At 41.7% G+C, this 72089-nt stretch overlaps 2 protein-coding genes across 2 annotated transcripts; both read left to right on the top strand.

Moving 5' to 3' along the window:
- The first annotated feature begins 37731 nt into the window (after positions 1–37731).
- LOC139480554 (uncharacterized) lies at positions 37732–42825 on the top strand. Its single transcript, XM_071263677.1, has 2 exons — positions 37732–38416; positions 42272–42825. Exons 1-2 carry the CDS (start codon positions 37732–37734, stop codon positions 42823–42825), a joined length of 1239 nt encoding a protein of 412 aa, XP_071119778.1.
- A 27495-nt stretch (positions 42826–70320) lies between these two features.
- Positions 70321–71296, top strand: LOC139479637 (uncharacterized). Its single transcript, XM_071262478.1, has 2 exons — positions 70321–70897; positions 71160–71296. The coding sequence occupies exons 1-2, from the start codon at positions 70321–70323 to the stop codon at positions 71294–71296; spliced, it is 714 nt and encodes a 237-aa protein (XP_071118579.1).
- Positions 71297–72089: the final 793 nt, after the last annotated feature.

The raw sequence follows: 72089 nt of genomic DNA, 5'->3' as shown, positions 1-72089 counted from the left end.
TAGAGCAGACATTAATGAGTAACACAAAATGAAATAAAATGGAAAGCAAGATACCAAATGCATTTTATATTCTTAAGTTGACACATAACTTACGTAAAGCGGTTTGTTTCAATGATGTAATTGTGAACTGATTTTGTAATGTGTTCATTGTCTGAGGGAGATGAATCTTCATTGCCGTGGAGTATAGTATGTATGCTGAGCTGGTTAACAAAAAAAGTATTTATCAACTCTAAACTTGGCATAGCGTGGACAAGATAGAAAGAAAGTGGAAAGCATCTTCTCTATTTAGGCCACATGGACAAATGGGATTATCAATCAGAAATCTGTCAAATAAATGTGATTTTAGATCACTACAACCTAGCCTAAGTCTAGATAAAATCACTTGGCATTGCCGCTGGCCATAACTAGCAAAAGATGTAACATTTGGAGTAAGCTTAGTTTCTCTAGAAATTAATTGCTTAAACCGAGATAAGGAATCTACATTTCCTTAGAACCGCATTCTTTAGACAATGCCTTTGTTTTAGTAGGAAACCGGTTCAAACTGACAGCAGAACTACTGTACAGAGCGTTCCCAAAAAGATCCCTTTCATTGTCCTGATCAAACGATCGCATGGATTATTCGCGATCAAGCCCGGGGAATGGTTCGCCTTGAAATCCAAGATGGCCTCGCACATTGTACAATGTTAGACTCGATCTACCATTCATAAGCTTCATTGCCGTTTTAATATATTGTGATCCGTGAAAGTCCTGGTAGAGAATAGGTCGTCAGGACTGAACTCATGTTTGCCGTAAGAGCCGGCTATGCTTGTCATAAGAGGCTACCAAACGGGATCGGGTGGTCAGGCTCGCTAACTTGGTTGATACAATCGTATCCCATAGATCGTTCACTGGATTGTCTTTTCCATAATCGATTCTTTACAGACGGCCGTATAGCTGGAATATTTCTGAGTGCGGCGGTAAACAACAAACAATAAATGTTTTCAATATTAAAAATATACGTTTCGTACATCAAAGAATGAACCCATCAATATTGTGATGAAGTAAACGTGTGACCCTTTCACACTTGTGGATGAAATAATACATGTGTGAACCTATAACACTTGTGGATGGGGTTGTTTTGAAGATGGAGTGTCGTTACTTGATTGGCTATTACGCAATATATTAGATAGAATTGATATTAGGGGTGTACTTACGTAGTCAACAACACAGTATTCCGAGAGCGCGGTCAATAACCATGTAATCTGGAGTCAGGCGTCACAGGCGGTCCGCATAAATTGCAAGTATTTCAACAGTTCTTAAAGGGGCACAGATCTAAAGCAATTTCCCGGGACTGGTTGCTGCCTTTGTGATTGCTTTTTCCCGTGAGTACCCGGATGATATAGCAGAAACCTAGACTAGTTCACAACCTGTGCTGCCCAATTCGTAAGCGCATTTGTCACTTTTATTGATAGTATAAGGGCGTATGGTCACATTGATCCACAAAATGAAATACATTTTTGGAAATAAAAAGAAAATGTAGGTATATTTGTGGGTAGCATAGGTAATCGTGACGAATTTTTGATAAGTCACTTGCTTGGTAATTGTGCGTTTTTCGTTTACACTATTTTGACTTGCAACACAAAGTAAATATTTCTCCCGAGCATTGCTTATTTTATCGTGTTTTTATTTTTACAGTCAAAATATGCAAAATTTTCACTTAGGAAATTTATTAAACACCTGAATATTCAGTTATTTAACAAATTGACTGAAACATATGTCCATCTGTATTATTATGACAACGAATTCCAAACATGTTTATGTTTAATATCATCACCAAGAGACTGAAAATGTTGCGATGAAAAGTACATTTCTATATTGTTTGGCTTCTAATCCTGCATAATAATCTATTGTGATATTTTTGGGGCCTTATTGATCGTCTTAATCAATTTTGGTCAATCTGCTAAAGAATTGGAAAGATTTGCCAGTCAAACATTTACACATTTTATAAATTGCCTGAGAGAATCACATTTTACAAAATGACTGTAATATACAAAGGAAAGGACTTGTGAAAACGACGTTCATCGCGCATCGAAGAATTTCCCAACCAAGACGTCGAGGAACAAAAATGAATCTGTCCAGTGCTACTGCAAATGAAGGAAAACAAAATGCGAATATCATAATTACAACCTACAAATTTATGTGTATACTTTTAGGCAGCTTCCTCGTTCGAAGAATAAATCCGTGAATATCCACACAAAGGAACAATAAATTGTTTGATAGGAATTACTTAGAAGTTGACGGATGACAAGATAGACTCAATTTTATGGATAACAACTTCTTTAATACTGTGAAAAGCGACGTTTCGGTATAGACCCTTATACTGTTGTCAAGCAAGACTGAATGAGGGGCGACGACGATTTTAGAGATTTAACGACCGCTGCAGCCGTTGGCTATTTCGCAGTCGGGGTAGGTGGGGAAAGAAAGAGTAAATAATATTATAATAAATGATAATCACCATACCCAAAAAACTGTAAAAGGTGGGGGTATAAACCTAACATGAGGAGGGAAGAGAGAAAGAGAAGTGTCCTATAATCTATCGCTAGTCTAAAAAGTGTAAAGCATATTTGGGTGGAAAAAGTTACAGTTAAGCTGTAAATTAGACATAAGGGGTACTATTAAAAAAAGAAAAAGCGGTTAAGAGCCTATAGTAAGTCTAAATGGCTGGGGTGGGGGTAAGGGGTACGGAGAGGACGGTGTGTCGTGTGTTGTGCATATTGCTGTGATTGGCTAGCTTGTTGTATGGTTTATTGAAAATGAGCTATGTGAGGCTGGATGATGGAGTTTGGCCGCGCGGACGTCGTAGAAGACAGACCGCGCTAGGTATTTGGATCCCGATCCGAATTTATTTAAAAAAAAAGTTGTTTACATTTGAAGCAGAGTATTAAGTTTTTGTTTGGGCGGTTCTAAAATTTTAAGTGTAGGTTTAGGTGAAACTAAGGACTTCGAGGCGGACATATTGCGGGCTGATGATAGATTAGGTGACAGAGACGAGTGAGCCAGATAGAAGGTGATTAGCCCAGCTATAATCCTGGGGTGAGAGGGGGTGATAAGATTTTTTGATGAAATGAGCAGTGCTGTTTTTAATAAAACAAAACGTTCTTGTTGTAAGTATTGGATCATGGTAAAATTATGGCGTTCATGGGTAGATACGTATGCCAGGGGCTTGAAGAGTTAGTGGTGTCGGTAGAAGGTAGTGCTCGGTCAGAATTGAGTCAGCATTTTGGGTAAGGTCGGAAGTAAGATGGTGTTCTGTGTAGATATCTTGCTGAAGTGGGTCTGTTTGAGTATGAGTGGGAGTTTCAGTAAGAGCCGGGGGCCTCCTGGGGGAGGTGTGAGCATCTTGAGTGGTAGTTTGTATAGGGGACGGGGTAGTTTTAGTTTCTGGAGTTTGCGTAGCATGGTCTAAACTGGGAATAAGAGTAGGGGGACTTGACTTAGTTTGGGTGGCATGGTCTGAAAGGTGCGGGTGGGTGGGGGTGCTGATGCGTTTCCTTTTTTTCTCTTGGGTGGGAGCGGCAGTATGGAGAGGTGTGGGAGGGGGTGAGGGGGAACGAGTGGGGCTGGGGGGTGGAAGATTGACTGTAGAAGGGCTATCAGGTAAGAAGTTTGTAGAGGTAATAGAGGCAGATGGTGCAGTTTCCATATTTACGTGGCTCTGGAGCGGCGCTTGAGCTTGGGGGTGAGAGGTTGTTGAGCTGTGGCTGAAACTAGGTCATGATGAGGTCTGTTAGAGATAGGCTGCGTCCTTGGCCTTTTTGGTTGATTTGAGTTGAACGTGATAGTTAAGATCTTGGTAGCTAGTCTTGGTACATTAGTAGTGGTATGACCACATTTACAAGTTCCCTGGGGAGGCATTTGTTTATTGATCTCTCCGTGTTTGGCATGGTAGTGACAGGCCAGATGAACACAAGGTAGGATATCCGTTTAGGTAATCCGTGAAGGTATTCCGAATGAATCTGGACGTGTAATCCGATAGAATGAAGAATCTGTTGTAATTCGTAAAGAATCAACCACGACGACCACGACACGACACCACGACGACTGAAACGACTGAATGAGGGTTCGTTCGTTCATTTGGAGATTTTACGTGCGCTTTCCGCGTGTAATAAATTACGGGGAAGCCCTTATACTAGTGGGGGAAAAAAGCGTAATGAATAAGATAAAAAAGTGCGACCCAAAAAATATAAATGGAGAAAAACCTAATGTAAAGAAACTAAGGGGTTGGGGTTTGGCTGGGTGGGAGTGGGTGATAATAAAATAATAATAATATGGAAAGTTTGGGCTTGGGTGGGGGCATCAAGAGGGGGTGTCAAGACGTGGGAAGGCACGGCGTGTCGGGCGAGCGTGTCGGGCGAGCGTGTGTGGCGACTGGAGGCTTTACAACGTATTGCCGCTGAGGAGCCTGTGGGCGATGTGGCTTGAAGCAGGTCCTTGAAGCGGGCCAAGATTCCCGCCGATGTCCGGGCGAGCAGGAGCCGCGCGTCCTCTTGGCACCTTGACCGGGTTGGTCTGGGTGTGGCTGTCATGGAGAGGGGGGGACTGGTGGAGTGGCGGTCTGGGTGTGGCTGTCATCGAGTGTAGGGCCTGGTAGGTCGGCGGTCTGACGCTCGATGGATTTGTTGATTGTTGGAGCTGGGAGGGGTAAAGCGTCCGGGGAGAAGATGCTTCTCCTCTTTCCCTTCTTCCTCCCGTGTCCTGTCCCCTCAGGCGAGCGAAATGGCTCCCCCCCCCCCCTCTGGATTCGAGGGAAGCGAGTTCAGATGCGGCGGTGGGGTGGTAGGAAGACTCTCCTCGATCTCCATGGCGGAGACTGGTGGAGTTTTCTTTATTCATCATCATCACCATTGGAGATTTAACGTGCGCTTTCCGACTAAAGCGTATGTCGCACACGGGGTTGCACTTATACTATTGGGGAAAAAAAGTGTAATGAATAAATAAAGAAGTGCAACCCCAAAAAATATAACTTTTATAGTACTAATCTAATAAAGCTGCACGGGGTGGGGAATGTGGCTGGATGGGAGTGGGTGGTAAAAGAATAATCAATAATATGGAAAAATTGGGCTTGGGTTGGAGGGGAGGGGGTCAAGCATGGGAAGGCACGGCGTCGGCGGGCGAGCATGGTGACTAGCGGCGATTTCCTCCCAGGAGTCTCTTCGCTATGGCCTCATCCATGGGGTTTGGCGACTTGAAGAGGTTCTTGGTGAGGAGGGCGGCGGAGTGGGCGACGAAGTGCTTGCTAGCCTTGAAGTCGCAGTCCATGAAGAAGTGGGAGAGATCTCTGTAATTGTAGATCTCGTGCTCAAACCTCTCCGATCCCAACATCTGGATCAGTTTGAGGGGGGATCCTGAGGTGTCTTCTGAGGGGAAGAGCTCGTCGCGGCCGGCCTGGACGTGGGTCGCGCTGATCGAGTCGTGGGTCTTGTAGTGCCTCAGGATGTTGTTAGCCTTTTCCAGAAGCGTGGCTCTGAGGTTTTTGTCCTCGACCTGGGCCGGGATGGTCTGGGATAGGCCGTCGCTAAAGGGGGGGTGGGGGTGGGGGGAGGGGTTGTCTGGTGGACTGGTCTGGATGCAGCTGTCGCTCATGGTGGGCGGCGAGGTCTGGCATTCAGTGGACGCAGTGGTGATGGATGTTCGGGAGGCTGGTTCGGGAGAGGGGATTTCTCTCCTCTTCCTCTTCTTCCTCCCGTGGTCTGTACCCTCGGGTGAGTGGAAGGGTTCCTCCCCTCTGGATTCGAGGGGAGCGAGTTCCAACGCAGCTGCCGGGGGAGGCAGGGTGGTAGGGAGGGAAGCCTCTATCTCCATGTCGAGGACTGGAGGAGGGGTCTTATTTTCCCGTGGGGGCCTGTTCTTCTGCACCGGGCCGGGTGCAGGAGGAGTTGGGGCCGGGGTGCGTACCACCTGAGGCTTGGTCTTGGCCGGAGCCTTGACCAGAGGCCTCTTCCTTTGGCCCAGGTCAAAGGAGATGGAGAGCGTAGATGTGCTTGACTTATAGGAAGTCTTTAGGGAGTAGTCCCCAACCCGGTAGGCCAGCAAAGGCTCCAGGATGGAGACAAGCTCCCTCGGAAGTGACAAGGCGATGTCTCTCATTATGGCGAATGAGCTGGAGAGCAGGGAAGGACACGTGCGCGCGATGCGGGGTGAATGAGGGTTGTTGTTGTTGCATTAGGTGTTTAAGAGGTCGCCTTCTGCCTAGGCAATTTCGGCTGACCTGTCCCTCTTTGGGACTCCTGTGTGTGAGAAGGGTTCACATATCTATTGTGATTTCGGTGTTCACATAATTTCTGTTTTTGCATTGATATGATTTCTATTTTCTTATATTGATATGATTTCATTTTTTATCCTTGGCTGCTCTGTTTATATACGTTCGAGCAGCTGTCCATCTCTCAGAAATAGAGTTAGTTTGGCCTTCGCTATTGCATCTCTTGGCTTTAGGAGATCTATGACAGATAGCGGATCTAACTGCAATTCTTGTTTTAACCTAGCCCGGGCTGGGGCATGGTCTTGACATTCTAGTAACAGGTGGTCAATGGTTTCAGCCTGATTGCAAGATGAACAAACCTTGTCATAGTGCTTTTTGTGACCAAGTCTGAGGCGTGAGATAGCAGTTTCAATTTTCCTTTCATTTGAGTATGAGTTTGGCTTTTGTTGGACCTTGGGTTGAATTTTGTATAGCCATCTGCCGATCTTACTTGCGTCCCATTGGGCTTGCCATCTTTTTGCTATGGAGGCTTTGATTTTGCTTTTTATCTCTAGTTTACTAAAGGGAATAGGCTGTATATCCGCTTTGTCTAGAGCTAGCTTCGCCAGTGAGTCTGCTTTTTCATTTCCATGAATATCTATGTGAGAGGGGATCCAACACAGCTCCCCCTGTTGCCCTTGGTCCAATAGTTTTGTATATTCGTATAGAATATTGTTGACTGTGTTTGGCCTGGAGTTTGAGTTTCTCCCACTGATGGCCTGAAGTGCACTTAGCCAGTCTGATAGGACGACTGCCTTTGCTTCCGGGAGTTCCGGTATGAGTTTGAGTGCATGATGAATTGCCTCCAATTCAGCCGTGAATACTGACTGACCATCAGGCAAGCGAACTGAATGTGCTTGGGGTTTGGAGCTGTGGATATGGATCCCGTAACCAGCACTGTTTTTGATAGGATTCTTGGATCCATCAGTGTATATATGGGCCCAGCTGTCCCAGGTAGTTTGAATTTTAGTGATAGCTACTGATCGTAGTAGGGTTGGGTTTTCTCTTTTAGTGACTTCTGATGTTAAAGCCGTGTCAACTTTGGGAGTTTGTAAAGTCCAGGGAGGGTGTAACCCTTTGTAGTGACTTTCTGGAGGCTGAATGTCATCGCAATTGTGACTTCGAATGAGTTCACGCCCTTATATCCCAGATGGCTTTAGTGAGGGATTTTTTCGAGCTAGGGCTTCATCTCGAGCGTTTTTGTCTTGCCATATCTTTTTAACCAAAGGGTTTGATGTTCGTCCCCAGAACGATAATATTGCCTGCTCTCTTCTTAGTTTCAATGGGAGTTCTCCCGTTTCTACTTGTAGTGCTTCTAGTGAGGTGCCTGTCGCTGCGCCTGTGGCCAGCATTAGGGCTTTGTATTGTATTCTGTCTAGGCGCCTCAAGACAGTATTTGATGCTGAGTGAAAAGCCTCACAACCATAGTCAATTTTTGATCTGATAAGAGCTTTGTAGAGGTCCAGCTGAGTGTCCCTCGATGTGCCCCAAGATGTGCCTGAAATTGCCCGTAATACGTTCAGGTCTTTTTGACATCTGTTTTCCACATATTCTATATGCTTGCGCCAAGTGAGGTGTTGATCAAGGATAACTCCAAGAAATATTACAGATTTTTCGAATTTGATAGGTTTGCCTTTTATGGAGACACGGGGTATCATAGCATCTTTCCCCCGGCGTTTGAATAGAACTCCAACCGTTTTTTCACTTGAAAGGGTGAATCCCCATTTATTGCACCATTGATCTACTCCGTCCAGGGCTGACTGGAGTTTTTTTCTGATTTGTGAGATATCTCTGTGCTTTACCCATATTGCTCCGTCATCAGCGAACTTAGAAGTTTGGGTATGAGAGTTGACATGGTCAAAAAGATCATTGATCATGATATTAAACAGGGTTGGGCTTATGATGCTGCCTTGTGGCGTGCCATTGTCCAGTGCCATAGGATCCGATCGATTGTTCCCTATTTTAACTGATAGCGACCTGTCTTGCAGGAAGCTGTCTATGAAGTTTGCCATGTTCCCTTCAACTCCATTTTGTGATAGTTTTGAGAGGAGTCCGTCATGCCATACCATATCGAAGGCTTTGCTGAAGTCCAGAAATACTGCGGCTAGGTATTGTCTGTTTAATTGGGCTTTTTTTATTTCATTTTCCAGTCTTAGAATATGATCTAGACACGAGTGTCCCTTTCTGAAGCCACTTTGGTCAGGTTTTATGTGATTGCCAGTTTCAAGATGATGCATGAGCCTTTTTGTAACCATGGCTTCCATGGCTTTGCACATGTTTGAGGTGAGTGAGATCGGTCGATAAGAGTTTGGTAGGGCTTCTTCTTTCCCTTGCTTTAGCAGCGGGATAACCGGGTTTCCATGCTTTTGGGACTTCTCCTTTGGACCATATCGTGTTATACAACTCAGTGAGTAAGCCTTTGGTTTGATCAGGTAGGTTTTTCAATATCTCGTAGCTGGTTGTGTCAAGACCAGGTGCTGTGCCTTTTCTATGTTGTATCGCATCATCAAACTCTGTCACCGTAAATGGTATATTGTATACCAGATGCTTGCTTTGCGGCCGTTTTGAGATCTTAGGCATAAGCATTTTTTCCTGTTTGAATTCTTCGCTGCAATTTGTGTTGCTGCTGACAGATGAGAAATGCTCAGCTAGAATGTTGGCCTTTTCTTTGACTGTATGGGCGTTGGCTAACTTGGGAATTTTTGTGGGTTTCTGCTTACCCCTGATTGCGTGTATTTTGCTCCAGACTGTTATAGCATTTGTTTTCTCATTAAGGGATTTGCAGAAGGTCTGCCATGACTCTTTTTTAGAATCGTCTATGAGTTGTCTTACTTTCGTCCTGGCTCGGACTTGGGCAAAGGCTGATTTATCCCTTTTTTACCTATTTAGGGCTTTCTTTCTCACTCTCCTAGCTTTTGCTATTTCCCTGTTCCACCATGGTACCGGCGTTTTGCCAGTTTTGTGGTCTTTTTTTGGAATTGATTTTAGAGGTGCGGCAATAATTGCTGAGGTGAGATTTTGGCAAAAAAGATCAGGATCATCCGAGGCAATTTCTGAGGACTTGAATGATATACATTCCTTCCTGAATTTAGGCCAGTCAGCCTTTGCATAGTCCCATGTGGGCTGAGGATCGGGCTGTTCCTCTAATTGTGGTGGGCTACCTATGTAGGTGAGTATAGGAAGGTGATCGCTTCCCCAAGTGTCGTCATGGACTTGCCATTGGCAATGTGAGGCGAGGTGTTTGGTGGCAATTGTAAGATCAATTGAACTCCACGTGTTGTGGACTTGGTCATAACGTGTGTGACTGCCGTTGTTCAGAGTTATGAGATTGTCGTCCTCAACCCATTTCTCTACCATTTTGCCGTATTTGCATAAATCATTCCTGTCTTCCCAAAGAGGGCTGTCACCAAGTCACCAAGGATTATCCCATTTTTGCCTACTATTTGAGCTAGTCTTGTTAACTCTTCCATGTTCGTTTCATGGGTAACCCTGTGATATATGTTAGCTATGCGTAATTCGTTGCCATTTGCCAGTTTTAGGGAGATTACTTGGGTTTCAAAATTTCCTACGTTTGCTTCAATATTCTTGGAGGTACAGCTGTCGTGGACAAGGGTGATTAGTCCTCCTCGCTTGTTGCCAGGCATAAGTCTTTTTCTGTCTTTTCTATATTGGGTGTACCCAGGTAGTGTGAATTTGGCTTTTTCACTGAGTTTAGTCTCCTGTATTAGAATGACATGAGGCTTGATCACCTTTTTTTTGACGAGTGCAGTCAGTTCATTGCCGTGGCTCTTAAGGCCATTTGCGTTCCACTGTAGTAAAAGCAAGTCCATGATAATTTATAGATGAGCGCTTACTGAGTTTTAGGGCATACCCTATTTAGGAACTGTTTCTTTGTTCCTTTGTATTTCATTATTTTGGAAGCCAGTTTGAGGATGCAGGTGGCTTTGGCTTTGACACTCATTTTTCTGCTTGTAATTTGGATCAATGCCGTTGCAATGAACTCTACAACTTTGTTTGTGATCTGAGCCTTTTGTTTACCATGAGCTGGTGTTTTCTTTGCCTGACTGAATGAGGGACATAGTGCAGAATATATATAGTAGGTCGAGGATTAACAGTAGAGGATTAACAGTAAAAACAACAGCAAACATGAGTGGGATAACATTGGTAGGTGTGACAACAAAGGGATGATCCCAGTTGATGATGTGATTGGGACAGTTGCTGATATGGTCCGAGATGGCTGATTTGCTTTCGGATTTGATGGTGGAGGTTTTATGCTCTTTGATTCTGGTGTTGATTGGGCGGGATGTTTCACCTACGTAAGATTGTCCACAGTTGCAGTCAATTTTGTAGACTACACCTTTAGGCTCTTGGGGTTTAGATGTGTTCCTGCCGTTGGCTCGTAGCAGGGTGGCAAATCAGCCATCTCGGACCATATCAGGGGCTGGGGCGCGGGCCATCTGAGGGTTGGTCTTAGCCGGGGCTTTGACCAGAGGTCTCTTCCTTTGACCAAGGTCGAAGGAGATGGAGAGCGTGGAGGTGTTGGACTTGTAGAAAGTCCTGAGGGAGTAGTCCCCAACCCGGTAGGCCAGCAAGGGCTCCAGGATGGAGACAAGCTCCCTCGATAACGACATTGAGAGGTCTCTCATTGTCAGCTTGGTGATTTGGAGAGCTTGGGAGGACGTGTGCGTGGGGCGAGAGTCCAAGCCAAGATGTACTGTAGAGAGAGAGATTTAGATGATTTTACGACCGCTTCAGCCGTCGGCTATTTCGCAGTCGGGGCCAGGCGGGTTATAGATAAACAAAACAATATTGGGGAATAAGGTGTAATCGACCGGCCCAAAAAACTATAAATGAAAGGAGAAAAAGGAGAAGAGAAATCAGTAAAGTTGGTGAAGGGATAAGAGAACTTAGTAGAGAGGTATTGCGCTGTAGGAAGTCTAATCTACTGTAAGTACTTAGTGGGATAGACTAATAATAAAAAATAATCAGTTAGGCTGATATGCTAATGTAATAATAAAATATTAGAGCTAATAAGATAATAAAGAAAGGTGTGGGGAGTAACCTAATCTAAAAAAAGTGGACTCTTGGCTATTTGGGGGGGGGGGGGGGGGGGGTCAGGCGGGAGTAGAGGGGGTGACAGTCGTGAGCGAGTTGGCTTGGCTTGGGTTGGTGGCTGGCTGAATGAACATGGTTATGTGTGGCTGGATATGGGAGAATTTTGCGCGCGGACGTCGGAGAAGGCAATCCGCGCTAAGAATTTGGATCCCGATCCTAAATTGGAAAAGTGATGATTTTGTAGAAAGCTGTTTTTAAGCTGGGTTTTGTTTGAGATTGTTCTAAAGTCTGTTTATAAGGTTGGTTGATTTTAGAAACTCAGCTATATGGGTATATTTAGAGGGATTATTAGTCGGGGTAAGTAGTAAGTATGTGGTCAAGATTTTCTGGTATATTGCAATGTATGCAGTTGGGTTGTGGGTGTCTGTTTGGTTTGTGGAGAATTTCATTTAGGTTAATTTGGCCACTGAGCATTCTATTTATAATTTTGTCCATGATAATAGAGTTAGTAAAGTTGCGACATTTAGTGATAGGTTTAATAAAGAGTGATTTAATCCAATTGGACTTTAAATTTTGAATGTTGGTTTGGAAATTTTGACTCTTTATGTTTTTTCTGATTAATGATTTGACTTCGGCCTTACTTGTATTGAAATTGATGCAGGGGGATGGGTTTGTGGTTGCTATTATGGCTGCAGTGTCTGCTAACTGGTTGCCTTGAATTCCTATGTGTGCAGGTGCCCAGAGTAGTGAAATTGTTTTGTTTGTTGTTGTAATGTTATTGTGAATGTCTATAATATTATTTATGATGTCTTGACGAGATTTTGATATTTTATTATGAAATTGAGATAGAGAGCCTAATGAGTCTGAAATGATTAGAAAGTTGGTTTCTTTTGATTATTTGATATAATGGTAAGCACATTGGATGGCGAGTAATTCTGCTGTGTTGGTGTGTGTATAGTTTGTGAAATAGAAGTTTGTGGTAATGGGGACTGGTTGAGTGACTTGAATTCCTAGCCCTGTGATGTTGTTGTTTTGGCAGGCGTCAGTATAGATATGTGTATGGTTAGGCCAGTAATGATGTATATGTTGGTTTGTGATTTGTAATTTGTCCTGATTGGTTAAGTCGGTTTGGGTGGTAAAGAGTTTGTGTAGTGAACAGTCAGTGTTTGGTGCCTGTTTGTCATTAATGTAGGTATAGCTGGGGGGTGAGTGATTGATATGTTCAAGTTTGTGGGGTTTTATCAGTTTGTATAGGTGAGTTAGGAATGGAGCTAGATTATGGTTGTTTTTGAGTGTTGCAGGTCTGAGATTTGTGTATTTATCTGTTATTTGTTTGAATATGGGGTTATGTTGGGCCCCAGCCCAGTAGTTAAGTGTAGTTTGATCTCGTCTAAGTTTAATTGATGTAGTACCAGAGATAAGTTGTAATGATAGCAGGGAAGCACCGGTTCTGGTACCAAGGGCTACTTTTAGGGCTTTGTACTTAATGGATATGAGTTTTTGGTTAAGGTTATCTGTAATAGAGTGGAAGACCGGGGCGGCGTAGTCTATTTTGGGTAGAATGAGTGATTTATATATGTTGAGTAGGGTTTGTTTGTCAGCACCCCAATCAGAGCCGCTGATGGCTCTCATTAGATTTAGATCTTTTTGACAGGATGAGACCAAGTTATGAATATGGGGGGCCCATGTTAGTTGTTGGTCAAACGTGACTCCTAGAAAATTTGCTTGATTTTTAAATATAATAGGTTCATTATTAAGTGTTAGTTTGGGTGTATAATTTTGCATGCGTTTCTTTTTGAAGAGTAGGCCGATGTTTTTTTGTGTATTAATTTTGAATCCCCATTGGGATGCCCATTTTTGTACATGATTTAGTAGGGGTTGGATTCTTTTTTGAATTTGATTTATAGATGTAGACGACGTCCAGAAAGATATATCGTCCGCAAATTTGGCAGTGGTGATATTGTAGGGGTTAGGGGGGAATATGTCGTCTATCATGAAGTTAAAAAGGGTTGGGGAGATGATGCTTCCCTGTATATTCTTCTTCTTCTTCTACTAGGAGATTTAACGTGCGCTTTCCGACTCAAGCGTATTTCGCACACGGGGAAGCACTTTATACTATTGGGAGAAAAAAAAGCGTAATGAATAAATAAAGAGGTGCGACCCAAAAAAATGTAACTTTTACAGACCTAAAGTAAAGAAAGCTGCGGGGGGGGGGGGGGGGGGGGGGGGGATGTGGCTGGGTGAGGGTAAAAAAGTACTCAATAATACGGAAAAGTTGGGGCGTGGATTGGGGGGGAGGGGGTCAAGCGTGGGAAGGCACGGCGTCGGCGGGCGAGCTTGTTTGGTGACCGGAGGCTGACGTGGGAGGCTGGAGAGTTACTTGCGGTGGCCCGCAAGGAGTCTCGCAGTGAGTCTCTGATCCCTGGCCGAGGGTGGCTTTGGTTTGTAGAGACGCTGGACGAGCTGGGCAGCTGTGTGAGACACGAGGTGTTTGGTGACGGTGAAGTCTGCATCCATGAGGAACTCTGAGAGGTCTGACATGGAGTAGATGTCGTGCTCGAACTCTTTGTCGTCAATTTCCTGGTGTATGATGAGAGGGGGTCTCCTCTCCGGGTAAACCTTCTCTGTATTGTTGCAGATGATGGTTTGGATGTCCTCGTGGTCTTCATAGTACTTGACTATTTCATCCGCCTTCAGAATAGCCCTTTCTACGAACCCTAGAATCCCTGTGGGGCCCTCAGGTGGTGTAGTCTGGGTATGGCTGGTGTTCATGCCGGGTAGTTCTGGATTGTCTGTTTTGGCAAAACTATCCGCTAGTGAAGGTGAGGGTGGGGTGGGCGCCTGGCATTGCGTGGACGCGGTAGTGGTTGGCCGTGGGGAGAGTTGAGGTGAGGAGATGTCTCTCCTCTTCCTTTTCTTCCGCCCGTGGCCTGTCCCCTCGGGTGAGCGGAAGGGCTCCTCCCCTCTAGATTCGAGGGGAGCAAGTTCCTGAGCTACTACCGGGGTGGGGGTGGGGGGGGGGGGGGGTGGGGGGGGGGGGGGTGGGGGTGGGGGGGGGGGGGGGGTTGGGGGGTGGGGGTGGAGTGGTAGGGAGAGAGGTCTCTATATCCATGTCGAGGACTGGAGGAGGGGAATTCTTCTTCCTAGGAGGCCTATTTCTCTGCACCGGGCGGGGGTGCGGGAGGTTTAGAGGCCGGGGAGGGGGGTCCGCTCGAGGCTTGGTTTTGGCCGGAGCCTTGACCGGGGGCCTCTTCCTTTGACCTCGGTCGAAGGAGATGGAGAGCGTGGTGGCGTTTGTCTGGTACGAGGTGTTGAGGGAGTAGGCCCCGACCCGAAAAGCCAGTAGTAGCTCCAGGATGGAGACCAGCTCCCTCGGTAGCGACATAGCGATGTCTCTCATTGTGGTAATGAGCTTGGGGAGCTAGGATGGACACGTGCGCGCTGAGCGATGTCCAAGCCGAGATGTTCCCTGTATACTTCTTCTTCTTCTACTACGAGATTTAACGTGCGCTTTCCGACTCAAGCGTATTTCGCACACGGGGAAGCACTTTATACTATTGGGAGAAAAAAAGCGTAATGAATAAATAAAGAAGTGCGACCCAAAAAATGTAACTTTTACAGACCTAAAGTAAAGAAAGCTGCGGGGGGCGGGGATGTGGCTGGGTGGGGGAGGGTGGTAAAAAAGTACTCAATAATATGGAAAAGTTGGGGCGTGGATTGGGGGGGAGGGGGTCAAGCGTGGGAAGGCACGGCGTCGGCGGGCGAGCTTGTTTGGTGACCGGAGGCTGACGTGGGAGGCTGGAGAGTTACTTGCGGTGGCCCAATATACAAAATCCACACTTTTTCAATTTAGGATCGGGATCCAAATTCTCAGCGCGGACCGACTTCTCCGACGTCCGCGCGAAAAATTCGCCCATATCCAGACACATATAACCAGCTGCTCACCCAAGCCCAGTTGCGCACGTGTCCTTCCCTGCTCTCCAGCTCATTAGCCATAATGAGAGACATCGCTTTGATACTACTGAGGGAGCGTGTCTCCATCCTGGAGCCCTTGCTGGCCTACCGGGTAGGGGACTACTCCCTCAGGACTGCCTACAAGTCCAAGACATCCACGCTCTCCATCTCCAAGCCTCAGATGGCCCGCACCCCGGCCCCAAATCCTCCTGCACCCCGCCCGGTGCAGAAGAAGAGGCCCACACGGGAAAAGAAGACCCCTCCTCCAGTCCTCGACATGGAGATAGAGGCTTCCCTCCCTACCACCCCTCCTCCCACGGCAGCTGCGTTGGAACTCGCACCCTCGAATACAGAGGAAGAAGAGGAAGAGGAGAGAAATCCCCTCTCCCGAACCAGCCTCCCGAACATCTACCACCACTGCGTCCACTGAATGCCAGACCTCGCCGCCCACCATGAGCGACAGCTGCATCCAGACCAGTCCACCAGAGCCCCCCTCCCTTAGCGACGGCCAGACCCAGACCACCCCGGCCCAGGTCGAGGACAAAAACCTCAGAGCCATGCTTCTGGAAAAGGCTAACAACATCCTGAGGCACTACAAGACCCGCGACTCGATCAGCGCGACCCACGTCCAGGCCGGCCGCGACGAGCTCTTCCCCTCAGAAGACTCCTCCGGATCCCCCCTCAAACTGATCCAGATGTTGGGATCGGAGAGGTTTGAGCACGAAATCTACAATTACAGAGATCTCTCCCACTTCTTCATGGACTGCGACTTCAAGGCTAGCAAGCACTTCGTCGCCCACTCCGCCGCCCTCCTCACCAAGAACCTCTTCAAGTCGCCAAACCCCATGGATGAGGCCATAGCGAAGAGACTCCTGGGAGGAAATCGCCGCTAGTCACCATGCTCGCCCGCCGACGCCGTGCCTTCCCACGCTTGACCCCCTCCCTTCCATCCCAAGCCCAAAGTTTCCCATATTATTGAATATTCCTTTACCACCCACTCCCACCCAGCCAATTCCCCACCCCGTGCAGCTTTATTAGATTAGTACTGTAAAAGTTATATTTTTTGGGGTTGCACTTCTTTATTTATTCATTACACTTTTTTCCCCCAATAGTATAAGTGCAACCCCGTGTGTGACATACGCTTAAGTCGGAAAGCGCACGTTAAATCTCCAATTGTGATGATGATGATGAAGCCCAGTTCACACGCTCACGGTCGCGACTTACCCCTGACTCCTGAATCCCTCCCCCCAGCCAATAAGCCCAAAGTTTATTATAGTAGGTTTCTCAACCACCCCACTATTTTTTTTATTTTATTACTAGATATTATTACATTAGCATATCAGATTAACTGATTACCATTTATAAGTCTATCTTACTACTTGTTCCCAATAGACTAGGTTTCTTACAGCTCTACTACACTCCCACTAAGTTCTCTCACCCCCCTCTACCCCCTTGTATTTCTTTCTTCTTTATCCCCCCTAATTTACAGTTTTGGCCAGCCGATTACTTTTCTTATTTCCCATTATTTAATTATTATTGTTAACCCGTCTGGCCCCGACTGCGAAAGAGCCGATGGCTGAAGCGGTCGTAAAATCCCTAAAACTCTCTCTCTCCTCATTCAGTCCTGCTTGACAACAGTATAAGGATCTTTACCGAAACGTCGCTTTTCACAGTATTAAAGAAGTTGTTATCCATAAAATTGTGTCTATCTTGTCAAAGGAACAATATCCCAAACGTCTGCAGCTGTACAAAGAAACGTATTCGTTGTCACATGTCTCTGTAACAATCAAATATTTTAATATATATATATCGTTTCGGGATATTATAACCCGTGTTCTTTTCCCAACTGATCACTTAGATTGTTTCAGGTGTTTCACATAGGTGTCAAGTCGCAAAGGTCGGCTGAGAATGCGTGACAACTATATTCATAACGTCCACGGGTCCTAACAAAATCCATTTAGTTAGATAACAATGAGCAATTAATCAACGTACTATCGGTTAACCCTTTGAACAAAGTACATGAATGTTATTTTAACATCGGCACTTCACGCAAGGATATGAGTGTATTCCCTTTGTTTTAGTAAACCTAGACATGTAAACACTCACGTTTGACATATCCACCGTGCAAAATAACAGGGATTAATCAATCAATGTATTTTCTGTTAATCCTTTGATGACAACGAACGATCCGCTGATTTACAAAAAAAGTAAATCAACTGATCATTCATCTCTTGCTGGGCTGCCACGTGCATATTACATAACACACATTTCACATCACTTCAAACCTGGATTTAGATTGAATAATTACCCCAGACACAATAAATGCCAAATGGGAACCTTCGTCGGGTATTCGGAGTGGTGCTACCACTAATTATAAACTAGTGTCCAAAAGAAACGATACCACCTGTTTGCAACGACATAAAAGAAAAACTAAACAATGCAGAAGTTTAGGATTGGTGTTATGCTTTTGAGAAATCCTTTCACAACATCTGTACAAAAATTTCATTTCAATAAAATCTGTACAACCAATATGACAAGCCTTTAAAGATGGGTGGGGTCGAAAAATGAACATTTCGTTAGAGCACTGATCACAGAAACAACGGGAAATGTCACACCACACGTCTCAAAGTCAAGTCAGTAGCGGGTATGTCCACCGTGAGCATCAATACATGCCAGAACACGCCTACGGACTGATGACGTCAAACGTCTGATGACGTTGGGAGTGATGCGTTGCCATTCCTCGAGGAGACATCGTTCCAAGTCCTGGACGTTGACTGGAGGCACACGCCGACGTCGGATTTGCCGATCGAGGTGGTCCCATAAGTGCTCGATGGGATTCATGTCCGGTGAACATGCGGGCCATGGCAAAACCTGTACGTTGGCGTTGGCAAGGAAGTTCTGTGTCAATCTTGCTGTGTGTGGCCTTGCATTGTCATGTTGGAAAAGGAGTCCACGAGGCTGTTGCTGAATAAAGGGCACCACAACAGGCCGTAGGATGTCATCAAGATAACACTTTGCATTCAGGTTTCTACGAATTACGACAAGCATCGTTTTGACGTCACCACATATGCCACCCCAAACCATTAACCCTCCACCTCCAAACGGCCGGACCTGTTGGATACAGTTAGGCGCCAAACGTTCACCAAATCGTCGGTATACAAGCTGCCGTCCATCGTTTCTGAAGATGAGGAATCTGCTCTCATCAGAGAACATAACACGTGCCCAGTCCAGCCGTTGCCAACGTCGAACTCGCCTGGCCCAGATCAGTCTGTTGTTCCGGTGTCGAGGCGTCAGGAGCGGTCCGCGGTAGGGATGACGTGGCCGGATACCATACTGCCGTAGTCTCCTGTAGACGGTCTGTCGACTGATCCTGTGTCCCAGTGCTGTAGCCGCCGTCGACGTCGCTGTTACGGTGCGGTTCCTCAGGTGTAATACCCGGATTTAACGATCTTCACGGGGCGTGGTTACTCGTGGTCTTTCATTCCTAGGCCTGTCTGACGTCTGACCTGTCTGACGTAACCGCTGCATCAACCTGGTGATAGTGATGCGTGCGCAGCCCAACCTTCTGGCGACGTCGACGTGTGACGTTCCTTGTTGGACCATTCCAACGGCTCTCTCTCTCTCTCGATGGCTGTCAAACGTGGCATATCTTGTGTTCTTTTTGTTGCTGTGATATCAACGTGTCTGATCAGCCGTTTTATACAGTTTTTATGCACGTGAATAACATGCTAGAGAGGGAAATGTCACTTTCACGAAATTTACGTTTTTTCCCGGAAGTGATCACGTGTTCCCGGTATTTTTTATCGACTATGCTGTGTTTGGGATGTGCAATACGAATTGGCATGTTTTCATACTAGACAATTCACTTAGTAAAAAACAATTTTGAAAATAAGTTGGTATCGTTTCTTTTGGACACTAGTTTACCTGTAATAAATTCATTAACTGAGCATCAAGTGAATGACGACAAATACACATGTGTAGGGTTACACCAGAAAACTTGGATGGCAACAAGGGAGTAGTAATCGTATTATCGACGCAATCGGAAATCGAAAATGTTTTCACTGCATTGATACTATAACAATCAGGGTTATTTCCAAATGACGACAATCGATGAGCTCCGCCATTCTTTTTGTCTGTATGTTTAGGCTGAAGAAATTAATTAATATGCGCCCTTTGTCGAAATCTTTATAGATTACGGTTAACCAATCAGTGTTCAAAAATGGTAAAACAAATATTGCCTCCAAGTTTATTTTGCTGTCCTTGCGGACGGTAGCCCAGTCTCTTGTCACGCTCAGTTGCGTTGCGTATCATCCGGGTACTCAGGCAACAGTGATTTTGCAGGATACAACGGATAAAAGGACATTTTCATTATTTTATCCATTTTGATAGGACGCTCTTCTATATCATAACCAAATATGTAACATGTCTTCAGGAAAAGATGTCTTTTGGATGATAATCAGTTGGTGCTCTAGAAAATGCACTTATCTGTACTTTGTACTGATTCAAACCAATAATCTGCAAAGAGATAAGTGCACAGGAATGTCTTAAAATGTTCAATCTCGGTCTTCAGTCTTTGACTATTCTCCTCCAGTTTCTGGCATTTTGATATGTAAGCCACAATGTCCAAACAGGAATATGCTGAAACAGCATTTCATATTCCGTAAATCATCTAGAAATACACCTGAAGTAAATTGCTGATAAATTATGCGATAAAATACCCATACTAAATTTTAATATATCGTTCCTACACCAAAACATTATCATCAATTTTCTCTTTTTTAATAACTAAGATATTTCAATTGAATGTATTCTAAACATGCTAAAAAAGTGTGTGTTAATAATTTCTAATGGACAAATGAAAGATCCATAAAACTCCAGCAGTTGTGTCTGCATGTAGTATTACAGTTTACCCGCTTGACCCCACCCCCACTGGATGTTGAGGATAAAATCACTATATTGTCATTGAAGCCAATTACCTAGGGCGAAGCTGTTGATTGAGAAGAAGACGAGAAAGGAGAGTGGAGACACCAAGGGGTTTCAAGTGACAGTAGACTTACTGTTTCTGTTTCACAGGATTATGAACAGGCAAAGACCCATCACAGACAAATTTAGTCATTCAGTATTATTTGAAAATCGTTTTCATCTGCAGCAACATCCTATGAAAAATGGAGTGAGGAAGGTGTCAAACGAGCACAAACTGACAAGAACAAGGGAGTACATGTTCATGACTGTGGGCAAGTCATCAAGCCAAAGTTTAGTTTCTTGGGGGATTCACCAGATATTAAAGTGTGTGATTAGGAACAGACGGGCATCATGGAAATTAAGTGTCCATACACTGCAAGAGGTTTGCACTTCATGGAAGCAACAACTAAAATAAAATAGTTCTGCTTGACACAGGGAAAAGTATTTTAATAATTGACAAAGACCATGACCACTACGTCCAGATTCAGGGTCAGCTTCTTGTTACAGTGGCGCCGTTTTGTGAGTATGTGGTTTTACACAAGGAAAGATACATTTTGTGACAGAATCTATTTTGACAATGCCACACAGACTGAACTGATGAACAAATTGTTTTTCTAAATTGGCTTGCATTCTATCAAATACATGGCACTCGTGCCATTCACAGCCACCAAGCTCTTGGGTGTAATAGTATGTGTGTATGAAAGTCAGGTGTGTACATATGTTAAATTATGGAAGCGTGGTTACTATTTGATTTGTTTGTTTGTTGTTTAACATTTTTATTCAAGCTATATGACGGCGGTCTGTAAATAATCGAGTCTGGACATGCATCAACCAAATCAGCGGGCCTGACCACCCGATCCCGTTAGTCGCCTCTTACGACAAGCATAGTAGCCTTTAACGGCAAGCATGGGTTCTGAAGCCTTATTCTATCCCGGAATCTTCACGGGTCCAATTAAGATTGTTGATATTAAGCTGATCATGACCGCACGCCTTGATCCATCGCAAGCACTTCTCTCGCTATCTTTTTGATTTGGAGAAAGTTATTAATCGAACCCCAGCAACACGCAACGGATATCTGGAGTCAGAGTTGCAGGAACCTTGTGCTCAGCACTTAACCGGCATCGTTGACCCCGGAAATAAGTCTGACAGATCCGCAAAGAGCGCTCAGCCTTCTGTGAATCGGTGTACAGAACAGAATATTATGGATACAAGAGAACGAATTCTCCAAATAATATGCAGCTGACAACTACTGAAAAGGCTGTTTATTTTACTTAAAATTACTTAACATCTTAACAAAGGCGTTCAAATTTTAACCATTTAGCGGCTGCCATTCCGTTGGCAACTTTCTCAGAACCTATGACATTATGGTCGAGGTTTCATGACACATACATATTGATCTCAGTCGGACAATATCTACTTTTCAACTAATCAGATGCCTCCATCCCGCCGTTATCCGTTGTTAAGATGGAAACGGAAATTGGGTTACCTTGTAGAGTATCGTAAGATACATCTTCGTACTACAGTAAGTTTGTGTAAAAGGTTCATGGGAAATCATGGCAAAAATTATATGAATGGATCACTGAAAATCAGTGATGACACTAGGTATTCACTAAAAGGGCAAGCACCCGCCACTCACATAATTTGCACAAAAAATAAGTGTTTGTTACCGGAACAAAAACATGGAACATCACATAACAGACCTTGGAAATCTAGTCCTATACTTTCGAAGGAAGACATGAGAAAAACATCAGTGACTATTAACGGAAATACGGCGGAGGTTGTAAGAGAGTACGATTATCTGGGGACTATCATTGACAATAAACTGACGTTTTCACGACATATGGAAGCTGTTTACGATAAGTGCCAATCACGTTTTCACTTTTTAAGAAAACTGAAAACTGTTAGTAATGCGATTGTGTTATAACAGTTGTATTAAGTCTGTTTTAGTCTCCTGTATTCAGTGCTGGTAAAGACACCCCCCCCCCCCCCCCCGCCCCCCTCGACACAAAAGAAAACCAAACTAAAGAAACTCATTAATGTGCGAGGCAAAATCTATGGATGGCTGTTCGAATCCATAGATGAGCTGAATATTTACCTAGATTCTAGCTTAGCTGGTAGAAATGCGGATACTCTTTCTTAATTTCTATTTCCTTGTTATATAGAGAATACTACGCTCATTCTTGTTAGATGCCATAGAAAGTTCACAACGTTTCGCGATTTTTATGAATGAAAAAGGTAGTCCCTGTGTGACAGAGGTCATGGTTATCCAATCAAAACGAATAAAACGAGGTCAACCTTGTACGACACATGTGTGACGTACGGATTTAGTAAATTACCACCCGTGTCTTCACCACGTAGGTAATAAACGCTTTTACCATCCGGACATGTATACTCGTTCCCAACTCCGAAAGATCTAAAATGTCTTGTATTCATGTAAGCCTTTTCCTTTTAAATAATGATCAAGGAAAATGATTTTTGTTACACATCATCACTTTCTAAAATTCACCCTTTTGTATTGTTTGTGCTGCTTAACTCAGTTTGATCTGTCACAATGTCTTAATGACATGTTATTGTTCTTATTTACAATGTGTTTGTTCATGTATGTGTATCACTGTGATGTAAACAGAGCAAGAGAATAACCAGCGTCAAGGGCAAATAGTTGTGGAAATGATCTGAATGGACCGCTGAAAATCAGTGATGACACCAGGTGTTCGAGAAAAGGGTGAGAAAATGCCTTACGGGTATTAAAGCAAAGCATTATCTTATGTTAAATATGTCTTGTGAGCTACAACGAAATAGGGAATGCGTTATTCCAAACTTATGTAACTTTATATTCAAAAGATAAGGTTCTGCTACTATAGTAGTTTTAAATATAGTGTGGTATTTAGCTTTGCAAGAACTAGACAAAGAACCATGCACTATTTTTATTACACATCTTTGAAAGTGAAGTGTGGAAATGTAAACCTAGCGCTGTTGCGCTCATTTGAAAGTACGTATTTTGAGGTCTGTGTTTGTCACAACCCAAACGAATCTTAAAAGCATTAGGGGGCACGGGTGGCCCAGTCGTCTAAGGCGCCGTGATTCGCTGTACAGAGTTGCGTCACTTGGGTACGCCAGAAACCTATGATTGCGGGTTCGAATCCCGGTTCGCCCCAATTATGTTTCTAGGTTTGTCAGCACCATATCCGTACTCGTGGGTTTCACCGAAATGGTAAACGTCTGAGGCCTGCATCACTTCGGGCTTTCCTCCCACATTAAGCTGACACGCCGCGATGTGACTGAATACTGTTAAAAGCGGCGTTAAACCCAACTCACTCACTCACTTAAAAGCATTAACGAGGATGCGTGGCTTAATTATCACGTCCAGTGTAGAAGGCTCAAATAAATCCCTTAAACAATCAGTCTAGAGTGATTTCAACCAATTTGTTCAGTTCACCTTAGAATGCTTTCAGTCTGAGTGAGTGAGTGAGTTTGGTTTTACGCCGCTTTTAGCAATATTCCAGCAATATCACGGCGGGGGACACCAGAAATGGGCTTCACACATTGTACCCATGTCAGGAATCAAACCCGGGTCTTCGGCGTGACGAGCGAACGCTTTAACCACTAAGCTACCCGACCGCCCCGCTTTCAGCCTGAGCTCAGGTCACTCTACTACGACCATAACACTCTCTCCAGGCTCAGACCACTCCCCGTGTTAGTGTTACATTAACATGTGACATCAATCGCCATTAGAATTCTGAAAGAATGTTTTACATTAAAAAGTGTCAGATCTCTCAAACAGTTTGGTTAACACTCCCTATGATTCCACTTCTGCTTTTTTCTAATTATGAGAAACCTTATTACCTATAAAAACCTTTTAAGGTTTATGTTAGATCTAGGCTAATAATGATACCTAGAATTGTCGAGGAATTAGCTTGGGACCGCCCCCATTTAATAACAAGGAGAAGCATTTATAACTGGTCGGACTTAATTCGGTGTATCTGACCCGTGAAGATCCGGGTATATGTACTTGCATATAGTAATATGATAAACACAGCAGTCATTCTTATATTTTATGTATATTTTAAGTTGTTGTTTTTTCAAATTATGTATGTGGGTGGGTTGTGTCTCCCTCTGTCAAGCAGTATGTATGTATGTATGTATGTATGTATGTATGTGTGTGTGTGTGTGTGTGTGTGTGTGTGCGTGCGTGCGTGCGTGCGTGCGTGCGTGCGTGCGTGCGTGCGTGCGTGCGTGCGTGCGTGCGTGCGTGTGTGCGTTTTTAGGCATAAAACTAATAACTCCCATAAAAAGTGGCAATTAAGTGGCAAATAATGCGAACTTTCTGTGGAGTTATTGCGAAATAAAGTAATTGAATCTTCATAATTTCTACACTACAAGAAATAAACATGCATGTATACAAAACAAAACGAGGGAGCATTCTGTACCTACGTCTAACACCTTTGTCTCCTTCAATATGTTGAACAGTTGTAGTTATAAGAGGTAAAATAGCAGTGTGAATTATAGGAATAGATCTCGGAATATCAGCAAAAGACTTTTTTAATGTTCGGCATTATGTGAAGAAGACGAAGAAGAAGAAGAAGAAGAAGAAGAAGAATAGTTTATTTATGTGTCACACATCTTTAAATAATAAAATACATTTAAAAAACAATTTGTCCGGGTCATAAGGCCTATGAGACACATTATATACAAAGTTATAAAAACATGTTATAAAATATACAATAGCACACAGTTATTGCATATAAAGTCATACAAACAATATAGAGTATTATGGGCTGGTAGAGGGTTAATAGATGAACCAACACTTTGTCTTCTTTTGTGCATTAGTGCGAGAATTCTCGCTAGAACCGGTTGTAAAATTCCCGCTTGCCTCAGGTAATTTAGCTGACCATCGCTTGAGAAATTTTTAAAATGTGAATTATAACATTCGGCAGATTTCCACAAATCAGTCCTTAAATCTGTGTAAAAAGTACAATTAATGAGGAACTGGTTTTCATCTCCAACAGCATCTATATTACAATAGATACACTTTCTCTCTTGCAAGGGAACAGAAGGCTTGGCAAACCGTCCTGTTTCAACCGCCAAAGGGAGAGAACCACTCCTGAACTTTGCTAATATACTTCTCTCTTGTTTCTTACATAGACTTTTCACACATGGGCTTACTTCAAGATTACGCTTATAATTTCTAAAAGTCGTTCGTTACCATTTAACTGGCCGGTATCATTCCACAACTTATTAGTTCATTTCAAACAGTCCATAAATTTATAAAAGTCGTTTAAGAGACTTATCTTCATCGCATTAATCCACTGTTCATCTATTAACCACTCAAGATCTTTTCACTGACAAGGACCACAGTTGTATCCTCTTAACAAGTTCTGTGTTAGGTAACATTTGTATATTGAGAAAGGTTCTGTAAACTTCAATCTTCTGATTAACTGAACAGGATACCCGTCCCATGTCACCTCTAGTTGTTAGATTACTTGCATTTTTACCAGTTCCTAGGAAATATCTACATGCCTTATTCTGGATGACCTGAATTTCTCTGTTTACATTAACACCCCACACGCCTGCAGCATAAACAGTATCGGTTCAACTAGGGCAGAATATAGTGTTGTATACACATCATATGACAGTCCACCAGGACTTTTAAACTTCAAGTAAACAGCAGACACGGCTCTACACAAATTAGTATCTCCACACTTAAACTGAAAATCAGTGGCAGAGCATGAGTTAGATCTGTAATGCATAATCTTGTTTTAGCTTGGATTGATCAATAATCTCCCATTTAACATTTTCTGTAGCGAGTCTTCATTTAATGCAATCAAGGCGATATCATCTGCATGTAGTAGTAGTGATAACATTGTGTCTTCTATTTGTACACCACACTGCAGTTGATTAACCTGTTGAACAAAGTCATTGATATAAACAGAAAACAAAGCAGGAGATAATTTACAGCCTTGTTTTACAACTAAAGTCACTGGGAATGGGGCTGTATAGTAATTATTGACATTAACATGACACTGTACATCTTGGTATAGATAATGGATAGCATTAAATATTTTCCCTTTTATTCCTATTTTTAGCAATTTGTACCACAAGCAAGCAGCTCCTATTATTTGTATCAAATGCCTTCTTCAGATCAACAAAGCATACACATGTATCAAGTATCTTCAGTTTCCTATTATTGATCAAAGTACAAAATTGTTCAACACAATTTCTTTGGGGACGGAATTCATTTTGTTCTTCTGCTAGATGATTATTTTCCTCTTATTATTTTCCTCTTGTCACCACCAGACTTAGGTATAGGGTTAATGAGTCCTTTATTCCATATAGATGGTGTAACTGAATGTTCAAAACAGTATGATATGATCTTGTGTAGGAGTCTGACACAATTGGGGTTCTTGATCACTTCAGCTGGTATATCATCCAATTCCATGCCTTTTCATTTTTTTCGGTGGAGATACAGATTTTTCAATTTCTTCATAGGTAAAGGGTTTATTAAAATCATCATCATTCATAGTTTCATTATGCATGTTGTACATGGATAATTCTGTAGAGATGTTATTATAAAATTCTTCATCAAAATGTCCTTTTACATCATTATTGAGGAGATTATTATACAAATCAAACCACTTCTTCAGTACAGAATTATGGTCACTAACGAAATCATTATTTTCAACATAAGCTACAATAGGAATGTGAGATTTCCTTTATTTTGAAATTCCCAATTTACCTATTTTCTTCGAGAAATCTTTTGGTTTGCTTTCAGCTCCCAGTCTATGAAGTTCCTCTTGTTGTTGTAGTTGTCTTTTGGCCTTTCTCAACAACTTGTCAAATTGTTTCCTTCTCTCCAGGTAGAACTGTTTTTATATATATGTCTGCCATTCTTGTTGCCCCTATCTGACAACCATTTCGTTTCTGAAACACACACTTCAGTCCAGCAATCGTGAAGCTATGAGCTCCAGTAAGCCTTGCATTTAGATTTATTTGATGGTTGTTGATTCTTATTATTAACTTTCTTTAGTTTGTCTCCATCTCAGCACTCACAAGGTCAACAAAACAGTTAAATGCACTATCTATATTCGCTTGTGTGTTCAGGGATTCTTCAATCTTCCCAATTGTGTGTTGAATCTTCTGAGAGGTATCATCATTATCAAGGAAATTCTGTGGGAAATTATTTACTGTATACCTCTGTCTATTGATAGATGTGGGTTTGGCCTCTTGTTGAGATGCCTTGTTATGAGCTGGAACATTATCAACTAATATCACTGTAGCTTCTAATATTGAATGATCAGGTACTTTTACATTTCCCTCCATATTCAACATATTAGTGACATCAGACATTAGATAAATCTTAAAGTCATTAACTTGATGAAACTGCTCATGTGGTACAATCATATAATCCACAACTGCGCTGCCTTTACTCGAGTCTAATGTAAACTGATTTTCACCAACTCTGCCGTTAAGCATAAACATATTTACATTTACAAGGAAGTCTAGCATGGTCTCGCCATGAGAGTTTGACACAAAGTCTATAACCTCGCCATCAGGGATTACCTCAACATTTTCTATATAGTCAGAGGAATCTGAACATCGGGCATTCCAATCTCCCATTAGTAATAGTTTTCCATAATTCCCCTTGCCTTGTTCATAGAGAAGAGTTCTCATCTTATTTCTGTTCATTCTTGTTTCAAACGGAATGTGGCACAAGAGCAAATCAAAGTGCAGGTAAATAGTACACGTACATCAAGATGCCTGTGAATATTTCTGTTTGGATTTCAAGGCATTAAATGAAGCCGATATAAAGTCAGACAGGCATTTCAATTCTTTTAACTTAGTAGTTGTTATCAGACATTTAAATGAGAGTTGTTAAATGTAGGGACCATACAAGGCATTTCTCAGGTATAAGTGACACTCTTTTATCAACAAATGCTTCACAACGGGCTATATACTCGTAATGGAACTCGCCAGCAACTGCTGGAGAATTACAAAGTGTACATCAACGTTATCTTTAAGGATATTATTCCATCGGATATTTTCACTCTCAAGAATTGATCTGTCTATTCAATCTACTGTTGAGACAAGACACTTTGTATTGAAGTCACCGGGTATGCTAAATACTTCGCCGAGTTCGCATGAGTTAAGTAAACTTTCTACAGAGTTAAACCAGTTACACTGATACGTGCTAACATTGTTGTCCATGTTAATGAAATCACTAGCCAGCAGCTGTTTTAAAAACATTTAGGTGTACCTTTTCGATCAGATTTATGTTTTCAGTTCCCCATCCTTCGGAGCCATTCAACAAAATAGGTAAATTATAACATCAAATGATTTAAAAATTTAGTTAAGTGGAAGGTTAATATCTGGTGTTTTTCTCAGAAGATGATGCATGCCCTTTGTGGCATTCTTAATGAAAGACAAAGTAAATACATATTTTCTATTGTTATGGAATATTATGCCTAAGTAATTATATTATCAACAATTTCCAGCTGATGATTACCGAGGTAAAATTGTATATTGTTCGTTTTCGGCTTTCCGCTGCCAAGGATAATAATTTTAGTTTCAGAAATGTGAACATTAAGCTTCCACTTTTCGCAGTAACTATACAGCGAGTTTAAAGACTTTTGTAGGGACCTTGAGCTCTTGCTGATTATAACAATATCGTCCGCGTATAAAAGTAACACAAATTGTATACATGATGTGAATGTTCATCGCAATGAACCATGGTTCTTCAGCCAGGGTTCGAAATCGTTAAGAAAAAGAGAAAATAAGAGGGGAGATACATTTTCGCCTTGTCGGACACCTGAATGGGTTGGAAAGACGCTGGAGATGGAGTTACCTATATGAATACAAAATGTAATATAGATATTTTGTACCAGCGTGTGAACCCCCCTAGTGATTCCATACTTCTGTAATCTGGATCAGAGCTCAACCCTCCAGGAAACCCTCAAACGTCTTGTAAAAAATAATGAAAACTCAATATAACTTCTGTTAATTATATTTTTAGATATTCATAACCATTTTTATTACAAAAAAATATCAGTTGTTGAAAATCCTTTACGGAAACCGGCTTTGGCAAAGGATAGTATATGATTAATATCGAAGCAGCTGGTTAATAGTAAGTTTAGCATACCAGTAAAGAACATACCAAGGCGACTCAGTATTGTCATAGGACGGTAATTGTTTGAATCAGATGGGTCTCCTTTTTGCATTTATATACAAACCGAGGATGTGTATAAAGATATGGCAGAAAAAATAGATATGTACGAAACGAGCGATTACCCAAAAGATAATCCACTGCACAACGTAGTAAATAAAAAGGTGTTAGGCAAGATGAAGGATGAATGTGCTGGGACTCCTATAGCGGAGTATGTCGGATTAAGACCTAAGATGTATTCTATAAAAAAAAGTCCGATAATGGAGAGATAAGAAAAGCAAAGGGTGTTAAGAAGTATGTGGTGAAAAAGCATATCAAACATGAACAGTATAAAGAAGCAATATTCAACGGTAGAACATTCAAACATGAAATTAACTCTTTGAGAAGTTACAATCATAGGATATATGGATTAAGAATGAACAAGACATTATTATCCCCTTAGATACTAAGAGAAGAATTGATAAGGATGGTGTAACTACCTATGCTTATGGTTATTTAGGGCGGTAATACTGTACCGTTGGGAACTATGAACAACTCTTCTCATACAAATGCCCTGCCCGGTCCATCTTTAAGATAATAAAGAATAGGCTCTCCTTCTTTCATAACCAATCGACTAATATTATATATCTTAAGAGACCAAATCGGATCGGTTGTGCGACGTAGGGCTCCTTCGAGTTCACCGGGCTGGTATAAATATCTTACGCTTACTCTCTCCGGAAGTTTTTGTTCTTTGCCTCTCCTCGGTGCTGAAGATTCGGAAGTCACATATTTCATTTTAATCGCATCGGATGGTTTCTTCCCGATTAATCTCGTTACTTCATTATTCAGCGCTGATACAACAGCTGATAATCGTGTCACCCATTCGGTTGATCTCAATCGTTCGGATTTCATTTCGATCCCATACTGATAGCCAAACAAACGTTCCGCTAATGTCCGGTTAAATCTTTCAACGATAGCTTGACTACGGTGGGCCTCCTTTTCACCCATGCCTGATTTCGACATCGTGCTTTGTTAACAGTTTAGTTACCGATCCCATAAACTCACGACCGGGATCTACTTGAAATAGCTTAGGCCATTTTAGTGGTCCGCGTTTATATATGCGGCTCAGTGCATTAGCTACTTCTGTTGAATCCTTCGAGGTTAATGGCTCAGCCTCTTTGTAGCGACTATCCACATTCATTACGGTTAAAGAGTATTTATACGTTTTGCGGCTAACCTTATCGTGGGGAAGAAACAAGAGGTCAGCCTGATGAACTTCATTTGTTGTAAAAATATCAAACTTCTTCCTCGGTATATAACGCGGTGCCGGTAAATATATTTGCCACATCGCTTGTTTCATTAACCAATCCTTGGCCACATCTTTAGATACCTTAGCCGCGGTGGCTAATTTTTTTAATGCTCCTACACCTTTCCAATGTCCTCGTGGGCTATAGTAAATTTTATTCATTATTAATTAAAATTGATGTTTCTTTTAATATGACTTAGGACTATCGTTGAATTGCTTAATCATTTTTGTATACAAAATTCCATGCCCTTTGTCTGTTTAATATATTCAGCAAACATTCGGCGTATCCCCTCTTACCATAAGCCCCTCCGGGCAGGACCCTTAATCTCCAGCGCTATCTATAAATTTCAGTTAACACCTCCTAACGTCGCCGGATCTTACGTATATACATACACGTGGAACAATGACCTTGCCACACGTTACGTAATACCTCGCTCTACAAAACCCGACTGACATGGTCAGTCAGGGAGACAGCCAGAAGATCGACTCGTGTAAGTGACCGAACGGTTCTCCCACCCGGGAACATTGGCCACTCGGTCCCGGTGTGCGTTCTGTCACGTTATTATCAACATGTACCTTTTCGACTCATTTCAACCTGCATCAATAAACATTGCTGCTGTCGTCTTAAACTTCACCCCTGGGTTTTGTCATCCGTCATCACACTGAGCTACCATCCGAGGGCCGAAACTTACGCCCTTTGTCAGAAGTATAATAATTCCTTTTGATATTTTAGGACCTGTTATAATAGAAACTAACATAATGGTATAGTTACACGTCAAGCTATTAACTATATATTAACTTTAAGATTTTTTTTGGAAATACATATTAATAGAAGTAGAACGTGAAGTAGCTGTATTGTTACATTTGTTAGACTACGAATTAAAAGTCGACAAGCTGGTATGACGAATGCATGGCGACCTCAATATGTCAAAACTTGTCATTAATAAACATCCCACCCTTTGTGCTTTGTTGTTAAGGGCACTGCTGTTGAAACCTTATATTGCGTTAGCATTACATAGTTTAATAGTTTACCTGGTTCACAATTGTGGCTTTCACAATGGCATTTGGTGTACACTCATGAAAGCCCAGGACTTAGTTGCAGAAGTGGCGCTGGACAATGTCTAGCTTTTCTTTCTTTAAGGGGCAATGTGCCCCAAACAGTGTGTCCGTATAGACCACAGGGTCACATCACTCGATTCCCAATACGTACAGCCACCAGAGAATTAAAACCGCCGAAGTAGAGTCATGATTCACATTTAACAATTTTCGTAGCTCTCACAAACATTATTTGTCCTCTCCGTAGAATACATAGTATACTGATATAGATTCCAGCATAAAAAATAGAACGTTTTACAGGAAGATTTATTTGCTCAATTGCAAGATGTAGGTTAACAGGTAGCATACTTTATTACATCAATACGTTAGTTAAAACTGCGCTTTTACCAACACTGTACTCTAGCTGTCATTTATTTTCATACTGTACAATGACGTTCAGTAGTAGTTGTAGATCTACGACTGTTACAGGTATGGGAGCTACGATTACATGAGCGCTAAGATCGCTTTGTACAACGGCAGCCTGTTGTCTAAGTACCGATCAATGTTGTGTCATTTGCTTGTTTGTTTGTTTGTTGTTTAACGCCGCACTCTGCATTATTCCAGCTATATGATGGCGGTCTGTAAATATTCGAATCTGGACCAGACAACCCAGTGATTGACACCATGAGCATCGATCAACGCAATTGGGATACGATTACATGCATCCGCCAAGTCAGTGAACCTGACCACCCGAACGCGTTGGTCGCCTCTTACATGACACAACCATGACCCTTGTCTATTGTAAAATATATCGTATTTTTGTTTACATTTGTTTGTTGTTTAACGACGCCCTCAGCAATTTTCCAGTTATATGACGTTGGTCTGTAAATAATCGACTCTTGACCAGGCAATCCAGTGATTGACATTGAGATACGATACATCAATCATGTCACCGAGTCTGACCCCCCGATCCCGTTAGTCACCTCTTCTGACCGGCATGTGTTGTTAAAGACCGACCAACTGTAACCCGGTATTTACGGGTCGTTAAGGCGTATAAATAAGGACTTGATGAACAATGTTAAAGGCCTCGTTACGTTTGTCCACAGCGAAAACGGTAAAACATGTGCAGGCTAGCCGTTTGGCCTGGTAGATGTAACATTGTCACGAGATTGAGAAATATAGCATGCATTGACTGTCTCGTTCGATCGTATGCATGTCCCTTTCCTGTTTGTATCTGTGACGGCTACTGTGAAACGACAAGGTATAATGTACAGGCTTCCACCACCAGGATTGCGTGTTGTTTCAGTGACTACTGTATTTACCTTTTGCCATGGGAATCAACATATATCTTTAACATTTGAACTATAAACATTAAAACGGTATATCGCGAGATTGCGAAATACGAGAATGATCTTATGGGAAACAAATATTCTAGGCTCGATTGATGGATTACCCGGTAACACGAACACTATTTGGAGCGTTGCATGTTAAGGCTCTGCAATGGTACGTGGAAGTAGCTAGAGGGTATCAATTTCAAGATGTGTAGACTGATAGACACGACTGCAGTTTGTTCGTGTAGTCTGCAAACCACATGGAAGTTTTAGGGAGGTGGCTCGACTTTCTGTCTTTGGCTAACTAGTGAAGCGGTAGGTGCCATCACTTATAAAAAAATTACTAATATTCACGATAACATTTGCGAATGAATACGCTGCATTCCTCTTGGGATCCGAGGTTAGAATTGGTCACGGGTATCTAATCAAAGTCGGAAAGAGGATCTGTTCCATTGTTTCTGCTTTCAGTGTCTGATTTTCCTGGCTTAGACCCAGTATAAACACACGGCATGTGGCTGGAATGTTGATGTGGCTTCTTCAAACATTTTCACTGTCCTGGCCTTGGTTCCTCTAGTGTCCTGGCCTTGGTTCATCTACTGTACCTGTCCTGGCCATGGTTCATCTACTTTACCTGTCCTGGCCTTGGTTCATCTACTGTACCTGTTCTGGCCTCGGTTCATCTACTGTACCTGTCCTGGCCTTGGTTCAACTACTGTACCTGTCCTGGCCTCGGTTCATCTACTGTACCTGTCCTGACCTTGGTTCAACTACTGTATCTGTCCTGGCCTTGGTTCATCTACTGTACCTGTCCTGGCCTTGGTTCATCTACTTTACCTGTCCTGGCCATGGTTCATCTACTGTACCTGTCCTGGCCATGGTTCATCTACTGTACCTGTCCTGGTCACGGCTCATCTACTGTACCTGTCCTGGCCTTGGTTCATCTACTGTACCTGTCCTGGTCACGGCTCATCTACTTTACCTGTCCTGGTCACGGTTCATCTACTGTACCTGTCCTGGCCTTGGTTCATCTACTTTACCTGTCCTGGCCATGGTTCATCTACTGTACCTGTCCTGGCCATGGTTCATCTACTGTACCTGTCCTGGTCACGGCTCATCTACTGTACCTGTCCTGGCCTTGGTTCATCTACTGTACCTGTCCTGGCCTTGGTTCATCTACTGTACCTGTCCTGGCCTCGGTTCATCTACTTTACCTGTCCTGGTCACGGCTCATCTACTTTACCTGTCCTGGCCACGGTTCATCTACTTTGCCTGTCCTGGCCTTGGTTCATCTACTGTACCTGTCCTGGCCTTGGTTCATCTACTTTACCTGTCCTGGTCACGGCTCATCTACTTTACCTGTCCTGGCCACGGTTCATCTACTTTACCTGTCCTGGCCACGGTTCATCTACTTTACCTGTCCTGGCCACGGTTCATCTACTGTACCTGTCCTGGCCTTGGTTCATCTACTTTACCTGTCCTGGCCATGGTTCATCTACTGTACCTGTCCTGGCCATGGTTCATCTACTGTACCTGTCCTGGCCTTGGTTCATCTACTTTACCTGTCCCGGCCATGGTTCATCTACTTTACCTGTCCTGGCCTTGGTTCATCTACTGTACCTGTCCTGGTCACGGCTCATCTACTTTACCTGTCCTGGCCATGGTTCATCTACTTTACCTGTCCTGGCCACGGTTCATCTACTGTACCTGTCCTGGCCATGGTTCATCTACTGTACCTGTCCTGGCCTTGGTTCATCTACTTTACCTGTCCTGGCCATGGTTCATCTACTTTACCTGTCCTGGCCTTGGTTCATCTACTGTACCTGTCCTGGTCACGGCTCATCTACTGTACCTGTCCCGGCCACGGTTCATCTACTTTACCTGTCCTGGCCTTGGTTCATCTACTGTACCTGTCCTGGCCTTGGTTCATCTACTGTACCTGTCCTGGCCAGGTTTGATTGTTTGGTTCATTTGGTTCATTTGGTTAAACGTTTCGAACCCGGACCATTTGATTGCGGAGTCAATGAACCGACGTAACACGGGTATCATCCAGGTATTTTTGTATTGGGCAACAGGCCATCACGAAAACCAATGTCTCTTGATTGTACACCCTTAGCGAGTATCCGTGACGAAAATGCGTAACGGGAGTACTATTCTAAGAGAGGGACGAATTTGTCTTTATGTCTGAAAGACAACCTCAGAGCTCTCAATTTTCGTTAGGCTCTTTCACATGAGGCGTCGGTCGTCAGTAATAGTGTGGCCCAATCTTGCAATCATCCCTAGTTTACATTTCAGAAAAGGTTTTACTCATACAATGGTTCAGCAATTTAACAGTATTTGCATAACTAAATGTGATCACTGAACTTTTCCAGACGTCCTTGACCCTTGTCGTCACTATGCACCTATGCTTTATATGAGACACGAAGTCAACTTCGTTGCCTAGATAAACTGACATATGCATAATTCATGTCACTCTGTAACATGATACCTGATACCCTTTTACTGGCAATACTCCCCTATAGTATTTCAGTGCATAGACAGTTTAGAATAAGCTATACGATTAAGAACTTTTGTTTCAACGAGTCTGAAATGTTGTTTATTATACTTAACAAAAAACATATCCTTTATTGCATACTATGTGTAATATAAAGGTCAAGATACCAGTACGTTTGTGCATTACAGACACTGAAAATCAACATTTATCTTTACAACAGAAACTGAGAATGATTTTGCACAGCATAACATTTAATCTACATAAAATCAATCCTCGTTCAAAACTGACAGACATGTTGACGAAAGCTCAATTCGTTCTCAGGAACACATCCACATACCCAAACATTACAATTGTCTTGGAATCAAACCAACAGGAAATCAAACTGTGACTAGAAGCAGAGCCATACCTGGTACACGGCACAAAAACACAACTTACAGAATAGTTCACACATTCCAGCAAGGTACCCTCGTAATACACGTCACAAAAACACAACTTACAGCATAGTTCACACATTCCAGCAAGGTACCCTCGTAATACACGTCACAAAAACACAACATACAGAATAGTTCACACATTCCAGCAAGGTACTAATAAGTACATGGTACAGAAACACATTTTGCAGAATAGTTAACAACCATCTACTTCTGTCTGTTCTGTCTGTGTGTGGAGCAAGGAGGTTGTGGATGTGGTTAAACTTGTATAGTTCGGGCTCTGTCTGTGTGGCAGCGTCGATTGTGGATGTGGTTCAACTTGTATAGCTCGGACTCTGTCTGTGTAGCAGGGCGATTGTAGATGTGGTTCAACTTGTATAGCTCGGGCTCTGTCTGTGTAGCAGTGCGATTGTGAATGTGGTGAAACTTGTACAGTTCGGACTCTTTCTGTGTAGCACGGCTATTGTGGGTGTGGTTAAACTTGTATACCTGGCACTGTAAAATATGTGTGTCCATTTGAAATACGTATGCGTTTAGGATGGAATAATTTACGTCCAGCAAGACCATGTTCGTAAAATGTTTTATGTAAGGGGTAAAGATGACGACACTAAGAATCAAGAATCAAGAGCTACAGCCAAGATAATTGAAATACGTATCAAAACATATATTGTGCATATAACAAACTATAAAACAAAGGAAGCATGGTTAATGCATTGTATGTACACTCACAAAGAAATTAGGAATAAAACGAGTTTATGGTTCTAAATCATCAAACCAATAGAGTTATGACCTTACTGCCCAGTTGACACACGGAGACGGTGTGTGTTACCACCATGACATATCGTTGATAATGTTAAATACTCCAAACAAAGCGCATGTTGATATGAGTAATTTAAAGCAGGTTCAATTCTGACGCATTTCACGGTCAGCAGTACCCAAGCAAAAAAGTTATTTGCCAATGTGCCCGAAAGATAAATGCCTCATTAAAGGCGTCGGTGTAAGTTGGAATTATGCAAGTGTTACTAGAATATGTGTATTGAACAATGTCATAAATATAAAAAGATAAATTGAGTTAAATGTATGAGCATTTGAAGGAGTTTAGTAGAATAAGGGTTGGAGAGGAATGGTTATAGTCTATTGTTTGTGGCTGTATAATATATGATAACCGCCTTTTCTGTCAATTAACATGTTTATTTCATGACAGTTTATATTACGACTGAGGATGTAACATAACGTCCACATTTTCAGGTCATAATACAAAATAAGCGGCGTCTTCTAGAGGCACCATCTACATGACATCTACCCTGCTAGGGCGTGGTGTTAGCATTAAGTCAACAATGATGTTAGCACTAATTCAACAACGGTGTTAGCATTAGGTTAACAATGATGTTACCACTGCGTCAACAATAGTCTTAACATTACTTCAACAATTGTGCTTCCTACAATGGTGTTAGCATCAAGTCAAAATCGGTGTTAACATTACGTCAACGATGATCTTAGCATTACTTCAACAATCGCTTATGGATGATCACGTTTTAAAATGTATCATGATAAATAATTTCTCTTTTCCAGTGACGCACAGAAGGTAGAATTGTGGGCATTTTCGATTGACAGAGATTGACACGATTATGTAAACCTAACACATTCTTAATTTCTGACGATTGTCATGCTGAACTGATATCAAGGTTTCACCACTAAACCACCCATCTTCTATAAAGGCACATACACAGTTGGCATCACTGGTGTTGAAGACATGCTGAGAAGGGATCATGTGTTATTCCTCACCGCTGTGTTTGTGGTGACTGGACTCCTTGTCTTCACTACCTGGGAACCTGAGCAGTTCATGGCCATCCTGGACACAGGCTATTCGAACTTCACTTATCACTTTTCTCTCCACCCAAAAGGTTCACAGGCCGAGTGCAAAAACGTTTTGGACGAAATGGTGCGAGGAACGTGGACACCGAGGAGGGTGACGTTTGAAGAAAGAGAGAAAGTTGAAAGATTCTTGATAGCTTCCCGAGGAAAATATTTCGTACCAACAACCTTAGCACGCCCTGATGGTGTTTGTGGAAATACAACTTTTGACTTTCTGAAAGGCCTACAACACCAGGCTCTGTGGTTCCGACCCCTGTGTGATCCGTTTGGTCCAACGCCATGTTGCTATAACAACAAGTGCGTGTATAAGACAGTGAAGGAATGTATGTGTGAGAACTGTTTTGACATGCGCAGACCTATTAATGCTGAACTTGCTGATTGGAAACCATCCAGCCCCAATTGTCAGATCTCAATGTTGAACAAAGACGAATCGTGTGAACTTATTAAAGGGGCTACTATCTACTACATCGGGGACTCGTTCTTGAGGCAGATGTACACAGTGACTGTCCACCTCCTCACTGGCAACTATAAGGACTCCACGCTAAAGTCTACAACACCAACAGGTTTGTTTGTTTGAATGTATCATGTTTCCGTTTTGTCCAATAAATGTCCCCAATGCTGTCACGCCTTGTCAATAAAACAAATTTAATTGTTCATGGTTGCCATAACTTCTGGCCTATGATACAATTACATGAACTGGGCCTGTGTTACTGCTGCTTGTTAAAACTTTATTGGGGAGAGATATTTATATAGGCTCTGTCTGTTTATCAATCCCCTTTCACTGTACAAAGTGGAAATAAATATTGTTAAAAAAACAGCAACAAAAAACCCACCTCGAATTATAAAAGTGTGTGATAAACATATTCCTGATAAAATTAAATTAAAGGATCTACAGTGGATCAATAATGAAATACGTTCCTCAATAAGAAAACATAAGAAAGCTAAAAAACGTAATACTCCAGCTGATTGGGCAAATTTTAGGTTGTTAAGAAGTAAAGTAATCGACTATGTCCGTAAGGCAAAGAAAACATATGCATCTAAAATTGATATTGTAATAAACAGTTATTAGCACCTAGGTATTACTTTACAAAGTAATTGTATATGGAAAATGCACATTGATGATATTGCAAGGAAATGTTGTCCTCTGGTTAATTGTTTAAGAAGTTATAAATATCGTCTATCCCGAACTAACTTAGAAACTATGTAGAAATCATTAATTTACCAATTTTTTATAATTGTTGTCATATTTGGGATAACTGTACCAATGAGCAAGTTAATTCAATGAAACAAATAAACTTAGATGCCATTAGAACCATATGTGGCGCTGTCCGGGGTACGAGTCATCAGAAGATTTACAATGAAACAAATTGTAAGTCATTAAAAGAAAGAAGATACAATTCACAATTGGTAATGTTTTATAAAATGAATAACCATTTCTTCACGGAATATCTTTGTAGGCTTATTCCTGATACATTTTCGGAAAACACAAATTATAACTTAAGGGAAAAAACTAATCTTCAAACAGTGAAGTGTAAAATAAAGGCTTATGCAGATCCATTTATACCAGCAACAACACAACTTTGGAATATCTTACCAGAAAACCTAACGGGGCCAGAGACCGTTGCACAATTTAAGAATATGCTTCACGTGAGGGGAGATAATGGTATACACTGGGATTTAAATTATGGAAACAGACTATGTCAAATTATTCACAGTCGCCCCAGGCTTGGCTGCAGCGATCTTAACACAGATCTGTATGATAGATATATCTTGGATACAAAAACTTGTTCCTGAGGATATCATACCGAAGATGCTTTACACTTTTTTTTTTGTACAAATTATTATGTTCTTCGAAATGAAATGTATTTTTACGAACATGGTTATTCTTTACAAACAGTGCCATGCGGAAATTCGTATTTGTGTAAGGAAGAGTAAATCCAAACATTACATTATATACAAAACTTCATATTAAAATCTTGCAGATTTTCAATTAAATTGATTGTTTAACATAAAATGCAAAAATATTTATTATATATACACATCAAGCTTGGCATATACAATTCATTTGTTACATCTAACCTTCTTTGATGTATTTATTGTTTCATGTCTTCTGTGTAATGGAGAGGTATTAACATAAGCGCTTCGCTTGTTTGACAATCCATTGTCACATTTTTGTGAAAATAAATGTGTTGAAATTATACGAAAGAGGCTGTGTACACAGAGATTAACCTTGTGAGAGTTCATAGAATGGAACTGCGAAATGAAAACAGACCCCGTGCGATAGTGGCTAAGTTCTCTGACTCTGATGAGAGATGGAACGTTCTAATAAGTGCGAAGAATCTCAAGGACACAAAGTTTGGTGTCAGTGAACAGCCCCAGCTGAAATTGTTAAACGGCGACGAGAGCTTCTCTCTTTGCTTAAAGAGGATAAACGCAGAGGGCTTAAGGCAAGTCTAACTGTTGACAGACTGTATATTTTGTAACAAATGTTATATTTGGGATAACACTTTCTTAGTAAAGCACAGATTCTCGTACCTTTGTGGAGTCCCGTCCCGTCCGAGATACAAATGCCAGATTCTAGGCACATAATCGCCAGCACACAAAGTCAGCGAACTAACCCACTCAGCCACCGAGGCTTCCACAAAAATGAAAGTCCGACTGATAGTCTAGATCACGTACTTCTGAAAAAAATCCCGGACGGGACTCTACCAGTACGAGAATCTGTACTTTACTAAGAAAATGTTATCACAAATATAACATTTGTTACATTTGAACATTTTCGCCATGGCATTGTATAGTCATAGACTGTATATTAACAACAGAAGGTGTTTCCCTGGTGAGAATCCGTTTGAAGATTCGAGACAGTCGATGTGGTCACTCAGACCTTCGTATGCCAATGTATTTAAACATTCCCGAGATAGACAACCACACAAAACGCGACAAATCAAAGAGCGTGACATTACACATCTCTAGGCATACAATGCACGTAGGCCTGATACTGTTAATGCAAATGACAATGTAAATATCTCGCTAAATGTCGTGTGTGAAGAACACTGTGATGTGTATGTTACAAATAACAATAATGAGTCATCTAGCAAAAAAAGCATGTGAATCTAATTGTGGCGATATTCGTGTACATGCAGATAATGATATACGAAAAGAGCAGCCGGTCTGTGAGCCCTCGCTAACAGACGCTTTCATATCACGTAATGGTTCTCATTTTAAACTGATTTACTTAAATGTGTGTGGTTTGAAATCTAGATGACATATTTCTGAATTTACTAATTGTATTACAAACTATGAAATGTTATGTTTTGTTGTATTGACATTCCTGTATATGCAAAGTTTTATAAACCTCGTGTTACAAATTCTTAGAAAATGAAATGAATCCGGGGTAGAATAGGTCTTCAGCAACCCATGCTTGCCGTAAAAGGCGACTACCGGAATCGGATGGTCAGGCTCGCTGACTTGGTTGATGCATGTCATCGATCCCAATTGCGTGAATCGATGTCAATCACAGGATTGTCTGTTCCAGACTTGATTATTTACAGCTGTCATATAGATGGAATATTGCTAAGTGCAGCATCAAACAACAAAAAAACACAAAAAACACACTTCTGTTTGTGATTAAAGTGTGCTGTATTTCCCCACTGCTGTTTGTGACTATAGTGTGCTGTGTTTCCCCACTGCCGTGTGTGATAATAGTGTACTGTGTGTTTCCCCACTGCTGTTTGTGATTATAGTGTGCTGTTTTCCCAAATGCTGTTTGTGACTATAGTGTGCTGTGTTTCCCAACTGCCGTGTGTGATAATAATGTACTGTGTGTTTCCCCACTTCTGTTTGTGATTATAGTGTGTGGTATTTCCCCACTGCTGTTTGCGACTATAGTGTGCTGTGTTTCCCCACTGCCGTGTGTGATAATAGTGTACTGTGTGTTTCACCACTGCTGTTTGTGATTATAGTGTGTGGTATTTCCCCACTGCTGTTTGCGACTATAGTGTGCTGTGTTTCCCCACTGCCGTGTGTGATAATAATATACTGTGTGTTTCCCCACTTCTGTTTGTGATTATAGTGTGTGGTATTTCCCCACTGCTGTTTGCGACTATAGTGTGCTGTGTTTCCCCACTGCCGTGTGTGATAATAGTGTACTGGGTGTTTCACCACTGCTGTTTGTGATTATAGTGTGCTGTTTTCCCAAATGCTGTTTGTGATTATAGCGTGCTGTGTTTCCCAACTGCTGTTTATGATAACAGTGAACTGTGTGTTTCCCCACTGCTGTTTGCGACTATAGTGTGCTGTGTTTCCCCACTGCCGTGTGTGATAATAGTGAACTGTGTGTTTCACCACTGTTGTTTGTGATTATAGTGTGCTGTGTTTCCCCACTGCTGTTTGTGAATATAGTGTGCTGTATATTTCAGGGTGGCGGGAGTACTGTTCAGGGTGGATGCAGCTACTGTGCTACTCCTACTTAAACTACGTATCTCCCGTGTGTGGCGGCCAGACCAACGTCATCCATGTTGAACTCATCACACACGATCAAGGCCCAAGATTACTCAGCTTACTGAAAAGTAAAAAGAACCAGAAGTCTATTTTCTTTGTGGGCATTGGTATCCACGGGACCTATAATGAACAGCTGGTCTGGAAGAACTTTCTTTCTCCATCAATCAACTTTCTACACGAAAACGCAAGAAATAAGACAGTATGGCCGAAACTGGTGTGGGTGTCCCCCCACGCTCCCGGAATACTGAAAACCCCACGGGTTCCAGGCCAGAGTTACAGCAGCGTTGTCAGATATAACGCCTTCATCAACAGCCATGTCAGAGCAGCTGGGATACCAATACTGGACACCTTCAACATGACAGACGGCATCATGAGCTACGATGGGGCACACTACGGGTTCGGAATTAACATGATCAAATCTCAGATTGTGTTTAACTACCTTACACATCTGCGGGCACATGGTATATGGTGACTCAGCATAAAGTGTGAGTGTGTGCCGGCACGTGGCATGTGATGCATATTTAAGCAATAGTTGTATGCTGAGGGATTGTGTGCCTGAGTTAGATAGTCCTATTTTCTTTTTCATTTGTATACTCTTGGAGATTTTCACTGTTAATTTATTCATTATGTTAATTCATCATCTTTTCAATTGTTTGTTCAAACTGAGTAAAAGCTTAAATATAGGATTAGACTATGTGATCTTTACCTATACCAACACAATACTTATTACTGTGATCAAGAGGTGGTCCAATACGGACTACAACAGACCATGAACAAAGTCTGGTTTGGACAGTATTTCAGTCACCTGGATGAAAGAGGAAACATCAGAAACTATCCAGAACTTTACTGAAACCACGCATCACCCTCACGGAAACCATGCATCACCCTCACAGAAACCATGCATCACCCTCATGGAAACCACGCATCACTTCACTGAAACTACGCATCATCCTCAATGAAACCACACATAAACTCCCTGAAACCATGCACCACCCTAACGGAAACCCTGCATCACCCTCACGGAAACCATGCATCACCCTCACAGAAACCATGCATCACCCTCACTGAAACCACGCATCACCCTAACGGAAACCCTGCATCACCCTCACTGAAACCACGCATCACCCTAACGGAAACCTTGCATCACCCTCACGGAAACCATGCATCACCCTCACAGAAACCATGCATCACCCTCACTGAAACCACGCATCACCCTAACGGAAACCCTGCATCACCCTCACTGAAACCACGCATCACCCTAACGGAAACCATGCATCACCCTAACAGAAACCATGCATCGCCCTCATGGAATCCATGCATCACTCTCACGGAGAAAACGCATCACCCTCACAGAAACCACGCATCACCCTCACAGAAACCATGGGTCACCCTCACAGAATACATGCATCACCCTCACAGAAACCACGCATCACCCTCACTGAAACCATGAATCACTTTACTGACTGTTCACAGCAACACTCATAGGACCGGTGGGAGTGTACAGTCTTACAAAGAGGCTTACACCCTGTTCACAGTACACCATTAGCACTGGCGAAAGTGTTCAGTCTGCACAACAGGCTTACATCCTGGTTACAGCTACGTACGCAGAGTTGTCGTGTTCTGAGCCTGGGAGTTGTATAACTTTGAAAAAAAACAGGGCACGTTGTTACTTATCAAAGTATGTTCACTGTAATAATTCATTTCAGTATTTGATAAAAGCAGTATCTAACTTAACTAGCCGTCTGTCGTTTACAACCACAACAGCTCAAATTTAACAAAGCGACTAAACAAAATTGTCAAAATTCGCGACAGCTTTTTTCGTGTGTGCATTGACCCAACGAAATTGAATTGTGCTAAACAAACCGAAATATTTGAGAAACTTGAGGCTCTTTCTCAGCGGATAGAGCCATAGTGACTGGACTTGTCCAGTGTACGTGGGCAGACAGAACGGTGATACAATCCTCAGATCAACTCAGGCCACATTCAAGTCTAAGGATAAAGCAGGGTCTTTTGTCAACCAAATTCATCAACCCAGTAAAAACTGTGCACGGAGCTGTTTTGGGGCAAATCCAAGCAAATTACCCTCCACTATTTGCCTCCTAAGTCCAATGCACACCTCTTCAGAGGCAAAGCTACTAAACGACTTGAAAATATCGAGAGATCAAACAAAACCGCTAACAAGTCTAGTGTTTTCCCAAATATAACATGTGTTACATTTGACCACTTTCTAAATGGCATTGTGCTTTCATAGCTTTCGGCCAAGGGATCCTTGCCTGTTTACACTCATCAGAGGGATACACGAAGTATGTGATCTAGACTACCAGTTGTCGATCTTCCATTTTTGTGGTGGCATCGGTGGCTGAGTGGGTGACTTTATTTTCAAATCCCACAATCCTCCCACAAGCCTGTTTCACGTGTTCTTTGGCTGAAGTTGACTTTGCGATCAGCTGGCATGGACACTAATAAAGGTGTCCAGTGCTAACCCGAGCTGTTGCTACTTCGGCAGCCAAAAGGGCAGACATCCAGTCAGAGATAGACTTAATTCTGCAGGTTGAGCCACAGCAATCATTGCAAGACACTACAGTGTCCCTGTACAATCGCAGAGAAGTGAAATATCAGATGATTGCGACGCAAAGCATGGCAGATGATGTTGATTAGGTTAACGAGAATAACGCGATTTGTTCGGGGATCAGACTATTTTTTCATATCAGTGCATAATGCTTGTCATGAAGCACCGTCATGTTCAACGGACTCATGTTTATAAATGTTGACCCTTGATATACTGAATAAGTTTTGTGACTTTGAAGTCTCATGGAAACAGGGAACATTGAGACGTAGCAGAATTATAAAATGAAACGTTTGATTTTCTAATTAAATTAGCAGTGAATCCACCTGGGTGGAAGTGATGTTGGAAAGAATTCAGGTTTACACGCCTTACGCATGCGCAAAAGGCCTGGGTAGCAAGATAATATTACTTGCACAACTTATTGTCGATAGTTGACAGTGAAGAAGACTTCTGTTACAAATCGGAAGAGTTTTGTGTTGTGATGGCAAGGATCTAATAAAGGTAGTATTCTTAGAATTATTAACAATGATAGTAATTGTTTGATGTTCAGTTGAATTTGCACAATTATATCTTCACGAGAAAAGATCTGATTTCAATTAAACTGATGCCCCCGTAAGGAGCTTTTCAATTTCTCCAGTACAATTTACAAGTTTAATTAAACACACTAATTCAAATATGTATACGGAAAATGTGTTCTGCAATAGCCTGGATTTTCTGCTAGTCACGATTTGTTCATTCAGTATTATTGCACAAAAGAAAGTTGGCATGGGTCCGAGCTAGTCTTCTTGTGCTGCGTCATACAAACATAAATTAGCACCACTAGGTAAATGTTTAATAAACCATTCACTGAAGATAAAATGTTTACATAAGCGCCATATCTCCCACAACTCCTTGGGACCTAATGCACACTGATGTCACGAGGAATGTCAGGCTAAACAAAGGGCAAACTGATGTCACTGGGGTACAAGCCTAAACAAAGGGCAAACTGATGTTACTCGGAATACAAGGCTAAACAAAGGGCAAATTGATGTTACTAGGGATATAAGGCTAAACAAACGGCAAACTGCTGTTACTAGGGATATCAGGCTAATCAAAGGGGAAACTGATGTTACTCGCGATATCAGGCTAAATAAAGGGCAAACTGATGTCACTGGGGATATCAGGCTAAACAAAGGGAAAACTGATGTCACTGGGGATATAAGGCTGAACAAAGGGAAAACTGATGTCACTAGGGATACACGGCTAAACAAAGGGAAAACTGATGTCACTAGGGATACAAGGCTAAACGAAAGGCAAACTGATGTTACTCGGGATATAAGGCAAAACAAAGGGCAAACTGATGTCATTAGGGATATAAGGCTAAACAAAGGGAAAACTGATGTCAATAGGGATACAAGGCTAAACGAAAGGCAAACTGATGTCACTCGGGATATAAGGCTAAACAAAGGGCAAACTGATGTCACTGGGGATATAAGGTTAAACAAAGGGCAAACTGATGTCACTAGGGATACAAGGCTAAACGAAAGGCAAACTGATGTCACTGGGGATATAAGGCTAAACAAAGGGCAAACTGATGTCACTGGGGATACCAGGCTAAACAAAGGGCAAACTGATGTCACTGGGGATACAAGGCTAAACAAAGGGAAAACTGATGTTTCTCGGGATATAAGGCTAAACAAAGGGCAAACCGATGTCACTGGAGATATAAGGCTAAACAAAGGGCAAACCGATTTTACTCGGGATACACGGCTAAACAAAGGGCAAACTGATGTTTCTCGGGATATAAGGCTAAACAAAGGGCAAACTGATGTCACTAGGGATATAAGGCTAAACAAAGGGCAAACTGATGTCACTGGAGATATAAGGTTAAACAAAGGGCAAACTGATGTCACTAGGGATATAAAGCTAAACAAAGGGCAAACTGATGTCACTGGAGATATAAGGCTAAACAAAGGGCAAACTGATGTCACTAGGGATACAAGGCTAAACAAAGGGCAAACTAATGTCGCTCGGGATATAAGTCTAAACAAAGGGCAAACTGATGTCACTAGGGATACAAGGCTAAACGAAAGGCAAACTGATGTCACTGGGGATATAAGGCTAAACAAAGGGCAAACTGATGTCACTGGGGATACCAGGCTAAACAAAGGGCAAACTGATGTCACTGGGGATACAAGGCTAAACAAAGGGAAAACTGATGTTTCTCGGGATATAAGGCTAAACAAAGGGCAAACCGATGTCACTGGAGATATAAGGCTAAACAAAGGGCAAACCGATTTTACTCGGGATACACGGCTAAACAAAGGGCAAACTGATGTCATTAGGGATATAAGGTTAAACAAAGGGCAAATTGATGTTACTAGGGATATAAGGCTAAACAAACGGCAAACTGCTGTTACTAGGGATATCAGGCTAATCAAAGGGGAAACTGATGTCACTAGGGATACAAGGCTAAACAAGGGGCAAACTAATGTCGCTCGGAATATAAGGCTAAACAAAGGGCAAACTGATGCCACTAGGGATATAAGGTTAAACAAAGGGCAAACTGATGTCACTAGGGATATAAAGCTAAACAAAGGGCAAACTGATGTCACTAGGGATACACGGCTAAACAAAGGGCAAACTGATGTTTCTCGGGATATAAGGCTAAACAAAGGGCAAACCGATGTCACTAGGGATATAAGGCTAAACAAAGGGCAAACTGATGTCACTAGGGATATAAGGCTAAACAAAGGGCAAACTGATGTCACTGGAGATATAAGACTAAACAAAGGGCAAACTGATGTCACTAGGGATACAAGGCTAAACAAAGGGCAAACTGATGTCACTGGAGATATAAGGCTAAACAAAGGGCAAACTTATGTCAGTAGGGATACAAGGCTAAACAAAGGGCAAACTAATGTCGCTCGGGATATAAGGCTAAACAAAGGGAAAACTGATGTCACTGGAGATATAAGGTTAAACAAAGGGCAAACTGATGTCACTAGGGATATAAAGCTAAACAAAGGGCAAACTGATGTCACTAGGGATATAAGGCTAAACAAAGGGCAAACTGATGTCACTAGGGATATAAGGCTTAACAAAGGGCAATGTGAAATACAACCTCGAACACCGACGAAAGGCGAACGCTTCAAGCAACGCTTCCCGTTTTTTTGATGATGCCTATTATTAACTTGACCCACAGGTAGGCCATTCTCTAATGCAGATGCACATCAAAACTACTAAGTCAATGTTAGGTAAATCATTATTGGAGATAAGATGTTGTCATTAGTGTCACATAGAGCATAGCGTAGATGGGAAGGAAAATCACCCGAAAAACAGAAAAAAAACTTTCACGTGGATTGAACACATATACTAAAATGTGTTAAATGTTTTACATTTACCATGTTTGCAGAAGCACAACAGCTTTAAGGGAAACCATGAATACTGAAATATTGGACATGAAATAAGAAATTAAATGCACAATGGAAACGTGCGATCGATGATGACTGAGCAGTATGTGAAGGTTTCAACCAGTGGTTAATTCACTAAAAGTTTATGACTTACATCACTTGGTGTTTGGTTGGGCAGATACTGATCCCTGAAGACTGATCACGCCAGCGACCAATTTTCATAATTGATTGTTCAGCCTGATGACGCGGCCAGTGTTGTTTAATGACGAGAACACTGGTCCATCCTCTAATCGAAACTGTTCTGACTTCTTTAAGTATGATTGTAGGCATAGCACTGGACACACTTGTGGACTGCTAGCATATGGGAGTGACACAATATAACTCCTTCTGCAGGAGTCATTCGTGATGCCATGGAATGCTAATTGAACACCTTGTTCAATAAACTCAACATCGCTAACTCGCAGTAAACCTTTCTCTGATGTAAATGTCACAGAATTAAACACAACTGTATCAGGGACTATATCAGAGGGCCTAGAACATGCAGGCCTTGGGACTGAGGACTGAAGCCAGTCAAACCGGCACGATTGGTAGACTTAGTCAGTATCCTTGATTTAGTTGATGCCACCAGTGTTGTATAAGAGGGCTTTAAAGACGAGAACGCTGGTCCATCATGTAATCGAAACTGGTGTTCTGTCTTCTTCAAGTATGACATTGGGCACACCCGTGGGCTGCCAGCATATGGAAGACATGATATGACCCCTCCTACACAAGTCATTCTTGATGCCGTGGAATATATATCATTATCAAATCGTCGGCCCTTCGTGGCCATGTGTTTGTCTACATAAACTTATATATTGTGAAAACACCAACAACACCTTGAGTACCGCGGCCTCATTCAGTCCTATTGTCGTAACTGAAGGCCAAACATTTAATTTTGAGTCTAATTACTGTATAAAGAGCGTTAAATTCCAACGAACTTAGAAATTTGAAAACTGAACCACAACTGGTTGAGTCATTAAGTGTGGATATGGACACATCGGTAAATATCGCCAGCGATGTACTCCGGGGTTCAAATGGGTATGCTGACGCTGTTTTAAGCCAACAAAACAAAAATGTTCACCAGTGTGACACGGACTCTTCTTAGGCAAGCGCATCAGAAAAACGTAAGTCTTCAGTCCCGACTTCGCCCTGTGACACCCCTGGATTGGGTGCTATTCTTCAATCTAACGCCGAACTTGTAGAAGGGGAAAAAATGATGGAAAAGTCATTTAAGGCGCAATTTCAAGTCTTAGAAGCTCGCTTGACAGTAAGTCTGAACTGCATACTAAAAGCAGAACAGCTGAAATAAGACGTGAATTCGACGAACAGGTTAAAATTTTAACTGCAAAGATTGCAAAACTTAACGCAACGTGTGAACTAAAACTGACAAAAATGTGAAAATAACCACGAATCATTGTCAAAAAAAGTGTGCGAAATTAAAGGCAAAATAAGATCAATGCCTCGTGAAACAGATTGGATAAATCTGTCATCATGAGAAATCTATCTGTGGATAAACGAGAAAAGGAGGATCAAAACGTGCTCTGTAATCGCGTAAACCAGGTGATTTCGTATGGTGGCCGAGAGGGGACATCGCTTCCCGCTTTCTCCCTCTATCGCTTTCTCGGTCTATCGCTTTATCGCTCTATCGCAAGCAATATCCCCTCTTGACCACTGTAGGGACCGCATGTGATATCTGCTGCAATTTGGAGGTAATGTTGAACTTTTCTCACTATTTACTTGAAACATAATTTAACTGTAGAAACGTAGATGATTTTAAAACAATCCACCGATTTTGGCGTCAAATGTAATTGATTTATTTGTGGCCTAATTCAGTTGTATGTGACCATCACGCCGAAAGCTTGTGGCAGATCATGGCAATACGCTCTAAATAAATCAGGTTAAAATCTAAATATATACAATATATATAAGTTAAGAAGACTATGGTTAACTAGTCATGGCTGATTGTTTTGCGAAATTCAATCTTATAATTGTGAGTGTTCTATAACTTGTTTTCGGTAGTATATGATGTTACAGTGTGTCATAAGGTTGTCTGTAAATGTTCTTTTTGACAATTGATGTTTGTTTAACTTGAATTGTGTTTCTTGTCTTGTGCAAATCTACAAATATATGTACTTGCGTATAGTAATTTGATTAACACCGCTGTGAGTGAGTGAGTGAGTGAGAATGGTTTCACGTCGCTTTTAACAATAATCCAGTAATATCACGGGGAACACCAGAAATGGGCTTCACAATTGTTTACCATTCAGTTTAAATGGATAGAGAATTGCTACATAAATATGTGTATTCCTGCCTGAGCCTATACTATAATTGGATATCTAGTCTCTCCTGGCGGAATCATAAGAGGCAAAATAGCGGTGAGAATTACAGGAATGGGTCACTAAATGTTAGCAAAAACCGTTTTAATGTACGGCATTATGGGAAATATCGCTTTCTCGCTCTATCGCTTTCTCACTTTATCGCTTTCTTGCTCTATCGCTTTCACGCTCTATCGCTTTCTCGCTCTATCGCTTTCTCGCTTTATCGCTTTATCGCTCTATCGCTTTATCGCTTTATCGCTCTATCGCTTTCTCGCTTTTTCGCTTTATTGCTTTCTCGCTCTATCGCTTTCTCGCTCTATCGCTTTCTCGCTTTATCGCTTTCTCGCTCTATTGCTTCCTCTTATGACTAACCATAGTCATATGAAGGAATCGGGTGTTCTTTAACTTCTTTAGAATAGTATGCACTGTAAATCTTGAAATTAACGTTAGAGTTAATTATAAATGCAAAAAAAATGAGCGTAGACTTAATGTCCGTATTCGACGTAATAAGCGCCCAGGGCGCTCTCAAAATAAGAATATTATTTTGGTGAAAAAAAAAGTTGAGTTAAAAAATATATTTCGTGGTTTATGCTGACAGCCTGAAATGTTTATGTACGACAGATATATATTTCCCGAATTTAAATGCCCATAATTAAGTGTGCATATAACGCACGAGTGCGTATTATACGCGAATAAATAAGTGTTGTGTACATTAATCAATCGGAAGGGGTGCTAACTGGGATTGTTCACAAGCCAATATATTAGCAAATATCGCCGTGGGCGTTTATTAGAGCGGGGCGCTTATTACGTCGAATACGGTAATTATACTTTGCATTTATGTCTCAGAAATGACTGTTGATAAGACGGCCTCACTGAACACTTTGAATAGCGGAAATACCAACTTGAATATAAAACCAATCAACTATCTATGTCCCCATTACGGAACAATATGTCATCCCAAAACTAGATATTACATAATGGACATCCGGTAGTATTACCATTGCATTGATATAAGCGTTGTTTTTAGGAAAACACCATTGCTTTTTATGAAGTACGTACTACTCGGCGCTATTGACCGGTGTTATTTGCTATTTGTTTTGATAACTTGGCCTGGGGCGGGGGATCCAATGGCCAAATAGGGCAATAATTCAATCAAATTCCTTTTTACGCAGAAATACGTGGATTGTTATAAAAGCACATATATCTGTACTGTTAAATTATATTTAGGTAGATAGTGAGAAAATTTCAACATTCCGTCCATATGTATAATTTGAAATGCGACTGGAAGAATAAAATCTCTCTCTTTTATGATTAAACCCCACCCCCCTGTCACAAGAAGAATTAGTGTCCAGGGAAAATATCCATACATTACTTAAAGAGGTCAGTAAATCTGACATGTATCAGTTTCACGGAAAGAGATCAGTGGCTGCAAAAAATAAGGCATAGGACTTCTTACGGCTTGGATTCTGGAATACCGGAGGTTGGGGTTAGAGGGACTCTGAAAACTTTCAATCTAAAGAGTCAGTTGTAAAATCTTTCAGCTGTGACGTTTTCGGTGTTTGTGAAACTTTTGAACTAGGAACTGTTATTAACTTGGAGGGATACTCTTGGTATGGAAATAATAGGACATATATGAATAAACGAGCTAAAAGGGGATCCGGTGGGGTAGGACCTTTTGTAAAGAACAGTCTGCTACAAACATATAAAGTTGATATAATTGATAACAGCAAGGAGGACATCCTCTGGTTAAAGTTAGTTTCTCGAATGAAGCCTGGCTTCAAAATCCAGCTATGTGTGTGTTATTTGCAGATATATAGGTACCCGAATGAAGGTCTTCTATGTATATGTGGAGACTTCAACTCTAGGATGGGGGATGAAAGTGATTATGTTCAGGGAGCTGACGAAATACCAGATAGAAGTACATTCGATTCGGTTTAAAATGCATATGGAGATTTATTTAACGGACCCGTGAAGATTCCGGGGTAGAATAGGTCTTCAGCAACCCATACTTGACATAAAAGGCGACAATGCTTGTCGTAAGAGGCGGCTAACGGGATCGGGTGGTAAGGCTCGCTGACTTGGTTGATACATGTCATCGTATCCCAATTGCGTGGGTCGATGCTCATGATGCCAATCACTGGATTGACTGGTCAAGACTCGATTATTTTACAGGCCGCCGTCATATAACTGGAATATTGCCGAGTGCGGCGTTAAACAACAAACAAACAAACAAATCCTAGTCGACGGGAGTATGTATGTTCTCAACGGCAGAGTCGGGCATCAGGAATTTACATACATCAAGAATGGGCATTCTGTCGTGGACTATGTCATCACATCTCACGAAGATCTCGACTGCTTCACAGATGTCAATGTGGTGAGAATGTCATCTTTAATCAACGGCAGCAACGATCCCGACAGCTTCCCTGACCACTCCCTCCTCCCCTGGCAGATCGGTATCCCTCCTGAGATCACTGACAATACCCAGGTCTCCCCTCCGAACTACGAAGCCTCTTTCTCAAAAAGGTACATACAAAATAAAATCACTACTACTTTTTTAAATGATAATAATTCTGTTGATAAGATTAATTATCTTGTCAACAATCTAGAAAATAAAGTTAAATGTTCATAAAGACATAAATGCTGCCTTTTGTGATTTTCTTGCTTTCATGCACAACGAGCTGGATAAGGTGGCTCTACCAGGCAGTCAGATAGTCAGCAACCCCAGGGCTCGGTCTTCCTATAAACCTTACTGGACTCTACAAACGCAGTGCGACAAGGTGCGCAGCTGTGAACACCTCTGGTTGAAGTGTAAAACACGGAGACGCAAGCAGCTGAAGGGTAGTTTCATTGCTGAACGTAAAGAGTTTGATAAACTTTTAAGAAAATGTAAAAGAAATTATCAACGTAATGAACAAGCACGCCTGCTAGAAAAGTTTAACAATAGAGACTCACGTTCGTTCTGGAAGACCATCGGCTAAAGAGGCATATCAAACGATAGAAATAACAGTATTTCATTGGAAATTATTGATGATGACGTTGTCATTACAGATAAAGATGTTGTGTTTGAAAAATGACTATAGTTCTCTGTATTCAAAACATGTTTATGCTGATTGTTTAGAATCTGAACAAGCTGACCTAGATAACGAGGTCAACCGTGACGTAGGACTTGACACTAGTGGCCTAGATGCAGCAATAACGCGTGCTGAGGTTGAACGCGCTGTAGCACTTGCTAAACGTGGACAGGCTGCTGGTCCAGACCTACTCCCGGCTGAAGCTTTGAAAAACAACAAGTGTATTGATATTTTGTGGAAACTGTTTACCTATTGTTTTGACATTGTATTTGCCCCGATTTATGGCAACTTAGTGTTAATCCAATTAGAAAATCTGATACAAATCCACGGGATCCCCTCAGCTACCGAGGAATTTTCCTACTATCAGGGGCGGTCGGGTAGCCTAGTGGTTAAAGCGTTCGCTCGTCACGCCGAAGACCCGGGTTCGATTCCCGACATGGGTACAATGTGTGAAGCCCATTTCTGGTGTCCCCCGCCGTGATATTGCTGGAATATTGCTAAAAGCGTTGTAAAACCATACTCACTCACTCCCCTACTATCAGTGAGTGAGTGAGTTGGGTTTAACGCCGCTTTTAACATTATTCCAGTTATATCACGGCGTGTCAGCTTAATGTGGGAGGAAAGCCCGAAGTGATGCAGGTCTCAGACGTTTACCACTTCGGTGAAACCCACGAGCACGGGTATGGTGCTGACAAACCTAGAAACATAATCGGGGTGAACCGGGATTCGAACCCACAATCATAGGTTTCTGGCGTGTCCAGGGGACGCAACTCTGCACAGCGAATCGCGGCGCCTTAGACGACTGGGCCACCCGTGCCCCCCCCCCCCCCCCCCCTACTATCAATTCCTTGTGGCAAATTGGTGTTCGACATGGCAATTAAAAGTTAATCAGAAAAAAAATAAAGTTGTTCATTTCCGTCAACTTCCCTGTTCAAGATCAGATTAAACATTATATTTGGATGATGATGTCATTGATTATACAGAAGCTTATAAATATCTTGGATTATGGTTTCATGAACACCTTAATCTTAATTTTACAGTTAATGAACTAGCAAAATCTGCAAGTCGTGCTTTTGGGGTAATAGTATGCAAATTTAAATCAGTTGGTGGTCTACCTTATGAAGATTTTAATACTCTGTGTTACGGTCAAAATAACATCATTAGAATAATTCCTATTTATTTTTCCAAATTATTAAAGTTTAAATTTCATTCCAAATTTAGCATGTACAAGATTATTATTTTATGCATGCTTCAGGAGTTTAGCCAAGGACGGTTACTCTGTTTAGGCTGCATGCCATGCATGCTTTTTAGTTTCTCGAAGGAGAGAATGAGGACCCATGTGGTCAGTGACAAAAAAGCAAAAAGTAAAGGTTAGAGAAGAATATGGGTCTACCAAAATGGTATGTTGTCATGCATTTGTATTTCTTTTCCATTGTCAATATATTTCTGTAGCAATTTTATTTCCCAAATTGTTGTATTTGTAACTTTTCTGAAGTAATGATAATGTGTTCAGTTTTCAATCACTAATGTATACATTCTTTCTGTGCAAATGCTCTTGCAATTATTTTGTCACAATTTAATGTCTTGTGTCAACTTTTGTTGTTTTAGTAATTGTCATACATTGTTATTGCTTTCTTTACATATTGAACTGCAAACTTATGACTGTTTACTTTTCCTTTGCAGTCAATCTTCCAATTCCAAAGAGGTTATTTATTGGTGATGAGTTGAGAATGAGAAAGGACTTATCAGGACTGTGACTGTGAAAACGCAAACATCCGTGTTACAGAGACCTGTAACAAAACTGTGCTTTGTTCTTGAAACGGATGAATAAACAGTGAAATTCAATGATGCATTAAGTGCATATGAACTCAATGATAAAATGATTTGAAGTTTTATTATTTCATCTATTTGGGGCCGTCGGGTGGCCTGGTGAGCCAGGCGTTCGCTTGTCACGCTGGGGACCCGGGTTCGAATACCGACATGGGTACATTGTGTGAGGCCCATTTCTGGTGTCCCCCGCCGTGATGTTGCTGGAATGTTGCTAGGGGCGGCGTGGAACCATACTCACTCACTATTTCGTCTATTCCATTGTGTTTTATTGAAATGCTGTTAATATTTGAGTAAGAATGAATGAATTTGTAATACAGTGTTAAACAATTTGTTTCGATCATTTATGATCAAAAGAACTGGAATTGATACATTTTTGTGACACGATTTGCTAAGTGAAAAGAGGTATTTTTCATTGGGTATATCTCTGTTATCTTAAAAGCATTTGTTTTATTTGCGCATTATATTTATAAGTATTTTTCTTTATTCGTAATTGTCCCATTTGTATTGGTACAATTAAGGGGCTGGGGTGTTACGGTCAAAATAACATCATTAGAATAATTCCTATTTATTTTTCCAAATTATTAAAGTTTAAATTTCATTCCAAATTTAGCATGTACAAGATTATTATTTTATGCATGCTTCAGGAGTTTAGCCAAGGACGGTTACTCTGTTTAGGCTGCATGCCATGCATGCTTTTTAGTTTCTCGAAGGAGAGAATGAGGACCCATGAGGTCAGTGACAAAAAAGCAAAAAGTAAAGGTTAGAGAAGAATATGGGTCTACCAAAATGGTATGTTGTCATGCATTTGTATTTCTTTTCCATTGTCAATATATTTCTGTAGCAATTTTATTTCCCAAATTGTTGTATTTGTAACTTTTCTGAAGTAATGATAATGTGTTCAGTTTTCAATCACTAATGTATACATTCTTTCTGTGCAAATGCTCTTGCAATTATTTTGTCACAATTTAATGTCTTGTGTCAACTTTTGTTGTTTTAGTAATTGTCATACATTGTTATTGTTTTGTTTACATATTGAACTGCAAACTTATGATTGTTTACTTTTCCTTTGCAGTCAAGCTTCCAATTCCAAAGAGGTTATTTAATGGTGATGAGTTGAGAATGAGAATGAAGATGGAAATGGAAATGAGAATTGTTCTTTTGTTCTAGGATGAATTGACATTTCTTGTGATCCTTACACTCTCTTCTGCAAATCTTGTTCAACCAATATTGTCTTATGGTTCTGGTATCTGGGGATCCAAACAATTCAGGTTTATCAACAACATCCAGAACAGAGCTTGTCGGTATTTTCTAGGAGTTGGTCAAAAGCCCCCACACTGGCAGTTCGCGGAGATATGGGGTGGACGTCCCCTCTCGTGAAACAACATGTTGAGGTTCTCAGATTCTGGCGCCGTTTACAAAGAGCACAGCAATCCATCATTGTTAGATCTGTGAGTAAGTGGTCGCTCAAGTTAAGAAAATCCTGGTATAATGTTACATATTCACATATTTTAATCGGGGCTTTACCTGTGTCAAATGTTTTAAACATATCCCCAGCTGAATTTGATTCTGCAAAACAGTGGTTAATGTGTATTGATTATAATAACTGGCTTGTAGAATTATGGAATGATAGAAATGTAGTAAATGGTAATAATCTAAGAACGTATAGATAATTTAAAACTGATTTTTATACTGAGAAATATGTCAGTGTTTCACTTGATAGATATGAAAGAAGTATTCTGAGTAAATTCCGGTGTGGAACCCTGCCTTTAGAGATTGAACTAGGGAGATACACAAAACCTGTAACACCTTTAGTAAATAGACTCTGCAAGTCTTGTGCCAACTGTGTTGAGGATGAAATACACTTCCTTTTAACTTGTGATCATTACTCGGACCCACAATTTGTGTAATTCTTTTTCTAGTTTAGATCCCTCCTTCCTACAACTTAATCCAGCAGACCAGTTTAATTATATAATGAATAATGATTCAATATGTAATAAGTTTTACTCACAAAAATGTATATGCGTCGTTGTCACACACTTTCTTAATATCATGTCACTACCCAATTAACCCCGTTTTAATGCATTGAGGTATATTTTAAATTGTAACTATTGATGTAACACGTATACTCGTGTCTCGTAGGCCAATGCTGGCCGGTGGATGTACTTTTAATTCATGCCATATTTGCAATGCTACTGATTTTATGCATCCAGTGACACGGTAATAAAATATTTTTCTTCTCTTCTTCTTCTTCGTAACTGCGCATGGACTTATTATCTTGGCCCTACTATAGTTACCTAATGTATTGTAGTCCCGGGCCCTCAGGGTCAATGTAGGCGTTAAGCAATATTCACTCACTCACTCACTCACTCACTCAGGGTCAATGTGAGCCATGACTCAACAACTTGCCTGGATAGCCAAATCTATTTTGAACCCGAGTTCGAATGATTTTTGTCGAATATTATCTGGAAAATAACATTCCCACGAGACGCAGTGTTTGTTTTAGTCCGATGTGACCTAGATTTGCTGAACTTTGTTTTGAAAAGCAACAAAACGACGTTATATTTCATTTTCGATGATCGATCAAATGTAATCAAAATGCATCAAAATGTGAATTTGAAATGTAGATTATGCAAAGAATTTAATGAAGAGGGAGCAAGGGCACTAAGCTGATGATGAGCCTAACCAGCCTGACTGTGCCAGGATCACCCAAACCCTCTTTGCTGCATTTCCTACTTTAATCTGATAATAGTGAGTGAGTGAGTTGGGTTTAACGCCGCTTTTAACAGTATTCCAGTTATATCAAGGCGGGTCAGCTTAATGTGGGAGGAAAGCTCGAAGTGATGCACGTCTCAGACTACCTACAAATTGAAAATAAAGCTACAAATATAAATTGAAAGTTACACTTGCCTGGGTTGTTGAATTCTTTGACGATATCTGATGTACACAATTTAACGTGAAGTCCTGCCACCTACACATACACAAACAAATGTCAAGTTCAGGCTCCATGGCAACAATATAAGATAAATATGATACAAATCGTTTAAAGCAAGGATGACAATGGGGATTTTCAATCCACCAGCAGAAGTATTGATTGACCCTTTTCCCTTTTCACGTAAGTACATAAACGTAGACACAAGGTAATAATGCTGTATTCCGACATATGTCACGAAACCACGTCTCCCATGGATACTGTTGCTATGTCCCGTAAGCTTTGGGATGCTGAGTGTTCATCCCATCGCTTTACCGTGTAACATTTATCGAACAAAAACTCCACGTGCTAGAAATGTTGCATATATTACAACTAGTAAGGTTAATTTTTTTATAAGTTTCAAAAACCAATTTTTATAAAGGAGAAAAATGGAAATACCTCTGAATATACGAGGATGTCTAGGATTATTGTACGTAGCATTCATATGGATTGGTGTTCCCTCCCAACTAGCCTAATATGTGCACAAACACACAAAGAAGATGTAAGTTTCTGCTTCTAAGGCAACAATACCAGACAAATATATTTCATATATGCAATTCACCAGATTTTTCATTTCTACAAATTTGCCCACTGAGACGGCTATGAAAATGATGTTGCGGTTTTTGTATGTTGCACTCTGTTCGTTTTTCTGTCTGGGACAGTATGAATTCAATGGTGGAGAGTAACAACATATATACAGAAAGCTTCACCTTGACATATTTACAGGCAGGCGATAGACAATCTGTTTTCATGAACCAAATGGCTTCATCAGACGGACATTCAACACACATTTGCAGAAAATACGTAAACATATACTCACAGCGTGGCGTGGAGATATCAATAACCATCCTAATGAAAACACACTGACTGACTGAAGTATTGACAGTAGTCAGTGACATCCCCTTGGTTACCACTACCAAGCTGACTGTCGTTCATTTCCCGTAAAGCACTACTTTAGGGGTTCCTCTATGTCCACATACAATGTCTAACATTAAAATTCAATGGGGGAAACTAGTTTTGCAGGTTTCACCTCGCCTAGCTAAACTAGATCAAGCTATACAGGCTTTGAGGCTCGACAGATCATGTATATGTCGGGTCACCGAAATGAAGCGTCCATTCGAAGCTGTAACAGCGGATGCTCAACTGTCGTGTATTGTTTCGGGGAATCCAATCGCGCCGCCTCAGGCGTTAATCCCCGTCATCAGCTGCCGTAGTATGACTCAAACGGTTACAGGCCGCCGAAGCCACATTTCGGAAATAGATAGCCAAAATTGGATGTGGCTCTCGTGGCAATGGTTACGGTTGCGTGATTGTGGAATGTGGCTCTCGTGGCTATGCTGTCAAAACATGCTTTGTGATTCTAACAGGTTACCGTATTTAACAAAACAAGTTTTGTTTTCTCATTTATTATTCAGATCATAACAGGGATAATTTATTCAACATTACATTGATGGATATCATGACAGGTCATATTACATTGTCACATTACAGGTCACGATTGTGTAATGAATTGTACTTCCTTCTTCGTGAAGGTTCTGACCACTGGTGAGAGGGTCTCAGGACTGGAACCTCTGTGAGTGACTGCTCGCGCTGAAAGAGCTTCACTACCTCGTAGATCGGCACTTCGGGTGGCACTTCTTGACAAGTCTCTTTATCTTGTTGTGCCACCCTTCTAGGTGATTGTTGGTACGGTGGCCTTGGTTGTCGAAGTGATTCCAAATCTCTGGGATGAAGGCCTGTCCTTGAACCCAACTGGTTGTCACATAGTCCATGAAGGCAGTCACTTTAGGGCCAGCAGGAGAGTCAGCAATGGCATCAAGCCACACATCATCCACCTTGTCACGAGGTGACGTGAAGCAACTCACCCTGAGTTGTGATCCTTGCATTGCACTCCTTGACAATACAGGACCAGTATCTTCTTTCACCACGACTGCTCTTACACGGAAACTTAAAGCCATCATAGTACAAAATGACGCCTCCTCTGCCACTTTCAATGAACTTTATTTGAACTTGTGCATTTGCCATGGTTCTGACCTGGAGTGAACAGGACGTCACTTGAATATGTTATGAATAACAGGTTTAACTCAATGTCAGTTAAGAACGTTTACTCAATTTAAAATGTGGGACACTCATTTAAAGGTATCGGTAATCTGTTTAATTAATTACCGGCTAGAGTAGGTGAAATGCGCACAGCTGAAAATGTGGCGCATCCGGCAATAGTCATTTTTTAAATGTGGCTAGACACCGACTCAAACACACAGCCAATGTTCACAGAGCGTTAATATCAATCCAATTTTCAGCATCAGCCGGGTCTGGATTTCTTTCCACCTCTAACGTTTCTGTGTGCAACTTTTATTTCAAGCGAATGACATTGCCGTAGCCGCATTTTCTGTGTTTGTAAAACGAAGTGATGTCACCCCAAATGGAATGTTTGGGACGGATGACGTCACGACTCTCCGCGTTGATATAGTTCGTTTAAAAAAATGAATGTTTGATGTTTAATGGATTGTTTTGTTATGATTTATGTATCTGTCAATATACGGATTGAAGTTGTATTTGTTGACGTTCATCAGATGATGAATACAGTGCCTCACGTGAGCAAACTTACCATGAAGTGTAAAGTCCTTAACTGAACGCTTAACATTGCGAAGGCCTTTTTGTAGCGTGCGTCTCTCCACCCGATTGCGATAGCTGACGACGCACATATCCTCTGTTCGTCCACACCCGTTTAAAGGGATGTTCGACCATAGTACATTAGGGGCTGTAAAGAGTAATGGAGTAAAACAGTAACATTTCAGCTGGCTGTGCGCAGAACATTTTCCCAAATTCAAAATATACACAACGAAAAAAGTTAAGCACTCCCCTATATCTGAACCATGACAAGTGGCAAAAATCATGGCATGGGATGACTGATCACAGAAGCTGGGCGATACCAATGTCATCGGATATAACAAACATTTGACAACAAATAAAGAAGATATTGTGGAGTTGTGATTGAAATTTACTGACATCATGGTAACACAGGTACTGTTTTTGACTTTAGACAATACCTTAAAAAGGTATCGAACTGCAGGATAAAGTGAACGAGTTACATTTGATGTTCCTTAAAGTCTCTACTTGACATGACACGTGAAACAGATCAGTAGCGGGTAAAACGCAGCTACTTCTCACACATCCAGGCAGACGTTGGATCTGTTGATGGGCCAACAACAACCACTCCTGATGCAATGCTGCTTCCATTTGGCGTAAATCTTGTACAGGAGGATCGCCGCCCCATAATGTCCCAAACATGTTCAAGGGGGTTCAAATCTGGGCTCATTGCTGGCCAGGGTATAGTAGTTATTGCATTGGCCCTCATGTAATCCACGACTGCATGCGAACGATGAGTCCTGACATTGTCATCCATGTACTGAGGTCGAGTAGCAAGAGGGTGGTTGTCAAAATGAGGAACGACGACTGGCCTCAAAACGTCCCGGATGTACAGAGCCCCTGTTAAGTTACCCCTTATGGTGACCAAATCCAGCCTGCAATCATGAGAGATACACCCCCAAACCATTACCGAGCCCCCGCAGTATGCAACAGTCGGTTAAATGTTACTGGGGGTGTATGCCGTGTTCCAGTGCCTCCAAACCCTCGTTCTCAGTGACGTGGAGCAGAAAGCGACTTTCGTCTGACCATTAGGTTCGTCTCCAAGTTCTCAGATTCCAGTTCTGTCTCGCAATACACCATGCTAAACGAGCAGCTTTGTGGTGATCTCTCAACCAGGGACGCTTTATGACTCGTCTAGCCCTCAGTCCTGCTGCTTTCAGTCAGTTCCTGGCGGTTCTGGTGCTGAAACGACGATTAGGCAACCACAGCTGTATCAGACAAGTACTTGTTATAAAGGATTCTCGACGTCCCGAGAGGGTCTCTGTCTTCGCGATGTGTCGTCACAGGAGTTCTTCCAGATCTAGGACGGTCCTGTACATCACCGGTCTGAGCATGTTTCTGGACTAAATGGCTTACGACAGTGTGATGATACCCCAAATTCCGACCAATGTCATTACAAGACATTACTGTGTTATGCATGTCAATTATTTGCCATCTTGTGGCGTTTGATAATCGCCTTCTTCCCATGGTCACACAATGACATGGAATAACTGTTTAAAACCGAGCTTAAGAAAGCAATTTTAACATGTGGTTATACTGCTTTGAGAGATACTCGAGGGTAGCATGCTGCACGGGCATACCATGCACGGCGCGTGAGCTTTCGTCACGTATGACTGATTACACCATCTCGAGAAAACGTAATTCTTCCCGTAATTATATCTTTCATGACAGTTACAAATATTGAGACAAAACAATAATGAAATATATAAGGGTGTGCTTAACTGTTTTCTTTGTGTATACATTGTCGAGATCCTTGGGGTATTGCCTCTGTGACTGCAAACTACAAACTAGTAACTTCACCTATTTCAAGGGAGTCATCTGGGTACTTCCGATACGACCCTAATTTAAACAAATATCTGTTGTACCCCCGACTGTCCTCAGGGTGTGTAAAGATCCCGGAAACAGCTTACTGACAGTGTAAAATGATAGTTTTAATGATATGGTTAAAATGCATGTTCAAAACATTAGAAAATTGTGACAAATTGAGACAGAAAGTCTCGGGTTGTTAGGGAATCGATAGAGAAAGGATATTTTCTATTTATCATCGTTATGGTTTCCACGCTGTCGTTGTTATTCAATTAATCATCAGAGAGGTAAAACACCTTCGTCATGAAGCACTGAACAGTTATTCAGGGTATCAATAAAGCAATGCTCAATCGGTTACATAGGCACCGGTATTTTTCCGATTACGATACACCTTGAGTTAATGGTAAGATTTTAGTTTTATCGAATCAAATAACTATCAAAAGGCACCAGACCTATTCATATGCCAAGCTTGGAAGAAAAATTGTACGGTTTTCAAGATCTGTGCCAAGTTTAGTGATTCAAGATCTGTGCCAAGTTTGGTGTTTGGTGAACCCCCACCCCCCGGCCGGAGCTCCAGTTCATTATCGCAGTTGGGGTTTGATGATCTTTGTTTGTTTGTAGTTTGTTGTTTAACGTCGCACTCAGCAATATTCCAGCTATATGACTGCGGTTTGTAAATAATCGTGTCTGGACCAGACAATCCAGTGATTGACATCATGAGCAACGATCCACGCAATTGGGAGCCTGACCATCCGTTCCCGTCAGTCGCCTCTTACGACACACCTAGTCTCCTTTTACGGCAAGCATGGGTTGCTGAAGACCTATTCTACCCCCGCATCTTCACAGGTCTCATATCATCTAACATTGAACAAATTGTACGTGCTGTTTAACGCCGTTCTCAGCAATATTCCAGTGATATGACTGCGGTCTGTTGTATAAAAAATAAATGCAACTTGAAACTTGAATCTTGAAATCTGAAAGTTGAAATTTTTCCGTAAATAAGTATCACATGCAGTATACAGTATAGCAAGTGCTTTATACTCTATACCACATGCAGTATAGAGTTTGTGTCGGCGGTGGGCAGGAGCACATATTTCCGAACCCCTCTCCCTCAGGCAAACACCTCATGGGAGGTCACAGGTCAGGCGTGCAATCGGCAGTTGTCTTATACGGCCAAGAGTAAGATCTTCCGGACGACAACTGCACTAGAGTAATGTGGATTGCGTATAAGGTACTACGTGGTCTGGTTTTATTGCCTTTTTAAGAATATGATCAACATTGTTTTAGAAGCTTTATGCATGTAAACCAGCGCGGGCGGGACAGTTGGGAACTGGGAGTGAAACACTAAGCACCTTTTGAGACGAGCTCAATAAAACGTTATGGACCCGTGGACGGACTTGTGTTTTCAAGACGTATCAGGTTGAACTTCTACGGCAGATATAAATTTGGTTATCGCTTCCTACCTGTAACATTAACTGAACCTAACGTCCTTTTTACACATTTTTGATGGGGCGACAATGCGACAACGAGCCATATTTTGACCTTGAAAAATGTCGCATGGTGTTACGTTTGGTTAATTTTGACAAGTTTTGCTTGTTTTTGAAAGGGTGACAACGCGAAAATGTCCCTTCTAGGATTCCGTAGTATTCCGTGCAATTACAACTGAGTTATGAGTGACCTGTTTTTAGCAATATTCCAGCAATATCACGGCGGGGGACATCAGAAATGGACTTCACACATTGTACCTATGTCGGGAATCGAACCCGGGTCTTCGGCGTGACGAGCGAACGCTTTAACCACTAGGCTACCCGACCGCCCCCTGAGTTATGAAAGAAGCCTAAAATTCCTATTAAAAGAAAAAGTGTAAAAATGCGCTATTGCAGCTACTGTTTTCATAGCTCTTCAAGAAGCATTATCAATAATGGGATGGGTGATGAGTTCAACTGCATGCCGATGTCAGAGTCTAAACGTTCTGATTAACAATAATGCTCTGAGTCAATACATTTTGCCAAATGAATGACAAGTATTACCTGTAGGAACATATTATTGACACACGTCCATGTTTTTGACGGACAAAGTGCTTTACATGCTCGGTAATAGAGAGGAGTGGAGTCATTGTTTCCATGTTTTGTTTAAGTGAACAAATGACTTGCCCTTGCATGTGTTTGCGACGGGTGCCAGCGGTGTGGGAGGATACGCTCAACTTTTCGCGAACACCCGTTATTAAGGCCTGAACAGCATCGTGTTTTTATCCATCAATCTGATTCGACGTGATATAACTGAAATACTGTTCAAAGTAGTGTTTACATCTCTCACGGTTAACATCTCTCACGGTGCGTTACTGCAACTGTCAAAATTATGTGATGTCATGTAATATGTTCAAGAAAGCATATTCAATTATCCAGTTAACGCCCCAAACCGCATTTGTTAAATACTTATGATAACAGATCAGATACACGCATGGTGCTTTGACTTACAACTAGGCCCCCAAGTGGTGGGAATTTGCTGTGAATCAGAGATTGTTGCGTTTCAAGTTACCATAGTACGTTTAATTAACTTGCCCGTTCTCGCCCTTACGCTGGAACCATGCCTCGTGGTGACAGCAGATGATTAATGTCCACAAGATGTCTAGCAGACTACGCATATATGATCTTTTTAAAAAGAGAGAGAAATAAGAACATTAGCACAATTAAATCGACCCATCTTGTAATTATACGAGTTTCAGGATATCAAACTACAATCGAGCTTATTAAGTTTCTGAAATCTGATTGCATTTAAGCATCTTCCTTGCTTCAATCATATCTACAATGTATTTATAACAATACAAAGGCATGTCTTTGCAGCTCAGTATGATTCGGTCTACTTTCGCCTGCAGTCACTGTACAGAGAAATAGTGATGTGGTGTGTAATGTGATAGAAAGTCAAGAATGAGATATTTGGTAATAACATTGAGTAGAGGATAAGTTCGACACATTTATTAATATCAAGGTATTAAAAATGCAGCTGATCTAAAACAACAAATGGTTATAAGTGATTTATAAGAAATTACACGGCCTCCTAAGCGGATTCCAATTGTTCAGTCACACTAGACCACTGATCATACCAAACTCTAGAATTGCCAAACGCAGCAATCAAGTTCATCATTTAACAAACTTTCTTAATTCAAGATAACATAAAACGAAAATAGGCGTTAAGTCAATATGTAAATACAGGTTGTACTGGTAAATGTACCACAATGTATCGATTGGATTTGGATGATTTTATGTGCACTTTTTCAGCAAACACATTTGTTATTTCATTCCAGGTCAAAGTCTGGTTTCCCACACTGATTTGAATTGCTCTTTTGGCATGTTTGATCATACTCTCATAAATCCCACCCTGCTGTGGGCTCAGTGGAGTTGGGAAGATCCATTTCATTCTGTGTTTCTTACTGATCTCATGGTGGTCTTCAGTCAACAACCTTTTTATCTCTCTCTTTGCTCCCACAAAAGAAGTTCAAGTATCAGATATCCCTGTAGTTGGCCATCCATGACTCGTGTAAACTGCCTCATGGCATGGAGAAAGGAGTCTGTTGATAAACTCTCCACTACTTCCAAATGTATCGCCCTTATCACAACACTGGTGAAGGGCGCTCCCCACGCCTCTTTTGCCTTGTTTCGGCCTTAACGCAGATGGAAAGGACCAAATAAGTCAACACCAGTACCATTCTACCATGAATTTGGAATTTACTCGATTCTGATTGGTCAATCAGAGGCTATTAAATCACAATAAACCCCCTCTGATTGAAACAGCTGGTTTGACGGCCGCATTACCGCGGAAGCTAATATTCACAGAATAGTACTATTTTCAGTCACTGTCGGTAGGCATATTTAAATAATTATATCTACAATTACAGGTTACGAAATGCACAGATGCGGTTACTACAATATTCAAAGGATGTGTGGCAGCACATTTCGTGCAGAAAAACACGACAGAAATCAACAAAGGGAATGAATTTACGTTTTGGAGACAACACAGAGCTTGGAATTTTGGCGCTTTTCTATATACGACTGTGACGTCATATCTTTTGCGTCACAATGAGCGATATGACGTCATAATGGTGATGCGCGATGTAGAGCGAAAGCCTTGCAAAGCTTGCTTTGTTTTCTTTAGGGATGACCACCTCATGTTAGCTTACCAAGTTGCCGTGCTTATATGCTTTCAATGCCTGTCATATGTTCGAGTGAAGTATAACGTTGTAAACAAACTGCTTGAGTATATACAGCACCATATTTTGTTCGGTGATTCCGTAATTCAGATCGATAACCCACTCAAAACACTGAACTCAACCCATGCCGCTTCACTCAGTATATTTGCTAACACAAAAGAGTTCGCGTTTTATTTAGTCATGGTAGAATGGAGATAAACATACAGTGTTTTCAATGTAGAGCTAGGTTACATGCGCGTTCGGTTCCAAATTCAATTTAGCGGGATTAAATCTACAGGTAACCTAGCTCTACATTGAAAACACAGTATGTTTATCTCCTAATTGACACGTTCGGCAGACAATTCGTTCATAAAAGTTTCATGTGGTGGTTGTCTGAGTTTCCGGCAAACAGTACAGTTTCTCACTAGAGTCTTGACTGAATTTCTGCCTTGAAGGATCAAATATTTACGCCATGTTTCTGACAAAGTTCTCTCTGCTCCAGCATGATAAAGTCTTACATGAGTGTCGCTTGAAATTAAAACAGATATGGGGTTTGATGCTGGCAACAAAACAGGGTGACACTGTTCGAAGGTAAGAGGTGAGTGGCGTAGTCGACCTCCAAATCTGATCACTCTATTATCTTCAAAGGGAGACAATTCAGAATAGGACTTGCTTTATTCTTTCCCCTGACCTATTCTCTCGGCACTGCAATGAGGGCGAAAACAATAAGCTTTCACATGTAAGAGTTTTCTCCAGCTGGAGAATCTCTGACAATCCAAGAATGGTTCAGACTTCTCTCTCTGTACATTAGTACATATCTTCTTTAATATTTTCACCTCAACATCTTCACTGCAGCCTATTGTTCAGGCCAATCCGATTTGGGTACTTTAGGAATTCTGGATCATTGAACCAACTTTCCTTATTTTTCCCACCTTGACACCACTGTTCAAATCAACAGCTGGGTTTAGCTTGGTTGGAACATACTTCCACAATTTCACAGGCCATGCTGACTGTATTTCTACAACTCCTACTCCCACAAATGGTTTCAATGTTGTGGACTCAGACTGCATCCCTACCTTAACCTTTCAGTTTCCGCAGTTTCAACGTGGCAATTCTTGTGAGGACTGTAACGACAGCTGCCAGACCAAGGGAATCGTATAACTGGGCTAACTGGGAAAGAACTGTCCTTCTTTTAAACTCTTCCAGAATTATTTTTCTTTCACTCTAAAGTGAAAGGTGTTACTGTAAAAGTTCCACAACACCTAAAGTTTTTACACTTTCCTGCGCCTCCTTACTGGAATCTGGTACATTCAAAGACTGAAGTTTGGTATCACTTTTCACCTGATGTCGTAATTAATCTGTTGATGAGATCCATTCTTTTATCTTGAAACTCCCGGAAGATAAAAAATTATCCAGGTTTGACGTTGCCTCCAATCTGTACAAAGCCTGTGCAATGATCATCTCTTCGTGTAAAGATCCAGTCAACTTAGTCTCTGAATATTCATCAAGCTCATCGATCCAAGAATCTACAGTAGTTTGTTGAGGGCTGCTTCCTCTGGGATATCCTTTTGCACCTTCTGGCGGATTTCCTTTCTCGTCAACAGGAATATTGTTCTCTTCTTTAACCTTCCTAAACATTTCTCCTGATTTCAAGACTTCGTCCTGATCCATGCTTGTTGAAGAATTGTTGATTTCTTCTTCAATTGTACAAATCTGCCTGTGATGTTGGGCTTCCCTACTTTGAGTCGTTTCCATTACTTTTCTACGATAGTCCTCAAGTTTCTCTTCAAAGTCATATAGGTCATCTGACAGTTCACTCTCACTTGGCAGGTTGTGCAAGTTTGTGACTTTTACACTCATATAATGCATCATGTAGGGTTTGCACTTGCTTACAATCTCCCCGCAAATCCAACAATTCTTTCTTCGCTCTTCAGTGTTGTCTTTTCCCGATGGCTTATAATAGTCTATTAATTGCTCGGGTCATTTTGGCTTGTAACAACCATCTCGTCTGGCGAACAAACGTTTCTCTTTCTTCCACTTCTTGATTCATGGTAATATTCTCTACTACAGTAACTAATTGTTCATGAATTTCTGCTTCAACTTCCTCTAAAATGAAGTCTTGAGTAGCCATCATTCATAAACAAAGTGAAGTAACTTCTATAGGTCGACACTCTTCTTCTCCACTTCAGGAATAATAAACAATTCTCTCTTTAGAAATTTGTTTTGAATGAACACTGCCTGCGGAGGATGTCTTCTAATATCCTTTTATTAACGTAAGTTGACAAGTGCACCTGGTGGTGCTAGCTTTACAAAGGGAATATTCTGTAAATAAACAGAACTCAGAAATAATAAATGATGCTTCAACCATACATTTGTCATCTGCATTCCACATTACCTCAGAAAATTAAAGGCATTCTCTCACATGGAATCACAAAACGCCCCTTCAAAAATAGACTACCAAATGGAAGATTAAACGCTCTTCAAGCATTGTATGGCTGGCCTCAATTTGAAATAAGAATACCACATATCCTAAACCTTGACAGTGCACCCCAAATATACCAAATAACAAGCGAGAAATGTTTACCCTCCATACAAAATGGACTCTTCCAAAAGTTTACAAATATGGAGAAAATATGGTTTAAAAACGCTGATGATATGTCACGTTCCCAGTTTTATAATTATACTCGTAAAGACGTGTAAGTATCCCAAAGACCGGCGAGGAGTGTTGGAGTCACTGGGGCGTGAGCCACGGTAACGGTGTAGCGAGACAGAGGCCGCGCAACAGCGGTAGTAATTGAGCGGAAGGTAGAGTCCGGGCTGCGCACGGGGAACTGCATTGTTGCCTAATACTCAAAACATTATATACTCTTCAAAAAAGAAATGTTACATCAGAAAAATCAGTCCAAAATTATTGTGAGTGAATAAAGTGTTGAAAATATGATGCATAATTAGAAAGCGGGGCATTTCCTGCACAGTAGTACTCAAAAGAGTGAACATGTCGCCCAAACGAATCACTTACGAGACACGGTCGACAAAATGTTCCACATGTGCCCCATGTTTGCACGTGCAACTGAAGTTGACTCCGTTGCACGTGCAGTCAGTGTGTGACTTCACCTGTTTGTCTGTATTGCTTGATGAAATAATGCCACGTCTGACTCAAGAGCAACGTCACAACGCAATAGGCCGTCTGGAGGCAGGACAGACTCAACAAACTGTTGCCACAGCCATGAATGTGTCCCGCGCAACCATCAACAGGCTATGGATGCGGTACTCAACGACAAGAAGTGTTAATGATCGACCTACAGCAGGCAGACCAAGAGATACCACCCCTGTACAAGATCGCTACATCCGACTTCAGCATCTTCGCGGTCGCTTTAGAAGAACTTCACAAACAGTAAACAGCGTACCTGGGTTGAGACGCATCTCCGATCAGACAGTTCGCAACCGATTGATAGAAGCAGGGATCCGAGCACGTAGACCTGTTAGACGCAACGTCTTGACCCCACGTCATTACGCTGAACGCCTTCAGTGGAGTAATCGTCATCGTGTTCGACCACGTGCATGGTGGAGAACAGTTCTCTTCAGTGACGAGTCCCGTTTCATGCTTAACAGGGCTGATGGAGGGGCCAGGGTTTACAGGAGGCGTAATGAACGTTACGCTGCTCACTGTGTGCAACAGGCCGACCGTTTTGGAGACGGAAGTGTGATGTTGTGGGCCGGTATCACTCACAATGGCAGAACAGATCTAGGGCAAGTTGCAGGTGCAATGACAGGCGTACGATACAGGGATGAGATCTTGCAACGTCATGTTTTGCCATTTCTGCACCGTCATTGAGGGATTTTCCAGCATGATAATGCCAGACCGCATATTGCACGTGTGTGTCAGGAGTACCTGCAAAGAAACAACATCAATGTGCTACCCTGGCCTGCCTGATCACCAGATCCCTCACCGATTGAACATTTGTGGGATGTTCTTGACAGGCGAGTTCGACAACGTTTTCCACTTCCAGGAACACTCCAAGAACTGTTCCAGGTCCTACACCAGGAATGGCAGAATATCCCACAACGCACAGTGCAACATCTCATTGCTTCTATGGGTAGGAGATGTCAGGCAGTGATAGACGCTAATGGTGGACATACCCGGTATTAACAATCTGACTCCACCTCCTGCTGTTCATTACCATTGCCGTTTCGTTTTGTGATCAAGGTATCAGTCTTATTGGAGACATGATTCGCTAATGACCTAAGACCATGTAGTTGTTATTGTTCTTTGTGATACTGCCTTTCAAAGTAAAATATATCCCCTTGGAAATTGATGTAACATTTCTTTGTTTGAAGAGTATATGTATTTTACAGTATGATACCCCCTAAAGCGCAAAATAATGTAAACAACCTACGACTACACGCCGAGGCACGTGTTCATGTCGGCATGTGTTGCATAGTGGAGAATGTAGTACAGATGAAAAGTGACTTACCATCTTGCGACGTTTTGTTCAGACGCCGCAAGGTGGATTTTTCGCCTTTTCATAGGGGATAGTGGGTGCGTTTATTCACTCAGTTGGGGGTGTTTCACTCAGGTGGGACCATTTCCTTTATTTCAGGGGTATCCCCAACCTGATAATTGACTCGTCCAGGAAAACATGAAGAAAACCCCTGTGACAATACTTTCAGAAATTACACTAACCAAATCCATGTTAATTCGCACACATTATTTGTGGGAAATATTCAACTTATAAATATTATACCTGAAGAGTGAATTCTCTCCGCAAACAAAGCTTTCATAAAGAATGACACTGGATGCTCGTGCCTCGGTACATGTGCTCTTCTGAGAGTGCAGCGCACAACAGAAACAATACTAGTTTTCAAAGGGCGATATCACTCCTGCCTTTTAAAACAATGCACACACCTAAT

The sequence above is a fragment of the Haliotis cracherodii genome, unplaced genomic scaffold (genome assembly GCF_022045235.1).
Source record: "Haliotis cracherodii isolate W230 unplaced genomic scaffold, xgHalCrac1.p SCAF_4, whole genome shotgun sequence".
NCBI classification, from domain to species: domain Eukaryota; kingdom Metazoa; phylum Mollusca; class Gastropoda; order Lepetellida; family Haliotidae; genus Haliotis; species Haliotis cracherodii.
The sequence above is the reverse complement of the archived record's forward strand: the minus strand, read 5'-3'. Positions and strand labels throughout refer to the sequence as shown.

What these genes read in the sequence shown, in the direction of transcription:
- LOC139480554 (XM_071263677.1), top strand. Translation starts at nt 37,732, where the DNA reads ATGCTGAGAAGGGATCATGTGTTATTCCTCACCGCTGTGTTTGTGGTG. An exon ending in AAAGTCTACAACACCAACAG is followed by an intron (nt 38,417 to 42,271) that starts GTTTGTTTGTTT and finishes TGTATATTTCAG; the next exon opens with GGTGGCGGGAGTACTGTTCA.
- LOC139479637 (XM_071262478.1), top strand. Translation starts at nt 70,321, where the DNA reads ATGCCACGTCTGACTCAAGAGCAACGTCACAACGCAATAGGCCGTCTG. An exon ending in AAGTGTGATGTTGTGGGCCG is followed by an intron (nt 70,898 to 71,159) that starts GTATCACTCACA and finishes TGTTCTTGACAG; the next exon opens with GCGAGTTCGACAACGTTTTC.